At 46.7% G+C, this 72089-nt stretch overlaps 1 protein-coding gene and 1 long non-coding RNA gene across 2 annotated transcripts; one reads left to right on the plus strand and one right to left on the minus strand.

Annotated features, from left to right (window-relative positions):
• Positions 1-12985: 12985 nt before the first annotated feature.
• On the minus strand, positions 12986-16062 carry LOC147966293 (uncharacterized). Its single transcript, XR_015608829.1, has 4 exons — positions 15790-16062; positions 14946-15596; positions 13722-13884; positions 12986-13250 (listed from the first exon to the last, which is right to left on the minus strand). It is a non-coding gene; the product is annotated as an uncharacterized LOC147966293 (long non-coding RNA).
• An 11922-nt stretch (positions 16063-27984) lies between these two features.
• Positions 27985-28751, plus strand: LOC147966294 (putative E3 ubiquitin-protein ligase SINA-like 6). Its single transcript, XM_087530779.1, has 2 exons — positions 27985-28112; positions 28202-28751. Exons 1-2 carry the CDS (start codon positions 27985-27987, stop codon positions 28749-28751), a joined length of 678 nt encoding a protein of 225 aa, XP_087386905.1.
• Positions 28752-72089: the final 43338 nt, after the last annotated feature.

Raw genomic sequence — 72089 nt, forward strand, 5'->3', positions numbered from 1 at the left:
TTCATTTCAAGATTTCAAATTGCATTGATTTTTATGCGTGTACAATTTGTTGGATTTTATATTGATATATATTTAATTTTAAAATCAGTTTGAACATGACTCGAAATTTCGGGATTAAAAACAGTTCGGACCGCACTGATATGCAATTTCGTATAAATTTTTAACCGTGGCCACAATATGGGCTGTAATGCTAACAAAAAGATATGGGCTCCAAAAAAACCTTAAGAATTAGCAAATGGGTTGTAAATTATTAGAAATAATGGCAGATGGGATGTATGATGTTTTCCACAGATTTGAGGCTTTCCTACAAAAAAAGGTTGACGCACAAGCAGTGACTGTTGGATGTCCATCCAATGACCGTCGTGCTTCTTCAATCTCTGCTCTTCCTGCTCCAGCCGCTCAAATAAGCACTGGCGGGACTGCCTGCTCTCTCCTCCCCGCGGCCGGCTGTGCTGCCGCGCAGGCCTCACCGCCCCACCGTACTCCCATCGCTGGCCTAGCCATCCCTCTACTCACCCACACCTGTTGTTATTCTCCGGCGACGGCAGACGAACCAGTAAACCCTCGTATAGTCGTACTCCCCTTCGTGTGGGAAACAACCGCCGAGTCTTCCCTAGCTCTGTGTCGTTCCCTTCCTAGGCCTCGCCGTCGTCCACCACCCTAGTGCTCTCGGCGCGGCCTGGTCAACGTGGTCAACGACCGACATGCATCTGAAGTGGACTGTACGTCGAGAGGCTGACAGCTGGGTCCACGGCCACACGCAAGGAAATGCCTCCTTATTACGCGCAAAATAATGATTCCTCCACCTGACATCTGGGACCCACCGAAAGGACCTTTGTATTTCGTGAAAAAAATGTTACCGCCGCTGAAAGCTTAGACCCACCAGCTATATCTTCCCACGCAAGGAAGTGCCTCCTTATTACACACAAAAAAATGAATACTCCCTCTGCTAGCTGGGACCCAGTATAGTGAGAGGCTGACTTGTGGGCCTACTAAGTTGACGGGGACGGAGGGCTTTGTCAACTTAGTCAATATGCACGATTATAGCTCCAGTGACCGTACGATGTCCATCCAACGGCCATAGTGGTTCTTCAACCTCTGGTCTTCTTGCTCCAGCCGCCCAAACGAGCGTCGGTCGTGCCTCGTGCTCCTGCCTCCCGTGGCCGGCTGCGATGCCGCGGAGGCCTCACCGCCCCCTACTACTCCCACCGCTGGCCAGGCCATCCCTCTACTCACCCAAACCCCCTGTTATTCTGCGGCGACGACAGCCTCACACCGCAGCCGAACCAGTGAACCCTCGTACTCCTCTCCGCGTGGGCATCCACTTCCGCGTCTTCCCTGGCTCCGCGTCGTCCCCTTCCTAGGCCTTGCCGTCGTCCATCGCCTTGGTGCTCTCGGCGTGGCATGGTCAATGTGGTCAACGACCGACTTCCATCGGAAGAGTACTGTACGTGGAGAGGCTGACAGCTGGGTCCACGGACGCAGCAAGGAAGTGCCTCCTTATTACGCGCAAAATAATTATTCCTCCACCTGACAGCAGGGACCCACCGGACGGGCCACCGTATTTCGCGAAAAAAACGTTTCCCCCTAACTGCTGGGACCCACCAGCTACATCTTCGCATGCAAGGAAGTGCGTCCGGGCAAAAAAAAACGATTCGCCCCCTGACTGCTGGGACCCACGAGCTACATCTTCGCAGGCAATGAAGTGCCTGACAGTCAGGACCCACCTGGTCGAAGCATACATAGCATTGTCATTCTGGTCGCGAACGTGTACATACATACTGGTCGATGCAGAGGCGTGCACGTGTCGTAGTAGAGGCGCGCACGTAGCATGTACACGTACATACAGCGGCCAGTGTGCAAGAAAGAAAATACAGCCACGTACGTACATACGGGCAGGGTCTCGAACGCCTACTTGCGCATACGTATGGCCAGGGCTCTTGTACATGGCTGGGTCGGAACGGAGAAACTTCATCATCATCGTTTTCATGGGGAGGCAACGGAATGCGTCGTGTTCATCGGGAGGCAACGGGACGCGTGGGAGCCAACCGGCTTGGACGGAACAACCGATGGAAACGAGGCCTGGGGTACCGCAGAACGGAGGAAACGGCCTTGTGTTCGACCGGCCACGTTCGAAACGGGATCCTGTTCATCGGGAGGGGTCTGGTGTACCATAAAACGGAGGAAAAGGACCTCCTACAGTAGAAACGAGGGTCCTGTTGATTAGGAGGGGTGTGGCGTACCGCAAAACGGACGAAACGGACTTGTGTTGGAGCACTACGGTCGAAACGGGGGTCCTGTTCATCGGGAGGGGTGTGGCATCCACTGCCGCGTCTTCCCTGGCTCCGCGTCGTCCCCTTCCTAGGCCTCGCCGTCGTCCATCGCGTTGGTGCTCTCGGCGCGGCATGGTCAATGTGGTCAACGACCGACTTCCATCGGAAGAGTACTGTACGTGGAGAGGCTGACAGCTGGGTCCATGGACGCAGCAAGGAAGTGCCTCCTTATTACACGCAAAATAATTATTCCTCCACCTAATAGGAGGGACCCACCGGACGGGCCACCGTATTTCGCAAAAAAAACGTTTCCCCCTAACTGCTGGGACCCACCAGCTACATCTTCGCACGCAAGGAAGTGCGTCCGGGAAAAAAAAACGATTCGCGCCCCTGACTGCTGGGACCCACCAGCTACAGCTTCACAGGCAAGGAAGTGCCTGACAGTCGAGACCCACCTGGTCGAAGCATACGTAGCATTGTCATTCTGGTCGCGAACGTGTACATACATACTGGTCGATGCAGAGGCGTGCACATGTCATAGTAGAGGCGCGCACGTAGCATGTACACGTACGTACAGCGGCCAGTGTGCAAGAAAGAAAATACAGCCACGTACGTACATACAGGCAGGGTCTCGAACGCCTACTCGCGCATACGTATGGCCAGGGCTCTTGTACATGGCTGGGTCGGAACGGAGAAACTGCATCATCGTCATTTTCATGGGGAGGCAACAGAATGCGTCGTGTTCATCGGGAGGCAACGGAACGCGTGGGAGCCAACCGGCTTGGACGGAACAGCCGATGGAAACGAGGCCTGGGGTACCGCAGAACGAAGGAAACGGCCTTGTGTTCGACCAGCCACGTTCGAAACGGGATCATGTTCATCGAGAGGGGTCTGGCGTACCATAAAACGGAGGAAACAGACCTCCTATAGTAGAAACGAGGGTCCTGTTGATCAGGAGGGGTGTGGCGTACCGCAAAACCGACGAAACGGACTTGTGTTGGAGCACTACGGTCGAAACGGGGGTCCTGTTCATCGGGAGGGGTGTGGCGTACCTCAAAACGGGACTCCACGGGATACTGTTCATCTCCACCGTCGACCCCCTCTAGCCTCCACGGGCTACTGTTCATCCACCGTCGACCTCCTCCAGCCTCCACCTATGACTGTTCATCCACGGGCTCCTGTTCATCCAGCCTCCATCGCGCGCTACTCCACCGGCTACTGTTCAACCAGCCCTCTCCACGGGCTCCTATTCAACCACCCCTCCATGGGCTACTGTTCATCCAGCCCTCCACCGTCTACTGTTCATCTAGCCCTCCACGGGGTGGTCCTGTTCATCAAGCCCTCCACGGGGTCCTGTTCATCCAGCCCCAACCGGCTCGATCAATCGGGGTCCTGTTCATCCAGAGACAACACCACGGGGTCCTGTTCATCCACCCCACCGGTAACTGTTCATCCAAACCCCCTAGCAACGCTCACTGTTCATCCAGAGGCAGCATCAATCGGCTTCAGTTGGCAGCAGTAGCAAAGGAATCGCTCGATCGGGTTCAGTTAACAGCCATCGACCGATCGCCCGGGTTCAGTAACGCGTAGCCTGTAGTGCAATTGCTCGGGTTCAGTTAGAGCCCAACACCTCGCTCGGGTTCAGTTAGAGCCCAACGCCTCGCACCCACGCGTGTGCGTGTACGAGAGAAACGCGCATCGCTCGGCCCCCATTTTCTGTCATGATTTTTGGTCATAGAAGTAGGACCCCACCACATCTATGATGATACCGGGTTTTGTCACAATTATCGTCATAGAAGTGTCATAAGTATGACAGAAAAAAAAATTGTTCGGCCCAAAATTTCACGGATGTGTCTTTTTGTTGTAGTGTGGGCACCGTTGATTGCCGGCAAAACATTGAGATGCCTGGTTTTTAAATACTAGTAAATCAAAAATTGTGTTAACCGTTCACGTGACGCCACATGTCTTGGTTTTAATGGCTGTAGGAGGTGCTGTGCGGACATCTGCTTGACCTTGACTGAACGGGAGGCGTGCGAGCGTCGTCCGGTGCGCAGGCTGACCGAGAGGCGTGCAAGCTGTACTCGAGTACGGAGGCTCACCGGGAAGCGTGCGAGCTGTACGCTGCGCAGGCTCACTGGGAAGCGAGCCCTTTGACTTCCATGGCCGCCCGCCTTCCTCGTATCCTCTCCAGTAATGGCGCCCAAGCTGCAATTTAATTCTATTTTTAAATATAAAACACTCATCGCAAACGTTTTAGTTAGAACACCCGTATGCAAACCGACAGCTTCCCCAGGAAGCTAAGAGAAAATGTGCCAAGCAGGATTTCTGCAGCGCTTGATCGCAAACGTTTTAGATAGAGCACCTGTATGCAAAACGAGAGCAGCGCAGGATTTGTGCATCCCTTCAACGCAAACGGTTGTTTTGGATGACCCGTGTGCAACCACGTACAAACAATTTGGTAAGATGTGTCAATCCTTGTAACACTGCTATTTATCAAAATTCAGTAATTAAGCATATATTCATAGATTAAGCAGTCATTCTTAATTTATACAAACAGTTCAACTCGACAGCTGAACCGACCTAACTTTTCCCCAATTCTTGCAGACCACGTACTGAAATAGCTAGTTCAACTATATGTACTAGCTAATTTTAAGTACGTTATACAGTTCCACCACGTCTATAGTCAGATGAACTGAAAAAATAGCCCCTAAATACTACTACTACTACTGCGGAGGGGCTTTGTACTACTTCCGGCTGCCTCTCCTCTGCCGAGCGCGCTCACTAAGAGGCGAAGGAGGAGGAGCCTACCGACAAGCTGGGCAACACAATGCGGTGCCTGCCACTAATGCAGCTTCAGCGATGCTCACCTCGAACGCCCTCTGCCGCTCCAGACGACCCCTCTCGAAGCAGTGGTTCTCCTCGTAGATCTCCTAATTCCTCGCTCAAGGTTTCGAACTTGAAATGCCCGAATCTTTTCAACATCCAGCACCACTACAAGGTCTGGGGTAGCGACAAAAACAAACTGAAGATGAAGGAAGAGAGCAATAAGGACAAGAACGCCTGGCACTGTGTGTGGCATAAGAGACTGGATGAACAACATGTCAAGTACGCGCCCATGGATGCGTACACAAGCTAAGAGATGTACATGCGGATCGTTGACATGAGGAACTGTCTTCTTCCTGACAAAGACGAGGGATCGAGCCACATAGCAGTGGCGGGAGTGTCACAAGAAGTAGATGACTAGACGATCGTTTCTTCCACTTCAGAATGCATGCAATTGTTTATTGAGGTGTGTGCGAATGATCTGTATAGTCACTTATGTAATTGGATGTTTATTTCAGTTATATATATATATGTATATATATACATGTTATTCTACTATAGACAGCAATTCACACGGCTTATTAGCAGCAATTGTCTGTGTTATTATTGGTCTTCACACACATTTCAGATTACGGACATGTTTGCCACGTATCACACACATCTTGTTCGGTTGAACCGTTTCCATTGTGTTGCCTAATCACACACAGGTAATCCCAATGAACCGTATGCTGTATATCGCACACGCCTTCATCTGGATGCTCGTTTCTTTTGTGCCTCCTCATCCCAAACAGTTAATTGAGCTGAACCGTATGCCCTGCATCGCACACGCAACTAAATTCTGAACCATGTTGGAAACATCTGTCATCGCAAACGTTTTGCACCTTTTTTGACGGTTTTTTACACCACCGTTTGCGATTATGGCATCGCACACCGTTTCGTCGAAGGGTCTCTCATCGTAGTGTCGCGTTTGGCCATCCTGTAGTAGTGCATGTTCCTCAGACTATGAGATTATGCAACTCCCTAATACCGGAGGAACACTTAGTGTGCTATCAAACGTCACAACATAAATGGGTGATTATAAAGATGCTCTACAGGTGTCTCCGAAGGTGTTTGTTGGGTTGGCATAGATCGAGATTAGGATTTGTCACTCCGTGTTTCAGAGTGGTATATCTCTGGGCCCTCTCGGTAATGCTCATCACTATAAGCCTTGCAAACAATGCAACTAATGAGTTAGTTGTGGGATGATGCATTACGGAAGGAGTAAAGAGACTTGCCGGTAACGAGATTGAGCAAGGTATTGAGATACCGACGATCGAATCTCGGGCAAGTAACATACCGATGACAAAGGGAACAACGTATGTTCACTACTAGGGAAAAGCCTAGCAGCAGCGCGGGTTTTAGGCCTATCAGTAGCGCGGGACGATGCGCTACTGATAAGGCGCTACAGGTAACTTGTAGCAGTAGCGCTTGTCGTCCCACGCTAATGCTATATACATGGATAGCAGTAGCGCGCTTTGGTGAAGAGCGCTGCTTATATTATCTGCAGCGCTTTTCATAGGGAAGCGCTACTGCTAAGGCGGCGCTACTGCTAACTTTGTTCCCTCGCTACTACTAGTTTTATTAGTTTTTTTTCTGCATATTTGTTCTGTATTTGAATAGGCTTTATACAATAATCTTTAGCATATCATACACATACAAATGTAATCATAACATATACATACAACTAGTCTCATCAAATCATTTCATCATCATAATCATTCGTCCAACACAAAGTGGTCTCTCATCATCATCTCGAAAATAGCGATACAAGTCTCAATTACTTGCAACTACATCGTCATCCATCTAAACAATGATATACGCGAGAAGAGCTATCACTTTGAGTGAGAGCGGAACTATGCAGTACATGAGTTCGTATCCCTCTCTCACATTAGCGTGAACCTAAACTAACTACTGCCTGTCGCTCGGAAACCGGAAACCGGTACACCTGGGCCTGACACTTCGGCCACTCGTCGTATATATACTCTGGCATAGCACTTCTTCACCAATGATGATCTATGCACCGCATCGTCACATGAGTCGATGATATGCAACATATATAGTTGAGCAACAGAAAGAGCCAGACTTGGCAAAAATAGAAGCAACATATCATAAGCATAAATAACAAAGTTGATCGTACCCAAAATTCCCTAAGTAGAGTGATCATCGCTAGTCGAGGAGGACGGTTTAATTACATCACAAATAAATTTTCGTTGTGCATAACTCAAAGTTTCGTCATACAGAAAGTATGGACTAAACAGACACATTGTCATATATCGACAATCACTCCATGTCGTGCCATCCATCCAAGTCAGGGAGATAGTCCGCGAGCCTAGTGAAAGGCTTCAGGTCGAGACACTGAGAGGCTACCTGTGTTCGGACGTCTTCCCACGACATTTGTCCTTCTTCATAGAATATCCCTATTTTTCCGACAACCTCCTTCATGATGATTTGGGAAAGTTTGAGCTGGATGTGATAGAACTCAGCTCGAAGTCGATGATCCTTGATATCTCCTACATTCTTTGCCCATTGCAGAATATGGGCATCGCCGGATGTAGGTGACATGCGAAGGTTCTGGTGATCCCGTCTGTACTCCAGCATGTGGTGTAGGACATAGAATCCATCATTAAGAGAATCATTCGGTTGCTGGATGCAGCAGGAGTTGGTTTTATGGCCGAAGGCGGGCCTGCCGCCCCTTCTCTTCTTTTCCTTGACCTCTCCACCCCGTGCGTCATAGTAAAACATAGCACTGTCGAGAACATCCTCGATGTGGGTGTAATCCTTTTTGTTAATGTTCTTCGACGAGTCCAAGTAAAGAGCATTGGAGTATCGAGGGTAGAGGATGATGAGGACAATGCACCCGCCGCTGCGCAAAATAAGTACACCTCAAATTAATTAGCCTCCACCGTGCAAATGAATGATTGAAATCGAAGAAAGGATATCCGCGCAGATGGCTTATACGGGATGATAAGGCATGAGAATCACCTCCTTGTCCTTATTGGCGAGCAAGAAACTGACGATGTATTCCCTCGTGTATTCACGGTGCTTTGCATAGACTCCCAAGAAGCTCTTGTGCATCAAGTACGGGTCAGCGACACAGATATGAGGTATCTGCTCAACCCCGATGATGTAGTTCATGTGCAAGGCATAAAGGCGGACAAACGTAAAATCCAGCTTCTTCACGTGAAACATGTCGAATATGTAATCAAATCGAAGGAAGAACTTCTCCGCGGGGAATGTGTCGACGTACGATAATTGTCGCAGAACGTTAACCACGTAGAGTGGGTATCCTGGATCTTTCGAGGCGATGAGGCCTTTCTCTACCCGCAGCACATCATCATCAAGTCTCCTTAGATCGCCGAATCTGGCCCCTAGCACTTCTGCAGGTAGGATTGGTTCACCGGGGATATGCCATTTATCCGCACCGGGGATATCTATACGGTCTTGAACCCAAGGCTGCTGAGGTGGCTGGATCATGGAATCAGCTTTTTTGCCTTTCCTCGATCTCTTCCTAGACTTCTTTACTACCAGAAGGTCGTCCATAATACGTTCAGCCTCCGGAGACGGCAATTCAGGCACCGACTCATGACGCTCAAACCCTGAGTAGGAGCTAGTATAGACATACTGTTGAGTGCCATCGTCATCCTCATCCTCATCCATGGCGATGTCATTAGTGACTAATGGAGCCTCTTCCTTACCCCGTCCGCTATCACCCAACCCGACACCCGATGCTAATTGGGTAGGTGGGGTGTTGATGTTCATACCTTGCTGAGGCTGCGTGCTTGTGGGCGTGCTCCCGGCCGCCTCCAGTCGAAGCAGACTCTTTGGCCACAACAGGACCCACCCATTGCAACAATCACCAAGCCACCGCGAGGTCTCGTCGTCATCCCCCCTAGTACCAGAGGTGGAAAATTCTTGTGGCCCAGTTTGACACTGGCCACGGAAACCTTGAAGACATTTGGGGGGATCAGCCGGCTGTGGAACAATGGTTCCTTCGGTTTCATTATCGTCGCCTTCCCCACGTCCACCTTCTAGTCGCCGATGGTGTACAATATGGTGCACGGGATCTTGTCGGCTTGCAAAGAAAAGTCTGCGACGTGAGACATTCGAAAGGCAACGAAAACGGGAGATTATACATTTATTGAAGGGGGCCGGTGTGATAGATACCGTGAGGGTGTCGAGCTCAGCCAAAGATGAAGCACCACCAAGCACGTCCGGTGCGGGAGCCGGTGCGGGAGCAGGTGCAGCTATAGGTGCTGGTGCAACGCTAGTTGAGTTGCTTCCCAAGAAGTCAGCAAGGGGAAAGTCCGCTGCATTTTTTTTCTTCTGGATTTTGCCTGGTCCAATTGAAAACGGGCGGGACCAAGGAAGTAGAAATATCTACAACCACCTGTTTTGCGGCAGCTACCGTTGTTGCGACTGTCTGAGTTGATTTCTTCTCAACCGCAATCTCAACCTTCTTGTCGATGTTTTCTTCAGTTAACCTCCGTCTTTCCTTTCTCTCCTCCGTGGTCTCCGGTAGTACTTCTTCCACATGGCGCCGTCTCCGACACCGTGCACGCATCCATACGACGGTCGAGTCTCCACCTGGAGTCGTTTCAATATGTTCAACGCCTAGTTGAATGGAGTGTCCCACTTAGGCCTCGCCAACGCCTCAGAAGGCGAGTAGCTTTCGGCCGCAATCCTGTGCTGCTCTCTCTACAAAAGGCACAAGGATCGTTTACAAATATTACTAACGTGCAATCAAATTGATCAGAAACTAAAATTACCAGCAGTCTCATGAACTCCGTCGTGACCGCATTCGTCTGGAAAACCTTCTTCACTGGGTCCCAACGGTGCCGGGCCCTGAGCACGCCACGCTCCTGCGGGACGGTGAAATCCGCCAAGGGGTCTGGGATGCCTAGACTCGCGGCTTCCGCGTCCTCCTTGGCCCATTTGGACCTCTTCCCGCCATAACCACGACTTACGAGGTGGTGGCTCCCAATGTTCCTCTCTTGAAGCCCCTTCATGTACTTAGACTTTTTTTTGGCAACTTCGGCCTCGCAAGCCGCCTTGAATATTTGAAACTGCCCTTCCGTGATTGTCGGATTATCCTTTACAATCTCGGAGTAGGGTTCCTTCTTGTTTACGATCCGATATTTCACCCTTCTTTTCCAAACGGCCAACGCGTCGCTAAACTTGGTCATGGCGTGTTTGTTTATCTTCTTCATTGTTGGGTCCTTATCTGGATCTTTATAATCCTTTTTATTCTGGCCCGGGAACAAGAATATCTGGTGCAGCTTCTTTAGGAGGGAGGGCCTCATATTATCTATCTTCTGTAGTTTCTCATCGTTGATGGTGGCGGTTGTCCGTACGATGCAGCCTATTTGATTGCCGTAGCACGCGCGTGCTTCCTCGGGCGCTTTTGGCTCAAAATTGCCGTCGTCCACCTCCGTGACCACCAGTCTAGTAGTCTTGAGCTTGTTAGGAAGCCGTTGCCTCTTTGCTTTCGGTTCTACACCGGCTCCGCTAGTCTCGGCGCCAGTCTCAGTCTCAGCGCCGGTCTCGATGTTGGTCTCAGTCTCAGCGCCGGTCTCAGTGTCAGCGCCGGTCTGCGTGTCTGTCTCAGTCCCCGATGCGACCGGTGGGCCCAGCAACATCATCGGTTGATCGTCGGCAAGGCTCAAAAATTCGTCTGCCGCCAGGTAGACGTTGTCGCAATAACCAGAACCCTGTCCTTCATCGTTGGTAGCCATGTTTCCTATGATTAAATCTAGTCAATTAATTCTAGACCTAAGAAAATGAATAATGACATAAAAAAGGCCTATGTTTTGCAAGAACGTTTACTCCTTCCCAGTGCGGCAAATCCCGGGCACTCAATATGTCCTAGTTTGTAGCACAAATCATGCCGAAATTCACGGAAAATTTCGGCATGACCTTTTCTAAAAAGTGGACAAATCGAGAACCTGAAATTTACCGGAACGGAAATGAATCAACATTCCTGCAAAACATAGGCCACTCAGCTTCATTCCATGGAAACAACAAAAGGCCACTTGGGCACAATCGAAACATGGGAAAACACAATTGAGGAATTTGCTTATATCCTGACCACATCAAATTTGCATGTCCTAGTGTTTGACACTTCAAGAAAATCTACACAAATCTAATGCTCTCTGGAACTCAATTCAAAAACCAAATATAGATTATATTTAGTTAACTACTGAACTAAACTTTACTCTAAACTAAACCCTACTGCCCTAATTAACATCTAGTTAAACAAACTCAATTCAAAAACTAAACCCTACTGAACTAATTAACATCTACATTATCTACTACTTAACATATATTATTACCCTAACTAAAAAACATCAACATTATCTACTACTTAACATTAACATCTATTAACTAAAAAGGATGGGTGGGGGCTTACAAAGAGGGCAGAGACGATGGCGGGGAGGTGCTCGGCAACGGAGGTAGGGGCGGCGAGGGCGGGCTCAGTATCGAGACGCGGCGGTCCTGGCGGGCTCGAAGGTGGTGAGGTCGAGGGCGGCGGCGGTGAGGTCGAGGGAGGCGACGGTGAGGTCGAGCGCGGCCCGAGAGGCGGCGTCGGTGAGGCTGGGCGGCCTCAGGCGGCGGCCGTGAGGATGAGCGCGGCGTCGATGCCGGCAGGAGACGGCGGCGAAGTGGGGGCGACGGCGAAGTGGAGGAGACGGCGGCAAAGCGGGCGAGGGATCGATTTGGGGGAGAAGTGATGGCCGGGGGGAAACCGTTTTTGGTTAAGTCAAAAGTAACGGTAGCGCGTTACAGAAAACGCGCTATAGCTAAGTTAGCTATAGCGCGTTTCAAAGAACGCGCTACTGCTACGTCTTCCTCATTTTTTCCCTTTTTCATTTATTTTTCTTTACATTATATATTTTTCCTTTCTCCTTTTTCTATTTATTTTATTTTCATTTACTTTTCTATTCGTTTTTCATTTTATTTTATTTTCGTTAGCAGTAACGCTTTAAGCATAAACGCGCGGCTATAAGTATATTAGCAGTAGCGCGGTTTCTGGAAGATCGCTACTGCTATGTGTAGCCCATCGGCTAAGTGATTGGAATTTTAGTAATAGCGAGTTTTCCGTGAGACGCACTACTGATATATGTCCATCTACAACGCACTTATTTTGCACGCACTACTGCTGTCTAGCAGTAGCGTGCTTTTTTAACAAGCGCTACTGCTAAAGTTGTGTGTATAACGTTTTCCCTAGTACACTACACCACGGTAGAGCTTCCGTGACACACCAATGTATCGGCATAGGGTACCTTTGCCGACATATAAGTTGTAGCTAACACCAATGCTGACAGAAGATGAAAGAGTCGGAGGACTTGCTGCGGGGAAAGGTATTGCCGACAGTTGTTTACTTCCCGACACTTTTTCAGTCAATATACACCCTACTTACGCCGACAGATGGTATGTCCACGTACACCCTACCTACGCTGACACTTTCAGACAATATACACCCTACCTACGCCGACAGATAGCCTGTCCACATACACCCTACCTATGCCGACACTTTATTAGCCACGTACACCATACCTATGCCAACAGATAGTCTATCAACAAATACCCTACCTATAGTGACAGATATTGCCTTTGCCGGCATATAAATTGCTGGTAAAGTGATGTGTAGCAAAAACAATATACATATATATAATTATCTATATAATTATTAATGTCACAACCATAAGCAGGTTCAAGATGAACACATACTGCATAACAATGAAAATATGTTTAGAAACATGCATATACACTGAACGCAAGTTGACGAACACAACAATCTTAACAAAGCATAGTTTTGACCATCTTAACAATCAACCAGAACACACAAGTCACAAAAGGATGAGCACTATTTGCTGGTACGAGAGACTTCAACTAGATGGTCTATCTCCATAACACACAAGTCACAAAAGGATGAGCACTATTTGCTGGTACCAGAGACTTCAGCTAGATGGTGTAGCTCCAGAACAAACAAGTATGTATCCACATGCACAGAGTGCAAGCTCCAAAATATCCGAAACATCAACCCATGATTACAGGTTGGTTGGAACATAAACACTGCAAAGTCATCACGTCCATGTGCACCAGTTAGCTAAGTGCCTGAAATTTTTCACAAAAAATTGTCAAGAAACTGGAATCAATTCAAGTTGCTCAAAGCTCATATGTGGATTAACACATATTTGATCAATAAATGATATCATAGTTAACAATATAGTTTGTACAGAAGTTATAATTGGATCACATGGTACTATATAGAACTATGTTCATGTGCTTGCACTTTTATCAAGGATGAAGGCATTGACCATCCAAAACAGAGTTCCTACAACCTAGTAGCTTATTTTATAGCCCAGTACATAAGCATTCACTGCAGAAAAGACAACCTCTTTCGCAACCTCTCTAGATTTTCATGATTACGAGCTACATAACCATGGATAGAAAAGGAAACCATGACACATATATACACAAGCAATTTAGTGTTAACACATAGGCTAGCCAACCTTGCAAAGTTACATTATAGAAACTGTTATGCAATAGCATGTGAGCTAATTACTACTGAAACAAAAAATGTACTTAGTAGTAGCCCACTACAAGTCGTGGCCCTGGTTCCCGGTGAGGTAGCCTTTCCATCCACCATTTGTTTTCTGCTGCATGTGCGCGACCATGTTTCCCAGGGAGGTAGTCATCTGTTCTCTACCCATTGCTCATGCTGCATGCTGGTGGTCGTGGTTCCCGGCTATTGTCGGCAAGACTAAATGAATTAGTAATTTGTTTCTCATCAGGCATTGTAATTATGACAACTATATGTAATCACACTACTTGCATCTATTTTTTACTCTAACCAGCGAGCGTGCACGTGCAATGCACGTAATACCAAATGAAGATATTTTCTCATTCATCCTAGTTAAGAGGCAATTATTCAAACAAAATCTACAAAAATATATAATAAATATACTACACATTCACAACATTGCATAGCATTCACAACTCCCTAAATACTCCTTCCGTCCCAAATAAGTGTCTCAACTTTAGTACAACTTTGTTACAAAGTTGAACACTTATTTTGGGACAGAGAGTAATACGGAATTGCCATTAACCACAAACTACAAAGTCTATACGAAATAACCTAAAACTGCGAAGTCCAAAAATAATATTCTAGTTTTATCTGAAAGAGTGAAAGAATAGTATATAGTTATAATTAACAAAAAGATAATTTCTACAATATAAGCTTGAGACAGATAGAGGTAACTATCAAGGATGACATGTCAAATTACAATGTAGATAGAGTATAATGCAGTATGTAAAAATATTCTTATATGCAGAGTGATCCCGAGAGAAACAATGGCAAAGCACTGACTAGCAGGCGCTTGTATAACAAAGTAGGATCCCAGATCAACCCACAAAGAAATAAAAAGTCCGGGAAATATAAATCATGGAACGATGCAGAGGCTGAGGAACCATCTTCCATTATCTAACAAATAAGATAAGCATATGAGTAGAACAAATGGAAGTTTTGGATCCATGACCATTGGTGAGATCTCCAGTCATTGCAAACTTCACACATATCATGACGGCAGAAACAAAAATAATGTTCCGACAGAACAATGTTTGGGCACTCGAGCATGCTGATAAAATTTAATATGCTAGAACAAAGGTAGGAAATTTTGTAAAAGTAATGGTTTCGGTGAAGGTCATATTAGCCCATGGGTTAACCACAATAGCAACCAATCAGTCCATGGAGTAACCAAAATAATAACATCCACTACAGAGTGGATGGGTAGGGAGTGAGCGGCAAACCTGAAATAGTGTTACCGGGCCATGGGGATGACCTTGCGACATTGTGGTTGTCGAACCATCATGCCTGCTGAAGCTCCTTCTGCACCATCTCTTTTCCTTGCCTTCAACAATCACAAAATTAAGCACAAGCTGACAACATCATAATAAATGAATTTTTCTTCAATAATAAACTAACTTGCAGTACAGTTCTACAAGCAGTTAAGACAATAAAGCCATAGGAGAAGATTTGGAAACATAGAAGTACAGGGAGATTGAAAACACAAGCCTGATATGTTCTTCATAACAGATAATTTTGATTATTTGTTCTAAAGCATATTGACTATGTCCTGAACTGAACCAAACTGAATTATACTGATTAATTCTGGACTAACAACACTCTTCCAATATATCAACCAGGAAACAATTCGAAGATATACAAATAAGATCAACCTGAGCAGTTTACTTGCTACTCACAAGAGATACAAAATTTCAAATTGGCTTCAGGAAATAACATCATTGGTACATCTATGCCTTATGGTGAAGGGTGTCGCTAATGGTCAAATATATTACACTTCATCGAGAAACATCAGAACACCGAAGCAAATATTTTTTTATGGTACCAGCTTGAAGTTCAGATATCATTTTGTTGAACACCTATCCACCTGTATGACACTGCACATCAGAAAAAAAAGAACCATCACATAGTCTAAATAATTTATTAAAATGTCACATTAATTTAGGGTACACGATATAAAAAGTCCAAGTGTATGCCTAATTGACTTCAAGACCATTAGAAAATAAGGTGTGCGGCTCTTACACATCCTCACGTATAGAGAAGGAAATCTCAGGATGATTTGATGCTTACCTCAGGGCACGGCGATGGATGGCTTCGAGAGGGGCGCAGCTCAAAGGGGATGGATGCCCAGCAGCAGCAGGTCCCGTTGCAGATCCGGCAGCAGCGAGAGCCCAGAGATGGAGCCCCGGCAATAGCAGGTGCGGCAGCAGCGGGAGCCAGGAGATGGGGCCCCGGCAGCAGCAGGGACGGGTATTGGCGAGGACGACGGCTGGATGTCGACGGGTCGGCCCGAGGACGGCACCTGTATCTGGATCTCGAGGACGGCAGCTCGGTCTCGGGATGGAGCTCGGGGGGGGGGGGGGGGGGGGGGGGGGGGGGGGTAGGGGTGGAGTGCAATGACGAGTGGATGTCGGGGTGGAGCTCGGGCGCGGGGGAATGCTAGCTCCGACACGACGGCTTGACGACAGGGTGGAGCACGAGGCCGGCGGTAGGATTGTGGATCGAGAACGGGGGCGGCGGCGGGAGCCACTGGTTAGGTTTGTGGAGTCGGGTTCGAGTTGGGGCTTGGGGATATTTTGCACGGGGGTGAAGGATATTTTGCATGAACACCCAAAAAATTCCCCCCTCGCGCGGAAATCATGCGCCACAAGTTTCCAACCTTTAGTCCATTGACACGTGTCCATCTACGCCAACACCTAGTCCGTGTCCATACACCCTATGTACACTGACACATTTTAGGTCGCTAACACTACAAAAAAAAGATACATCCGTGACATTTTGGGCAGAACGAATTTTTTTCTGTCATACATATGTCACTTCTATGACGATAATTGTGACAAAACCCGGTATCATCATAGATGTGGTGAGCTCCTACTTCTATGACAAAAAATCATGTCAGAAAATGGGCTTTTCGTCCTGGGCGGGCCGTAGACGCAGCTGCGTGACATTCTTTGAGCCGTCCACGATGGAAAAAACCATGGTAGAAGCGAGGGCGAGGAAAATTTCGGCGAGTTCCCGGTTACGGTGGGAGGTCGGGGGCCGAGCGATGCGCGTTTCTCTCGTACACGTACGCGCGTGTGTGCGAGGCGTTGGCTCTAATTGAACCCGAGCGAGGCGTTGGTCTCTAACTGAACCCGAGCGATTGCACTGCAGGCTATGCGTTACTGAACCCGAGTGAGGCGTTGGTCTCTAACTGAACCCGAGCGATTACACTGCAGGCTATGCGTTACTGAATCCGAGTGATCGATCGATGGCTGTTAACTGAACCCGATCGAGCGATTCCTTCGCTACTGCTGCTAACTGAAGCCGATCGATGGGATGAACCGTGAGCGTTGCGGGGGAAGGGGGGTTGGATGACCAGTGAGCGGTGCCGTTGCCTCTGGATGAACAGGACCCCATGGTGTGATGGAGGGCTGGATGAACAGTAGACGGTGGAGGGGTGGATGAACAGGACCCCCGTGGTGTGGAGGGCTAGATGAACAGTAGACAGTGGAGGGGTGCCCGTGGAGGGGTGGATGAACAGGACCCCGTGGTGTGGAGGGCTGGATGAACAGTAGAAGATGGAGGGGTGCCCGTGGAGGGGTGGTTGAACAGGACCCCGTGGTGTGGAGGGCTGGATGAACAGTAGACGATGGAGGGGTGGTTGAACAGTAGCCGGTGGAGTAGCGTGCGGTGGAGGCTGGATGAACATGAGCCCGTGGAGGCTGGATGAACAGGAGCCCGTGGAGGCTGGAGGAGGTCGACGGTGGAGATGAACAATATCCCATGGAGTCCCGTTTTGCGGTACGCCACACCCCTCCCGATGAATAGGACCCCCGTTTCGACCGTAGCGCTCCAACACAAGTCCGTTTCGTCCATTTTGCGGTACGCCACACCCATCCCGATCAACAAGACCCCCGTTTCGACCATAGGAGGTCCGTTTCCTCCGTTTTGCGGTACGCCAGACCCCTCCCGATGAACAGGATCCCGTTTCGAACATGGCCGGACGAACACAAGGCTGTTTCCTCCATTCTGCGCTACGCCAGGCCTCGTTTCCATCGCCTGTTCCGTCCAAGCCCTCCCAATGAACACGACGCATTCCATTGCCTCCCCATGAACATGGCGCATTCTGTTGCCTCCCCATGAACACGACGACGACGCTATTTCTCCGTTCCGACCCAGCCATGTACACGAGCCCTCGCCGTACGTATGCACCAGTAGGCGTTCAAGACCCCGCCCGTATGTACACATACGTGGCCATATTTTCTTTCTTGCACCCTGGCCGCTGTACGTACGTGCACATGCTACGTGCGCGCCTCTACTAAGACACGTGCGCGCCTCTACATCGACCAGTATATATGTACGTACACGTTCCCGACCAGAATTACAATGCTACGTACGCTTCGACCAGGTGGGTCCCGACTGTTAGGCACTTCCTTTCGTGCGAATTTGTAGCTGGTGGGTCCCAGCAGTCAGGGGTAAACGTTTTTTTCTCAAAATACGGTGGCCCATCCGGTGGGTCCCCGCTGTCAGGTGGAGGAATAATTATTTTGCACGTAATAAGGAGGCAATTCCTTGCTGCGGCCATGGACCCAGCTATCAGCCTCTCCACGTACAGTCCACGTCCGATGGAAGCCGTTCCTTGACCAAGTTGACCATGCCGCGCCGAGAGCACCAGGGCGGTGGACGACGGCGAGGGCTAGGAAGGGGACGACGCGGAGCCAGGGAAGACGCGGCAGTGGATGCCCACGTGTAGAGGAGTACGAGGGTTCACTGGTTCGCTGCGGTGTGAGGCTGCCGTCGCCGCAGAATAACATGGGGCGTGGGTAAGTAGAGGGATGACCTGGCCAGCGGTGGGAGTAGTAGGGGGCGGTGAGGCCTCCGCCACATCGCAGCCGACCACGGGAGGGAGGAGCACGAGGCACGACCGGTGCTGGTTTGGGCGGCTGGAGCAAGAAGACCAGAGGTTGAAGAAGCACTACGGTCGTTGGATGGACATCGTACGGTCACTGGAGCTAGAATCGTGCATATTGACTAAGTTGACAAAGCCATCCGTCCCCGTCAACTTAGTAGGCCCACAAGTTAGCCTGCCACTATACTGGGTCCCAGCTAACAGGGGGAGTATTCATTTTTTTTGTGCGTAATAAGGAGGCACTTCCTTGCGTGCGAAGATATAGCTGGTGGGTCCGATCTGTCAGCGGCGGTAATTTTTTTTTCGCGAAATACAGAGGCCCTTTCGGTGGGTCCCTGATGTCAGGTGGAGGAATCATTATTTTGCGCGTAATAAGGAGGCATTTCCTTGTGTGCGGCCGTGGACCCAGCTGTCGGCCTCTCCATGTACAGTCCACTTCAGATGCATGTTGGTCGTTGACCACGTTGACCAGGCCGCACCGAGAGCACGAGGGCAGTGGACGACGGTGAGGCCTAGGAAGGGAACAACACGGAGGTAGGGAAGACTTGGCAGTTGTTTCCCACGCGGAGGGGAGTACGACTGTACGAGGGTTTATTGGTTCGTCTGCCATCGCGGGAGAATAACAGCAGGTGTGGGTGAGTAGAGGGATGGCTAGGCCAGCGATGGGAGTATGGTGGGGCGGTGAGGCCTGCGTGGCAGCACAGCCGGCCACGGGGAGGAGGGAGCAGGCAGTCCCGCCGGCACTTGTTTGAGCGGCTGGAGTAGGAAGAGAAGAGATTGAAGAAGCATGACGGCCGTTCGATGGACATCCAGCAGTCACTGCTTGTGCGTCAACCTTTTTTTAGGAAAGCCTCAAATCTGTGGAAAATAGCATACAACCCATCTGCCATTATTTCTAATAATTTACAGCCCATTTGCTAATTCTTAAGGTTTTTTTGGAGCCCATATTCTTTTTGTTAGCATTACAGCCCATATTGTGGCCACGGTTAAAAAATTATAATACGAAATTTTGCATATTTCTAATTACTGATAGGCCATTTTCTCGGCGAGCCGAATGAAGCTCTCTTCGTCTTGAAAGATTTGCAGCCCAACAGGCCTGACAAAGTGACTTACTTGGCAAATCACAAGAAAACCGGGCTGTGGCCGTGGACCCAGCTGTCAGCCTCTCCACGTACAGTGCTCTTCCAATGTAAGTCGGTCATTGACCACATTGACCACGCCGCGCCGAGAGCACCAAGGCGGTGGACGACGGCGAGGCCTAGAAGGGGACGACGCAGAGCCGGGGAAGACGCGGCAGTGGATGCCCACGCGAAGAGGAGTACGAGGGTTCACTGGTTCGGTTGCGGCGTGAGGCTATCGTCGCCGCAGAATAACAGGGGGTGTGGGTGAGTAGAGGGATACCCTGGGCCAGCGGTGGGTGTAGTAGGGGGCGGTGAGGCCTCCGCGGCATCACAGCCGGCCACGAGAGGCAGGAGCACGCGGCACGACCGGCGCTTCTTTGGGCGGCTGGAGCAAGAAGACCAGAGGTTGAAGAAGCACTATGGCCGTTGGATGGACATCGTACGGTCACTGGAGCTAGAATCGTTCATATTGACTAAGTTGACAAAGCCCTCCGTTCTCGTTAACTTCATAGGCCCACAAGTCAGCCACCCACTATGGTGGGTCCTAGCTAGCAGGGGGTATTCATTTTTTTGTGCGTAATAAGGAGGCACTTCCTTGCGTGCGAAGATATAACTGGTGGGTCCGACCTGTCAGCGGGGGGGACGTTTTTTCACGAAATACAGAAGCCCTTCCCACGTACAGTGCACGGTGCGTAATAAGGAGGAACTTTCCTTGCGTGCAACCATGGACCTCGTGGGTCCCAGCCATTAGGCTCTCCACGTACAGTCCTCTTCCGATGACTCTCGTATGTTGACCACGCCGCGCCGAGCGCACCGAGGCGGTGGACGACGGCGAGGCCCCAGACGAGAACGACTCGGAGATGGGGAAGACGCGGCAGTGGAGTCGCAGACGGAGAGGAGTGGGAAACTTGACTGGTTCGGGTGCGGGGTGGGCCTACACTCAGCAGAGAATAACAGGAGGTGCGGAGTGGAGGGATGGCCTGGTCGTCGGCGGGGTAGCGTTTCGCTGAGGAGCGCAAAACAACGCCGCTGGACGCCGAAGGCTGGAGCAGGCGGTTCCGGCAGCGCTGGGGGAAGAAGACGAGATATTGAAGAAGAATGCCGGCCATTGGATGTAAATCCAACGCCTTCTTAGGCTTCGACCTACTGGCCCACATGTCAGCCAGTCCATTTGTTTTTTTAGTCCATTTGGTGGGCTGGGTGAAACAATGATGTAGCATCTATGCAGCCCGTTTAAATCCCATTTCCATTTTTCTCGAAATCCACGGACTTGCTGGGCTGGCTGAAAATATCATGTTGGGCTAGATGGAGAAATGTTATAAAAACATAAACACATGATTGCACGTCAGTAAAATATTTGCAAGCTTATGTACGCAATCACTAGGAGTTAACTTGCCAAGTTATATATAAACAATTATTATTATTATTTTGTAAGAACTTTCAACTCACGAAATAAAATATCATTTTAATTTGATGAGTTAATAGTACATGGTGTATTATTATTTTTTAGGCTAGACCTGGGACAGTTGAGTTGGTTCTAGGGGAAAGTACTGGGAGAAACTCAGTTTACATCGAAAAAGAAAGTGGGAGAAAATTCAGAGACCTGCTGGGTCCACCCGAGGAGGGGAATATGTTGGGAGGAAGGAGATTCAAAGCACGGCAGCCGAGTGAACTAGTTTTTTTTACGGACAAGTGAACTAGTTTACATACCTAAGCAAATAGCCACTAAAAAAAGCAATCAGGTTAATGGGTTCTTAAAAGAAATATTTCACACAAAACAGATAATTATGACACATAGGCTAATGCATGAAACACTCAGATGATAAAGGTGCTTATAAACAGATAAAGTACAACATCTAGACCTTCCTGGCATGCTTGATCATGACGCTGCGGCTGTCCGTGTACTCGTCGGGATGTCGGCGGCGGCTGGTCGGATCTGCGGACAATACGGCAGGGAGGAAGAAGTGTCGGAGGACCTCCCGAGCCGGCGCTGTGTCAGAGAGAACGACACGGGCAGAGGATCGGGCCCCTCCGGCAGCTGTGGGTATCCTCCCTCGGCGGCGATGACCGCGTGAACGATGCACCTTTTAGTCCTCTACACACACCGGCCGAAGGGATCCGGCCGGATCTGTGACCAGCGGTGAGCAGAGAGAAAATGTTGCTACCGTATCTTGTTTATATCTGGAGAGGATGAGAGAATGAAGAGAGCAACCCTAGTAAAGCAAGCGCTCAGGCCCCTACGTCCATATATAGTGGAGTTATTCTCTTTTTTCTATCCACAACAAGCGTTTCAATTTGTGTACGTGGCATTAAAGAAAAGAAACTCTCAATTTAAGGTGACTACTGTACAACTCCTACTTACTACTATTAGTACTACAGTATTGTTCACTTGTGCTCCACGCCCCTCCATTCATTGAACAACCCCATGGGTGAATAAACATACAGTAAGTACTGTATTTATATATAACGAACAAGCTCGAACTATTTTCATGTAGTTAAAAGTTGAGGTCGGGGCTTTTCCCGGGCAGTATGCGCGGCAGTTTTCGGGTAGGCGGTTTGACAGAGATGCGAGGAGGGTGAGCGAGTGGGGCTGTGCGATTTGACGGCGCGTTACTGCTGGAAAGACTTTTGATATGACCGCTCACTATAGTCATGAATTACTGGCGCTTCGACCGGGGTGATGCCCCCCTTCCGTTCCGCGCTCTAATCTGGTGCATGACACGTCGACCCGGATGCTGGCTCTCCGGCCCACATGTCGGAGTAGTAAGACGGAGCATAGAATGATGCGGTATATACTAGTACTATACTACTCCTTCCGTTCCTAAATATAAGACTTTGGAGAGATTTCACTATGGACCACATACGGAGAAAAATGAGTGAAGCACATAAAATACATCTATATACATCTGTGTGTGGTCCACAGTGAAATATCTACAAAGACTTATATTTAGGAACGGAGGGAGTACTACTCAGGTCAGAGGAGTGTGAACCATGGCAGCCCAGTGAACCAGCAGTGCCAACCACGATAGCCAAGTGAACCAGCAGTAGAAAACAATGTGGTGATATGGCCATAAAATACAATGTGCTACGGTCCACACTGTAGCATGTACAGTAACACTCCTATTTGTTTGGATCCCTGAGTTAGAGCTAGTTTGGGTTGAAATAGCCTCAAATTATCGAAACAAGAGGGGTTAGTTTGAGCTAGTTCGCTCTAACCTAGCTAAAAAAACTAGCCCGGTGGAGAGGTTCTAATTGGGTTAGTTATCCTTGGGCCCACTAAAAGAGAACTAAAAAAATATCCCCTGCTCGCACCAGATCGCTTCCCCCCTCTCGCACGACTCCTCTCTGTTCCCCATAGGGCCGCTCGCCCTTTCTCTCCTCCTGCCCCCTCTCCTTCCGGCCTCCGCCGCCCTACTCCGGCCGCCCTCTCCCTCCGGCCTTCGAAGGTCGCCCCGCTCCCCCTTTACCAGTCATTTTTCTCCCTCTGTCGTGCGCGACGGCGGCTCATCTACCAGGGAGGTCGCGAGAGGGGTGAGTTTGTTCGTTCCTTCTCTGTCTCACGACCATATCATTGATCTTGCTTGCTCTAGCGCTAATTCTGATTTGGAAAAGTAGATCCTGATCAAACTTGGTATAGATTTGTGTTGCACACATGGAATTGTTTGATGCTGCTTGAGGAGGTAATAAATCTTTCTAGAGGCCCAAAGATTCAGGTCACCTTTCTACATATTTCAATTTCAGGCTCGCATTATTTCTAGAGGCCCAAAGATTCAGTTCACCTTTCTAGGTATTTCAATTTCAGGCTTGCATTATTCTAGAGGCCCAAAGATTCAGTTCACCTTTCTAGGTATTTCAATTTCAGGCTTGCATTATTTCTAGAGGCCCAAAGATTCAGTTCACCTTTCTAGGTATTTCACTTTCAGGCTTGCATTATTTCTAGAGGACCAAAGATTCAGTTCACCTTTCTAGGTATTTCAGTTTCAGGCTTGAATTATTTCTAGAGGCCCAAAGATCCATTTCATCTTTCTAGGTATTTTATTTACAGGCTTGCGTTATTTCTAGAGGCCCAAAGATTAAGTTCCCAGTCGGCGGCAAGCGGCCCTGCTACCCATGCCAGTGTCGACCTCAAATCGCAAAGGCCGGCGTCGGAGGGGTTCCCGGGGCTTGGGATCTACAGAGACTTCCTCCAGAGCGACGATGGTGAGCTCCTCCCTCTGTGCGTGAGGGTCTCCGGGCTCCCTCCCTATCGTGAATGACTTCCATGATGAGTTAGCTCATTCTTTGATTCATGAAGTGTTTTTTTATTTTGTGAAGCTTGATTGACGGCTTGTATGTTTAAGTGGGATATCTCATTTGTATGGACAAAGTAAAAAATTATCATGTTTTGCATGCTTGATTTGTATAGATGGTTCGTTTATGTCAATTGTGAGCGGGAGGAGGCCACAGAAGAGCCGGCCACACCAAGAGGGTGCTTGGATCCAAGGGACTTATTTTCGTCTGACTAAAAATAGTCTCTTTAAGAGGCTAAAGTTCCAAGCACCCCTGACTAAAGAGGGGTTAAAACTAGTCTTGAGACTAAAATTTTTTAGTCAGGGGTACCCCTACTAAAATGTGGATTAGTCCTCTCTCTCCTCATTTAACTCCTCTCCTTTAACACAGGCGAGTTCTGGATTGGAGGGTTCGGAGGATAATAAATGCTCATTAACTTGATTTTAGTCTCTTTAGTATTTGCATCCAAGCATGGGTGAGGCTAGCAAGTTTTAGTCCCACTACTTTTAGTCATGGAACTAAAACGTATCCAAGCACCCTCCAAATCCGGCAGGAAATACGGTCCAAAGTAGTCAAATGATTGAGATAGAGCATTTATTGTCAATCTAACCCTGCCATCCATACACCTCTTTGGTTTAGAGTTAGTTCAGGGTCAGAATCTAACTCTAACCTCTAACTGAGTAAGAGTTCTCGTCGTCTCGGTTCATCGCCATCATACTTTCCCCATTCCTGTGTTTTCAGTATCGTGCGAATCAAAGAGGCCCGTTTTTTGCGGGAAAAATCAAAGAGGCCCTTAGACTGGTTTCGGTCCGGTCATTTTTTATAAACGTGTTATGTCCAAATTTTAATGAGCGTGCTCCGGTTTCCACGAAAATAATCCGGTTTCATGTAGTAATTCATTCATTTATTTATTCTTCTGTGGGGGGTTTGCATGTAATTCGTGAGGTCTGAAATGTAAAGTACCCTGACATATGCTCCGAGTCGTGCATGCACTACGACCTAGATGCTCTATGTCCCACATGTCGGCGAATGGGAGCATGTGGAAATAACCTAGGAGTACATATAGGAGGATAAATGCGTGAAATAATATGTACTGTGAAGCGTAGCTGCGGTTCGAAAAGGAGACCTAAAGTGATGACAGCTATAGGTCGCACGCACCCAACTAGTGGTACTAGACATACGACTAATTTTTCCCTCAAAAAAAGAGGCACGAGTGCTCAGTACTCCTATTCTATAAACACGAGTCCCATCTAACAACATCGTCCGTGCTACAGCTAGCTCTCCTCCCTCGTTTCTCTCTTCTAATTCTAAACTCGGCCGACGCCCGGTGGGCGGGGTGGGTTTGCTCAACTGCGGCCCCACCTCACAGGGAAAACATTACGACTGGAATAAAAATGCCATATACTCCCTCCGTTCATAAATATAAGCCTTTTTAGATACTATTTCAAATGGAATACAACATACATATGTATATAGACATAGTTTAGAGTGTAGATTCACTCATTTTGCTCCGTATGTAGTAGTCACTTGCTGGAATCTTTAGAAAGACTTATATTTGGGAACGGAGGGAGTACTATACTAATAAAACATTAAGGCCACGAGGCGATGCAGTGCTGGTTATAGGAGGCAAGAAGAAGAGATGCATCCATCGACGACGTCCACCTCCTCGACTCAGGGCCCCGGCCCACCGAACGGCGCCTAAGTAGCAGCGGCTTTCGTGGCCAGGTCGACGTGCTTCTGAACAATGGCGTCCAAAGATTCCAGCCGCTGGAAGAAGGCCAACGTATTTCTATCCTCGCTTGCCTTGTAGTGGCCTATGTAGACGATTTCCTCGTAGACATGGATGTGCAGGTCGACGGTTTCTTGCATGGCGAGGCGCTGTGCGGCGAGCGCGGCCTCGAGGTGCACATTCTTCATCGTGACCTCCGGCACCTGCAGGGCCACCAGGGATTGAAAGAGTTCGTCACCATGGAGGACGATGAGGGTGGCAGGCAATGAGGAGCCCGGGCGCGCGGGCTTGAGCAGTACGGCAAGGTCGTCGGCGCGCTTCTTGACGGCAGTGAACTTGCGGATGGAGTTGACCATCATGTCGTCCATGCGAGAGGCGAAGCCGGCGTCGGCGAGGGCTACGATGCCTGCGGTCGCTAGCACCGTCTGGAAACGCTGCACGGTGCGGGGCCGACTGCCGCTCGCGTCCATCGCCTGCATAGGTGCTTGTGGCTTCTGGTCACTTGGTCTTGGATTGGAGTGAGCAGTGTTGCGCAGAGACTTGGGAGTAGATGGATTGGAGTGGTGGGGCGCCTTTATTATATGAGAGTCCAAACTCTGTTGCATTCACATCGTGCTCGCTTTATTCTGCTTCTCCAATTAATTCCCTCTCATGTAATTGAGGATGCATCATTGACCGTTCAACGTCTCAGGAACCCCTACCCTCTCCCTCAATGGCATTCAAGCACCTATGGACCCGTCGATGACGAGGTGCCTATGGTGACTTCATAAATTTCAAGATGATAGTGCCGTGCGTGTGTGCGTTCATAGGGGTGAGTGTATGCGCGTGTATATGAGCGCTTGTGTCTGTACTGTTTAAAAAAATGTAAATGCATGTCAAAAAGAGACTAGTCAGTATACTCAATATTGTGCACCTCGGAGAGGAAAACGATAGAATTAGTACGTATTTATTTAAGGTGCAGATTCACTCATTTTGCTCCATATGTACTCCGTCTCGGTGTAGTCTAGTCACTTGTTGAAATCTCTAGAAGGAAAAATACTCCTTTATTGTTTACAGGGCTATACTAGCAAGTAGTTGTACATACTAGTACAATAGTGGGTTCACATAGTAATTTTGTCTCATGTAAGAGCCTGGCTATATGTGTGCTCCAATGTTCGCAACTGCAACATTCGGTTTGCGCTTGGCTCTTCACCTCTTCGAGAAGACGAACAATGAAGTTACTACTACTGCTTCTACAGTGTCGAATCCACTGCTGCATGTCTGTCCACCGCGAGCGGGACGGATAGCTTATTGTAGAAGTACTACTAAGCAAAAGCCTGTCCTCGTTTGCCAGCAACCGCGCGCATGGGTGAGGGAGAAGGCGTGTAGTAAAATCAAGCTTCTCCTCGTTGTACGAGTTGACACGACACATCATAGCACTGGCCCCACATGCTTGCCTCTAAACTTGGCTGAAAGACCCGCAGTGTACAATATATTTGCTGCAACCTCTAACATTTACCCACCACAAATTAAAATATATGTGGCCGTATGCATCGTTCTGATGCAGAGACCGGGGAGTCCCCCCTTTAAAAAAAAACAAATTAAAATATATATTCCTATCTTGACCAGATGACCGTGCAAACTAGAATCACCAGGGTGTCAAGTAGGGCCAGAAGACTATTTTAATTTATTTTTAAAAACTTCGAGACGACCACATAGCATGGAGCCGACCCCAACGATTTTAAGCTTATAGGCATGGTACACGCTATCCTAGACTACTCTACACATGAAACTGCCACACGAGCGTCTGGGCTACGCTTGGCTCTTCGCCTCTTCGCGAAGTCGAACAATGATGGAGTACCAGTACTGCAGGGGAGTACTACAGTACGCTTCTGGCCATCTGACACCGATTGAACTGCTGCATGTCCACCGCGTGCGGGAGGGAGAGTGTGTAGCGAAAGCTTCTCCTAGTCTTGCCAGCCACCACGCTCATGGGTGAGGGAGGGACGCTCCTGCCTTTGCGTGTATGATACGTGGGCCCGACAGGTGTGTGGCCAACCTGTCATACAGCCAAAGGCAGGTGCAGTTAAGTCCGCGAGGGAGAGGATAATCAAACTTCTTGTTGATTTACGAGTTGACGTGACATATCAAAGCACTGCACTAGATATATTTCAATAATTTGCGTTTACCGATGCATTAATTACAACGCATGCATGCATCCCGTGACTCTACTTTTGATACTTGCTTTGTACTAATACCCCGACCCAAGTCGAGAGATGGTTGTGCATGAGGAGGGCGAGATCATGCAGACCGAACATGACCCGACGATGGAGCTCTCTGAGGTCTCGATGGACCTCACCGTGCTCCACTACCCCTTCTGCCTCCGCCCCTTGACGCCTCCAGTGTATGAGGTTCGAATACACCTCGTCCATTCGGCTGATTGAGCAAGGTGCAGGTTTCTTGATTGATGTGTTGTTCGATTGATTTCTGCAGTGCAAGGGAGGGCACCTGGCCTGCGCGGACTGCCGCGTACGTCGAGCGCCCCGAGAACCAGCGGCAGTGCCAGAAGTGCGAGCGCGGCGGTGGCTTTGACGTGCGGAACACGGCGGTGGACTCCGTCCTTTCATCGATGAGGGTGGAGTGCCCGCACGAAGCCTGTGGGCTCTACGTCACTTACCACAAGCTCACCGATCACCAGAGCGTGTGTCCGCTGGCACCCTGCAAATGCCCCGTGCCCGTCTGCGGCTACGAAGGCCTGCCGCCGGTGCTCTACCACCACATTAGCACCGTGCATCCCATGCCCGTGCACAGGAGCCAGTATGGCAGGGTGCTCCAGCTGCAAGTGCCACTGTCGGAGCCAGGGCTCTTGATGTTCGCGGAGGAGGATTGCCGCGAGTTTTTCTTGGTCGGCGGCGTGCTCGACATCGGCGTGCCTATCACCGTGTTGGTCGTCTGCTTCAGAGCGGGGGCATCCCCCACTGCCGCACTAAGTGGCCAAGCTGTAGGCGAACGGCCCGTCGGGGGAGCCCGAAGGCACGACTGACGCCGTCGAGGTGGAAATGGAGGTGACAAGCAGCAAGGATCCCGGCGACCTTCTTGACAGTTCCGCCCAAGCTGCTGGCCGGGGCTAAGCTTGTGTCCCTCCACATTCAGATTTACAAGCTCACGTCCTAAATGTTTCTACAGTGCCTTCTGTTTATCTTAGTAATATGCTAATATAGGGATTACCTTGGTCTACTTTAGCTTAAGAAATGGTGGGTTTTGGTGGCAATGCAGCAATTACTTTGACATCAGATCAGTAATTTCCAATACTCGAACGGATATTTTGTGTCTGTTGGATATAAATTTCCTTTGGGTAAGAAGTACTCAAAAAATTATGTTTAACAATGCATTAATTGCAATGCATGCATGCATAAAGTACATGCATTGGTCAATTTTATCTTAATACTTGCATGCAATGATTTAATGCACCTTGGAATCTGAACATGTGTTGGGGAACAACCAAATTGAGCCTTATAAAATGGAAAAACTAAAATTTTGAGATAAGCCCTATAAAACCGGAAAGGAGGGAGTAGAAAAAGAAGTACTCCATCCGAGAATAGCGCCGCACTTCGAAACTAGAACCGTCAATAAATTTTGAGCTTGCGTCTCGTCACATTCCAAGTTACTCCACACTATATTGAATTGCAAACCTGTTCACACCAATCACAACCTAAATGGTTTCCCACTTAGGAGTGTACTAGTACTCGGTTATAAATTCTAGTATGCCAAGATGACTGCACATTCCTCCTCAACTCCTCATCCACAAAAAAAAACAAGTCATTCACCATCCTTCCCTTGAGTCTGCCATGGCCAGCGTGAGTACTGGGTCAAGAGATTGCCACCAGGGAGAGGCGAGCATGGAAGCGGAAGCACGAGAGATGTCCCGCCTCGCTGCAAGAGCAGCCGACATGTCCCGCCGCGCGGAAGTAGCAGCACAAAGGTCCCGCCGCGCCGCTGAAGCAGCACGGAGGTCCCGCCGCGCCGTCGATGCAGCAGACTGGTCCGGCCGCGCCGCGGAAGCAGCAGAGATGTCCCGCCGCGCCACGAATGAAGCAGAGATGTCCCGCTGCGCCGCAGCGGCCTGGGAAAATTTCTCGCGGGCAGGCGACGACTGTTACAGGCGCATGCATGCGATCGTCCATAGCCAGATGGATCAGATCTCTGGCTGTGCGAGGTTGCAGGACAACATGAAAGCCTCATTTGAATAGGTTATCGGCGTACTAAGGGAGGGCAATGAGAGGCTCCGGGCCGAGCACGACCTGCTGAGGGAGAAGATCATCCGAAGTGCAGACCAGCAGGAGGAGACCAGTGCCTTGTTGAAGAGGACCGGCGTCATCGTCAAGAAACTTATGGACGAGAATGACATGCTCCGCAACGAGCGCCAAAGGCTAGTGGAGGAATCCGTGGATGTTCTCAAGCAGCATATTGAGGACACGAAAGAGCTCATCGCCGCTCGCTGCGGAGACTAGTTCCCGCGGCCTGCAGCAACGCATCAAGAAAGTAGAGATCAGCAAGCCAGATCCTTGTCTTCCTTCTTCTTTTGCCCTTGTGTATTTCAGGCGTAGCCACATGTGTATTTTTTAATTATCTTTCTAATTATGCAAGACAATTAATCGTCCTTATCTTTCTGTGGAAGATCAATGTTGCGAGGCTGGAATGAAGAAAACTCTTGCTGTGGCGACCCTGGCGTTGTTGTTCTTCTAGTTACTGTTGGGCTTCCTTCAGTTTTCTGGTTTCTTTTGATGTAATAATCGGTTTAGGATATGGATCGTGTCGTCGGTTGTGAAATGTTGGGTTCTAGCGCGGATGTTTGGTCTTTGTTGGCCTCTTGGGATGTTGCGATTTCAATCTGGTAGCTTTTAGTCCTTCGTGTTAGGATGGAGTTGTGCTGAACTTCTTATGAATTGTGGTGGTTTTCAGTAATGAAAATCGGAAGGGGTAAGCCCTTCTTTGATCAAAAAAATTAATCGTCCTTATATATTCATCAATCTTGCTATAAGTCGCAGTAGATGCTATATAGGTCCGTCGGATCTTACATCAAGATTCGTGCTTTAAGATTTTCTTTTTTCTCTCTTAAATCTCAGTCGAGTGAGACATAGCCACGCCATTAAATAGAGGCTCGAGCGCCATTAATGGAGACCTTGGGAGAGAGGTGGACGGCAGATGGAGGTCAAAGGGCTCTCCTCCCGATAAGCACGCGCAGGGGTCTGATCGCATGCCTCTCGTACTCAAATAGCTACCCTGCATGGCGCCTCCTAGCTAATAAAAAATGGGGTAGCGTGGTGGCACGTAAATGGTACTAGTAAGTAGAACGCCCACGGTTTCAATAATACTTGTGTTTCCGATTGTAACATGACAGCACTTGTTCCAAAATGACTTTGTTGATTGTTAATGTGTGCGCCTTCGCAAATCGGACTGCAAATTTACCACATCATGTTGGTGCCATGTCATGGCACCAAGCCAAGTTTCATTATTTTCATGCGTGTTTTGGATTTACAGGAATTAAAAAACTAAGTTTCTCAATGTTTCCAACCCAGCCACAACACCCAGAATTTTGAATTTCATTCCCATTTCTTGCATGGAACCTATAAATTTACCCGAGGACACACATGTGATTTTTCAACCAACTTTGGTGCACTGGAACATGTGCTTGTATTTCAAATTTGAATTATGCACACAAAGGTGACACGTTCCCTCCCAGAACCACGAGCCTTCTTGAGAGAAGCTCCGATTTGCAAGAAGCTTATACCGAAATTTGTTCCTATTCGGCCAATTTTTTTTCCACGACATGGTACTACCATGACATGACACCATGCCAAGTTTCATGATTTTAAAACCAAGTTTCTCAATGTTCTCGACCGAGCCACGATGCCCAGATGTTTGAATTTTATTCTCATTTTTTGCATGGGACCTACTCGAGGACACAAATGTGATTTTTCAAATGTAGAAATTCACCCGAGGACACAAATGTGATTTTTCAACCAACTTTGTTGCACGGGAGCATGTGCTTGTAGTTCAAATTTGAATTATGGACCTTAAATGACCAAAAACTCAATTAATGTGTAAATAAGGCCAAACGAAGCTGGAATAATTCCAAAATTTAACAGGGCACTCATGTAGTTATATGTTGCCTTTGTAAATAAACTCAAGGGGGACAACGTATATCGTTTCGCACTAAAAGGTGGCATGTTCCCTCTCAGAACCACAAGCCTTCTTGAGAGAAGCTTCGGTTTGCAAGAAGCTTATACCAAAATCTGTTCCTATTCGGCCATTTTTTTACCACAACGTGGTAGTACCATGACATGACATCCATGCCAAGTTTCATGATTTTCATATGTGTTTTGGATTTACAAGAATTTTAAAACCAAGTTTCTCAATGTTCTTGGCCGAGCCCCGATGCCCAGACGTTTTAATTTTATTCTCATTTCTTGCATGGGACCTAGAAATTCACCCGAGGACACAAATGTGATTTTTCAACCAACTTTGGTGCACGAGAGCATGTGCTTGTAGTTCAAATTTGACTTATGCACATTAAATGACCAGAAACTCAATTAATGTATAAAAACGACAAACGAACCCGGAATAATTCCAAAAGTTAACAGGGCACTAATGTAGTTCTATGTTGCCTTTGTTAAGAAACTCAAGGGGGAGGGGGCAGCATATATCGCTTCACACTCAAAGGTGGCACGTTCCCTCTTAGAACCACGAGCTTCCAAATCGGCCCAATTTTTTACCACAACATGTTAGTGCCATGACATGACACCATGCCAAGTTTCATGATTTCCAGGCAAGTTTTGGATTTACATGAATTTAAAATCAAAGTTTCTCGATGTTCTCGGCTGAGTCATGACGCCCAGATGTTTGAATTTCATTCTCATTTCTTCCATGGGACCTAGAAATTCAACCAAGGACACACATGTGATTTTTCAACCCACTTTGATGCACCGGAGCATGTGCATGCAATTCATATTTAGATTATGCACACTAAAAGTCCAGAAACTCAATTAATGTATAAAAAGTCCAAATGAACCCGGAATAATTCCAAAATTTAACAGGGCACTCATATAGTTCTATGTTGCCTCTGTAAATAAAATCAGGGGGGAGGCAGCGTATATCATTTCGCACACAAAGGTGACACGTTCCCTCTCAGAACCACGAGGCTTGTTGAGACAATCTCCGGTTTTGCAAGAGGCTTATACCAAAACTTGTCCCAATGCAACCAAAAATTATACGTATGAAAACAGGGTTTAGATTATCCCAAACATCTCGCTACCTAGACCAATAATGTACTATGATTTGAATTCAACATAAAAGGGATACAAATATTTGAATTGGAGAGCATATCGTACATGTAGTTCACAGTGAAATATGATTACTGCTATATGTATGTTTTTTGTTATCAAGATAATATTTAAATTATTGTATAACTTGAGAAAAATCGTATTCAAATAAGGAAAATTGATTCAAATTTAGTCCATATGGTAGATGACAATATATATGTTCACATGGTTGAGTAAAATGTTCATATATGATGGAAGATCAAAATGTACAACTACATCAATTTTAAACCGCAAGGTCACCTAACGATATATTCGAATTCAACATAACGTGGATTCAAAAATTGAAATTCGAGATCATGGCATCTGTAATCATATAAAAAGGGACATTACTCTTTCTTTGGTGGGAATTGATTTGTTTTTTGTTGTTGTTGAGGGAAGTGCGAATCGATTTGGTACTGTGCAGGGTAATCTTGTTCTCCCGATTTTTTTTACATTTTTCTTGTAGTTTTTTCAATGGCATCTATAGCAATATAGTAAAAGGGGACATGACTCTCTTGTGTCTTGTATGAATTTTTTTTACACGTTAAGTTTGTTCTGCCGAACAAGGAATCCGCACCTTGTTATCTCGAAATTTTCAAGCTCGAGTATCTTTTGTCTCACCTGCTTTGAAACTCCCACTTCTTCAACCCACGCCGCGCCTTGTTATCCCGAAATTTTCAAACTCGAGTATCTTTTGTCTCACCTGCTTTGAAACTCCCGCTTCTTCAACCCGCGCCGCGCCTTGTTATCCCGAAATTTGGATGCGTCACAAGAACTCCCTCCTCATCCGCAATCGCTCCCGCAGCCCAGACACGCGAAATCCCCCTTCTACCCCTCAGCCGGAAATGAAGCTCCACGTCGCGGTGTCAAAACCGGTGGGGGTACGCTGGTAACTTACCCTACATTTCGGACAAGCGCGACCCTAAGCTTGCCTCCCCCCTCCCCCTTCGCCCCCCATTCGTACACCGAGGCCGCCAAAACCAGCGAAGCCCAACGCTCCTCCGTCGGCCTCCCGACCGCCGCCCAGCCGGAGACTCTTCCCTGACTACGTCGTCCACCGCAACAGCTCGCCGTTCCTCATCCGCCGCACCGGATGAGGATCCGTTGTCGATCTCGTCGTCCCGCCGGATCAGCCGCCCCATCCTCCACCTCCAAGGAGCTGCCCCGATGTTCGCCTCGTCTATCGCGCCACCTCAATCCCCACAACGCCGTCTTGACCTGCCCCACCGGAACCGCAGCACCCTCACCAATTCCACCGATGAAGCCGAGGCCAACTCGGCGCCACCAAGGAGGTTCTGCACTCACCGCTGCATTTTATCTTTTATTCGATCTCACGGGGCTGCCGGTGCTCGATATCGAGCAGACATGGCGTGTCTCCATCGACGGCGCCGTCGCCGGCCACATCATCCACGACGTCTCTCCCCCATGTCATTGCTTCCTTGGCGGCGACTTCCACAATGGCACTAGCTGCAGCTGCTCCGGCTCTCGCTCGCGCTGCCGCTATATTCTTGCTGTCGGTCGCGCTGCTGCACTGCTCCTGGTTTCGTTCGTGTTGCTGCTATGCTCTTGCTCTCGCTTGCGCTGCTGCTGCTGCACGACCTCCGAAAGCTACAGGAATTGCTGCTTTAGCACTTGCTCGTGGTGCTACTGCATGACTTGCTCTCTGCTAGTGCGTTCCCTGCTCGAGCGTCTGCTGATTTAGATCACTACTTCTCTGCTACTAGTGCTCAAACGCCCTAAACATCTATTGCAATGCTCTGTTACTAGTTCAATCTGTTTCGACAGTAAAATTCAGTTTCAACTTTGATGTTCATTTTATTCAGTTAAGATCAGAGTGAACAGTACTTACAGCATCTGTCGGAGCGGCCGTGGCGCGGCTGATGCGTTTTACATCTAGCACTTTTTGGTGATGTATTTTACATCATCTATTGCAGATGATATTAGGGTCCCACTTCGGATTAACGTTGTCTATCTTGTCATGCTTCAGCCTCGTCGCTGTACACCTTAGCGGAGCTGCTCCAATGACGGAACCGTCCATCACAGCGGAGCAGTACCCTCGGCGCCGTTTCCAGAGGCCTCGGATTTTCTTCCCCGCCTTCGACAGTAACACCAGCATCATCACCATCCTCCACGTCCAAGCCAATGATGCTGAGGTCCACAAGGCTATGCCAGAGAAGTTGTACACTCGTCGCATCACTTTGTTTCTCCATTCATCTGTTCTTCCAATTGACGTGAGCCAAACACCCAGGTTGACTGAAATCCTATGTTTCCAAATGCTCTATTTTGCACATGCATTCCTATCCTATTCCTGTGTTTTTCCTGTCCCTGCATTTATAGAATCCTCCAATTCTAAGGAGCCCTTACAGATTTACTTCTTTTTCAGATAGGCGTCAAAGAAAACTCTGTGTGTTATGTCTTGCTCCTGCCGTGCCGTCATCCAGCCCACCTGAGGTGCACCATCGACAGAAGCGTGCACTGTAGAATAGATCCCCCCTGCAGACTTCCTTTCACCGCCTCAGATCATCTTCCCCATTGCCGGCAGCCACGCCAACTGCATTACCATCATCAACTGAGCAGATAAACCTGAGGACTACACAGTTCCGGAAGAGAGGTCGCAGTCTTTCGTGTTTGCTTACGTTATACATCGGTTATTATTACCTGCTACTTTATCGTTCAATCTTCAGTTTTGAATTGCCCATGGGTCTCATATTGAGCCAGCAACGAATAGTATCTGTCTACTATCTGGTTCATCTGGGTCTTCTATGTGGTTCATGTTGGGTGGGAAACAAACAATAGATGATCCATTGTCTATCTTTTTAAACTGAAGCTATAATCTACCTGTTATCATTAGTTTTGGATCCATCCACTCGTTTGCTACCATTAGTCTTGATTTTTGCATGCACCTCTTAGGCCTTACAAAATCTAACTATTTTTTTATTATGCATGTCAAATATTGTACACAATCATACTGAACATGTAGAGAAAAAGAGAAGACCGTTGTGTGCGAACATAATGTTATGCAGACACCGCTCCATGGTGGGCGAAGTGCCCCCCCCTCCTGCATTTCCAGATTGTATTCCAGAGGAAGATAATTGTTCAAATGGAGATTCAGAAGGAGCCGACCACGCCTGTTTACCACCTGAGGTGTTTGCTCTAACCTGGCATGCTGATGTTGGTCATATCATGCATATGGCACTTTGCATTGCTTACATTATACATCTTATATGTCATCAGCTTAGTTTAGATTTGCTTTGTGTGAATGCCACCTGTTTGGTTTCTATATCATACTCCCACCATTCCTAAATATTTTTCTTTTTAGAGATTTCAACAAGTGACTACATACGGAACAAAATGAGTGAATCTATACTCTAAAATATGTCTATATACATCCGTATGTGGTAGTCCATTTGAAATCTCTAAAAAGACAAATATTTAGGAATGGAGGGAGTATATGGGAATTATGCAATGCCATCTTCTTTATCCAGGTATCATATACGTGAATCATGCAATGCCATCCTGTTTAGCCAGTCATCGTATATGTGAATTTTATCATGCCATATTTTTTTCCATAATGTATTCCATTTGTCAACAATGTTTATACATTCATCTACTCTTCCTGTGCATCAGCCATTTGAGTCGGTCATGGGAAAATCTGGAGTGAAAATGAGGTCTTCTGAGCAGTTAGTGCTACCTGCCGATGCAGATTTCTTGCTGGTTACAGATAGCTCCTCAGAGGAGGATTCAGAGAGATATGACCAGTCGTATTCCCCCCCCCCCGAGGTGCATGCTCTAACTTGGCTGGGTTATATTGCTCATATCATGCATATGGTGTCTTGCATTGCCATGCCATCTGCTTAGATTAGACATGCTTTGTGTGAATGCCTCCTATTTGCTTTCTATATCAGATATGTGAATTATGCAATGCCATGTTTTTCAGCCAGTTATCATATATGTGAATTATGCACCGCCATGGAGCCAGGCATCATATATGTGAATTATCTCATGCCATCTTTTTTTCATTACGTATCCCATTTGTCGACAATCTGTGTATATTGAACTACTTTTCATGTGTATCAGCCATTTGAGCCAGTTATGGAAAAATCTGGAGTGAAAACAAGGTCTTCAGAGCAGGCAATGGTACCTGTTGAAGCATATATCTCGATGGTTACAGGGAGCTCCTCTGAGGAGGATTCAGAGATAGTTGACCAGTCCTATATCCCACCCGAGGTGTATGCTCTAAGTTGCAATGCATAAATTTCTCATATGATGCATATGGTGTCTTGCATTGCTTAGTTTAGACATCATATGCACAATATTGAATTCTATCTGCTTAGTTTAGAGATCATACATGCGAGTGCCAGCTGCTTAGTATATGAATCAATTATGTCAATTACATCATGCCATCCTGTATACTTAGACAACATGTATGTGAATTATTTCATCCCAACCTATTTTAGAAAGACATCATATAGTTTTGTCATGTCATCCTATTTAGGTACTCATCATATCCTGTTAAGTTATCCATCATATATCTGAAACTGTGTCATGCTATCCTGTTTAGTTAGGCATCATATATGTGAAATTGTGTCATGCTTTCCTGTTTGGTTAGACAACATATATGTGAATTACCACATCTGTCTATCATACAATGTCTGTACGTTCAATTTCTTTTCTTGTTTATCAGCCATTTGAATTGGAGGGGGTGATGGCAGTATCTAAGGGAGCAAAAACCCGTTCTTCACAAAAGACAGTGCTACCCGTCGACGCAGATAGAACCATGGTTGTACTGGCCCACAAACTAGCCCCACCACACATAATCGAGACTCTTCCAGATTGCACACTTACACCGCTGGGAAGAGAACTAGCTACAACCCATCTAACCACAACCCCAGCGGATAGTAACCCACTTATAGTTGACAAAGCACCATCTCCACCACAGAGTACCCCCACACGAGCAGTTTGTAAAGCTACTGCAGTGCCCAAATCACGAAGACCACCACAGCTAACCCAAACTCTACGTTTAAAGCAGAAGAGGAACTGTTCTCAGGTCAGATTCTGTAGCTATGGTCCATACTCCTTCGCTGTTGCATCATTGTATTTACTCATAGCAACTACTTTCGAATTTGAAGGATCCAATTGAAATTCCAATGGTGCAATAGGTATATTTTAAACCTATTTCTTTAACTGGATTGCTGTTCTAACTTCTTGCTCTATGTTGATTTCAGTTTAAGTTGTATAAACAGTTATGTTCTCATGTGATGCACATTACAAGTGCTGCCAATGCTATGTAGTTTCTCAGACATATAATCTGTCTATGCTGCTGTGTCTTAAAAAAATATATGAGTTGAACTGTGTCTCTATCTTGATTAGGGAACATAAACTAGAATGATATGGAAAATACAGTGACCATAGTACATAATTATATGTTTGCTTCATGCTGTTATCCTATCCACCTTATACTGAACCGGTTTACCAAAATGAGTTTTGTATACTACAAGCTAAACTTGTGATGTGTCTGCTTGTTTCTCTTGTAGTATGCAAACGGAATATTGGAGAAGAGCACCCCACTATGCAATGGTAGAGAAAGTAATGCAGATAGGGTTCAAGATAGTGAGACAACCCTGTTGGTCTCCAAGAAAGGTGATAAAAACGATCTTGTAGACAGTGAGAGAACCCCACAGTCCTGCGTTGATGTAGTGTTCGAGTTACTGGCCAGTACCGCTGGCATAAGCTCTTTGAACTTGCTTCCTGAATCACTTCGGCTTCTTCAGTCTGAGCTACAAGCTGAAAGGCATCAGTCAGCTGTGCTGCGGCAAGAAGCCGAAGGACTGAGGAAGTCCCTGCAGAATTCAGATGCGTACTTTCTTGTGCAATAGCAAGCGCTGGAGGATTTAAGCGCCAAACAAGAGAAAGTTAATAAGCTTGTTAAGCATCTTGCCAGCATTATGGGTACACAGGATATTGTTTCTTGAACTCTTCTGCAGTGGTTTCAGTTCTGGGCTTGTTTTGCTGCGGCGTTTATATGCTGCTTTGTTCCCTATATTTGCACTGGTGGCGAACTTTGATGCCCAGTGGATGTAATATGTGTAATAGCCGTGATAGCCTAGCATAAGTTGCTTGCTTATTTATTTCCTTGTTGTCTTGTTTATTTGTTTGCTGCTAGTCAGTGCAGTTCTTTTTCCGCTGTTTGCTAGTGGCTGCAATAACCTATTTTTTAAAACTAGGCCACAATAACCATGGGCTAATATTTACTATAGTGACACTGGGCCTCCTACGGGCCGTAGAAAAGTTGGCCTTCTACGGGCCGTAGAAACAGTAGGCCTTCTACGGGCCGTAGAAACAATGGGCCTTCTACGGGCCGTAGAAACAATGTGCCTTCTATGGGCCATATCATCAATGGGCCTTATACGGGCCGTATGATCGATTGGCCAAACATGGGCCAATAACAGGCCGCATTATGGCCGTAAACGGGCTAGAGTTGGAATCGGCCGTTCATGGGCCGACCATAACGGGCCATCGTTAATAGGCTGTATTTGATGACGCCATGAAAACGGCCCAACGTATTAACGGACCACAAACGGGCCGACTGTTACCACTAGCTGAATTTGGCCCACAAGCAGAAAATGACAGTAACGGGCCGTAAGTAAACGAATGCTGGAAATGAGCCCAAGAATAAATGGGCTCTGAGAAGGTGGAAAGATAACATGGGCTGGAAACGGCCCAACGAAATAACAGGCCGTTAATGGGTATAAAGTGATACACTGTTCATTACGGGCCAGTTTCACCACGAGCCGTTAATGGGTGTAAAGTAATACACTGTTCATTACGGGCCAGTTTCACCATGGGCCGTTAATAGGCAATAGTTACTAGGGCCTCATGTGGGCCGAAAGACGTCATGGGCAATACATGGGCCAGAAGTGAAAATGGGCTGGAATCATATTGGATGGCCCAGATGATGCTACTAGGCCTAATTCGGATAGGGCATAACGGGCCTTCAGTTAGCGGGCTGTAAATGGGCTATATGCGAACATGCCGTTAATAGGCTTTCCATGGGCCGGCCCGCCACCTTTTGACCAATTCACATGGGCCGACCTTTTCACAGGAATGGGCCTCTGTTGGGCCGTGCCACGTGTCGATGCATCATAGGCGCCTATCTGACCCACTGACAAGCTGAGACGTGTTTCGTCCGACCAATAAGAATTTTACACGTGGAAATTTCCCATTGGTCGGGGCTGTTAACGGGTTATCGGATCCAAAACCTGACCCGATAGCTTAACGGTGTTCCGTTACGGTGGATGCCACGTGTCGGTCACCCTTGATGAAAGCACTTCTGTGACACACGATTTATCGTCATGGAAGTGGACACTTCCGTGATGATAATTTTGGTAATGTCATGGAACACTTCTACGACAGCACAGGTATGACTATCTTGATTCTGTCATAAATTTTTCATGGATGTACATGCATGACAAAAAACGCGACCTACTGTGACAAACACGTATCATCACGGAAGTGTATTTTTTTGTAGTGTAAGTACCTACCTACGCCGACTACAAAAATGTCAAGGTTCATACATACGCTGACACATAACATGTTATTAAGCAATTACTGATAGATACAGCGTTGCTTCGTGACTGCTGACTCTTAGTGTGTCCACAGTGATGTACCTTTGCTGACACATGATCCGAAGTCAAAACATAAGAACTATGGTGACACTTATTTTGTGGAGATTACTGGTCCTTTGCCCACAAAAATGTGTCACGTAAGCTCTACCGTGGTGTAGTGGTAGTGGTTGTTATGCGATTTGACCGATAAAGGTCTTCGTAGAATATGTAGGAACCAATATGAGCATCCAGGCTCCTCTATTGGTTATTGACCGAAGATGTGTCTCGGTCATGTCTACATAGTTCTCGAACCCGTAGGGTCCGCACGCTTAATGTTCGATGACGATTTGTATTATGAGTTATGTGTTTTGATGACCGAAGTTTGTTCGAAGTCCCGGATGAGATCACGGACGTGGCGAGGAGTCTCAAAATGGTTGATACATAAAGATTGATATATTGGACGATGTTATTTGGTCATCGGATGAGTTCCGAGAGGTACCGGATAAATATCGAAGTGCCGGAGGGTTATCGGAACCCCCCGAGGGAACTAATGGGCCTCTATGGGCCTTAGTGGGAAGAGAGGAAGGGAAAGAGGGGCTGGCCGCGCCCTCCTTGGGTCCGAATTGGACTTGGGCAAGGGGGCGACACCCCCTTTCCTTCCCTTCCCCCTCTTCCTTCCTTCTTCCCCTCTTCCTTAGGTGGAAACCTACTAGCACTTGGAGTCCTAGTAGGATTCCCCTCTCTTGGCGCGCCCTAGGAGGGTCGGCAGGCCTCCCCTCCCCTCCTTTATATACGCGGGCAGGGGACACCCTAGAACACACAAGTTTCTCTTAACCGTGTGTGGTGCCCCCGTTCACAGTTACACACCTCGATCATACCATCATAGTGCTTAGGCCAAGCCCTGTGCCGGTAACATCATCATCACCGTCGCCACGCCATCGTGCTGACGGAACTCTCCCTCGACCTCAACTGGATCAAGAGTTCGTGGGACGTCATCCAGCTGAACGTGTTCTTAACGCGGAGGTGCCGTACGTTCGGTACTTGGATCGGTTGGATCGTGAAGAAGTTTGACTACATCAACCGCGTTACTAAACGCTTCCGCTTTCGGACTACGAGGGTACATGGACACACTCTCCCCACTCGTTGCTATGCTTCTCCTAGATAGATCTTGTGTGATCATAGGAATTTTTTTGAAATACTACGTTCCATTTAATTTTGTGTTTCCATTTAATTCTTTTTCATTTCAAACATATTTTACGCTACTACATATTGTACACGTTATGCATATATATAAATAAAATTTCTCGTAGAACCGATCATATATATATCATCGAATTTCTTGCATGACCATTCACATACACACACACACACATATATATATATATAGAATTTGGTATATGTACAATTCTCCTACAATTTGCAGATCATTACATGGAGGCATGATATGTCTCCAACGTATCTATAATTTTTGATTATTCTATGTTATTATATTATTTGTTTTGGATTTTTAATGGGCTTTAATATGCTCTTTTATATTATTTTGGGACTAACCTATTAACCGGAAGCCCAGTGCCAGTTTCTGTTTTTTGCCTATTTTAGAGTTTTGCAGAAAAGGAATACCAAACAGAGTCCAAACGGAATGAAACCTTCGCGATGATCTTTCTTGGACCAAAAGCAATCCAGAAGACTTGGAGTCGAATTCTGGAACTCCAAGAGGAGGCCACGAGGCAGGAGGGTGCGCCCAGGGGCGGTAGGCGCGCCCCCCACCCTCGTGGGCCCCTCGTAGCTCCACCCACGTACTTCTTTCGCTTATATATACTCTTATACCCTAGAAACATCAGGGAGAGCCACGAAACCACTTTTCCACCGCCGCAACCTTCTGTACCCGTGAGATCCCATCTTGGGGCCTTCTCCGGCAATCTGCCGGAGGGGGAATCGATCATAGAGGGCTTCTACATCAACACCATTGCCTCTTCGATGAAGCATGAGTAGTTTACCACAGACCTTCGGGTCCATAGTTATTAGCTAGATGGCTTCTTTTCTCCCTTTGATTCTCAATACAAAGTTCTCCTCGATGTTCTTGGAGATCTATTCGATGTAATACTCTTTTGCGCTGTGTTTGCCAAGATCCGATGAATTGTGGATTTATGAACAAGATTATCTATGAATATTATTTGGTTCTTCTCTGAATTCTTATATGCAAGATTTGATCTCTTTGCATGTCTCTTCGAATTATCGGTTTAGTTTGGCCTACTAGATTGATCTTTCTTGCAATGGAGAAGTGCTTAGCTTTGGGATCAATCTTGCGGTGTCCTTTCCCAATGATAGTAGGGGCAGCAAGGAACGTATTGTATTGTCGCCATCGAGGATGAAAAGTTGGGGTTTATATCATATTGCTTGAGTTTATCCCTCTACATCATTTTATCTTACTTAATGCGTTACTCTGTTCTTATGAACTTAATACTCTAGATGCATGCTGGTTAGCGGTTGATGTGTGGAGTAATAGTAGTAGATGCATAATCATTTCGGTCTACTTGACACGGACGTGATGCCTATATTCATGATCATGGCCTTAGATATCTTCATAACTATGCGCTTTTCTATCAATTGCTCGGCAGTAATTTGTTAACCCACCGTAATACATGCTATCTTGAGAGAAGCCACTAGTGAAACCTATGGCCCCCGGGTCTCTTTCCTATTATATTGCCTCTCTTTTTTTTACATTGCATCTCGTTTACTATTTTGCAATATTTTCTTTCCAATATATACAACAAAAATACCAAAAATACATACTTTACTATCTATATTAGATCTCACTTTTGCGAGTAACGGTGAATGGATTGACAACCCCTTTATCGCATTGGTTGCAAGGTTCTTGATTGTTTGTCCAGGTACTAGGTGACTTGTGCGTTGTCTCCTACTAGATTGATACCTTGGTTCTCAAAACTGAGGGAAATACTTGCGCTACTTTGCTGCATCACTCTTTCCTCTTCAAGGGAAAACCAATGCATGCCCAAGAGGTAGCAAGAAAGATTTCTGGCGCTGTTGCCGGGGAGGTTTACGCCAAGTCAAGTCAATATTTGATCTCCCGTCACCTTGCCAATTTCTAGCGCCGTTGCCGGGGAGATCTATGCCAAGTTAAGACATACCAAGTACCCATCATAAACTCTTCTCCCTCGCATTATATTATTTGCCATTCGCCTCTCGTTTTCCTCTCCCCCACTTCTAAAACGATTTTCTAAAATCTTAGCCTTTTCTTTGCCCCTGTTCTGTTCGTCTCTTTTCGCTTCCTTCATGTGCGTCCATTTGTTAGATCATTTGTTTCGCCTCCATGGCTAGTTCTCCTATCATTGTTAATACTCCAGATAATGAATTTCTCAATTTTAAATAAAGGGAGGGAGAAAATCTAAAAGATGTTTGGTATAGAATTTGCAATGCTGAAAATAGATCTATTAGAAAGCAATCCACTTCCGTTCTTCTTCACAATTTTTACGTAGGCATCACTCCTTGAAATAGATATGTTCTTGACACCATTACCAGAGGGAATTTCTTGGGAAGCCATACTTTTGATTCTTATAATGCTATGATAGATTTGTTAGGCCCACCACCTCTTTTGGTCAATGGAACTATTTTAATTTTGGAACATGTGATGCAAAGGCTTGATATTATTGGAAATAAAATTGCCACTGTAGAGTTAATCGAAAATTTGGATAAAAATATCCACAACCAAATTACCCAATATGGATCTAAGGTAGGAGTTACTCTGAAAAATCTTAGGGAAAATAAACCCATAGTTAATGAGAAGATAGATCAAGATTCCACTAGAATTGATAAACTCGAAGATATTATTACCAACTTGGGGTCCACTTTTTCGGCCGTTAAGAATTCCTCAAATCCTTCTCCTACCAATGTTGCCAAGTTTATCTATGTTCCTAAAAATAAGGGTGAATCTTCTAGTAAGGAAGATGAAGACCTCAAATCAATAAGTGTTCACCCCAACTTTTTCGATATCATTAAGGAACCTTTTGCTACAAATGAATTTCTTGATTTCTTGCCTAGGAGTTTGATCATTAACAAAACCAAAGAACCTCCTAAGGGTTATGTGTGTTCAATTGAATAATTGCATACCGAAGATGGCAATACCTAGATCTATTCTTGTTTTTATGCCTAGCTAGGGGCGTTAAATGATTGTGCTTGTTGGGAGGCAGCCCAATTTTATTTTTGTTCTTGGCTTTTTGCTCCTGTTTAGTAATAAATAATTCATCTAGCTTCTGTTTATATGTGGTTTTATGTTTTAATTAGTGTTTGTGCCAAGTAGAACCTTTGGGAAGACTTGGGTGAAGTCTTTGCGATCTTGCTGTAAAAAATAGAAACTTTTGCACTCATGAGATTAGCTGTCATTTTTACTGGAGAGTGCTTTTAGGTTGATTATTTTTTCAGATCATTAATAGAAAAATTTCTCACGTACACCAATTTATTGCAGAATTGTTTGAGTTACAGAAGTATTCGAAAGTTACAGATTGCTACAGACTGTTCTGTTTTTGACAGATTCCGGTTTTCGTGTGTTGTTTGCTTATTTTGATGAATCTATGAGTAATATCGGGGGGTATGAACCATAGAGAAGTTGGAATGCAATATGTTTAACACCCATATAAATAAATAATGAGTTCATTACAGTACCTTAAAGTGGTGGTTTATTTTCTTATACTAACGGAGCTCATGAGATTTTCTCTTGAAGTTTTGTGTTGTGAAGTTTTCAAGTTTTTGGGTAAAGATTTGATGGATTTTGGAATAAGGAGTGGCAAGAGCCTAAGATTGGGGATGCCCAAGGTACCCCAAGGTAAAATTTATGGACAACCAAAAGCCTAAGCCTGGGGATGCCCCGGAAGGCATCCCCTCTTTCGTCTTCGTCTATCGGTAACTTTACTTGAAGCTATATTTTTATTCACCACATGATATGTGTTTTGCTTGGAGCGTCTTGTATGATTTGAGTCTTCGATTTTTAGTTTACCACAATCATCCTTTCTGTACACACCTTTGGGGAGAGACACGTATTAATCGGAATTTATTAGAATACTCTATGCGCTTCACTTATATCTTTTGATCTAGATAATTTTGCTCGAGTGCTTCACTTATATCTTTTTAGAGCACGGTGGTGGTTTTAGTTTATAGAAATTATTGATATCTCATGCTTCACTTATATTATTTTGAGAGTCTTTTAGAATAGCATGGTAATTTGCTTTGGCTAAAAAACTAGTCCTAATATGATGGGCATCCAAGATGGGTATAATAAAAACATTCATATAAAGTGCGTTGAATACTATGAGAAATTTGATGCTTGATGTTTGCTTTGAGATATGAGGATGGTGATATTAAATTCATGCTAGTAGAGTAATTGTGAATTTGAGAGATACTTGTGTTAAAGTGTGTGATTCCCGTAGCATGCACGTATGGTGAACTATTATACGATGAAGTTGGAGCATGATTTATTTATTGATTGTCTTCCTTATGAGTGGAGGTCAGGATCGCGCGATGGTTAACTCCTACCAACTATTCCCCTAGAAGCATGCGCGTAGTACTTTGTTTTGATGACTAATAGATTTTTGCAATAAGTATGTTAGTTCTTTATGACTAATGTTGAGTCCATGGATTATACGCACTCTCACCCTTCCACCATTGCTAGCCTCTCTTGTGCCATGCAACTTTCGCCGGTACCATACACCCACCATTACCTTCCTCAAAACAGCCACCATACCTACCTATTATGGCATTTCCATAGCCATTCCGAGATATATTGCCATGCAACTTTCCACCATTCCGTTTATTATGACACACTCCATCATTGTCATATTGCTTTGCATGATCATGTAGTTGACATCGTATTTGTGGCAAAGCCACCGTTGATAATTCTTTCATACATGTCACTCTTTTTTCATTGCACATCCCGGTACACCGCTAGAGGCATTCATATATAGTCACATCTTGTTCTAAGTATCGAGTTATAATTCATGAGTTGTAAGTAAATAAAAGTGTGATGCTCATCATTATTAGAGCATTGTCCCAGTGAGGAAAGGATGATGGAGACTATGATTCCCCCACAAGTCGGGATGAGACTCTGGGCAAAAAAAGAAGAAGAAAAAGAGGGAGGCCATAAAAAATGAGAAAGGCCCAAACAAAAAATGAGAGAAAAAGAGAGAAGGGGCAATGCTACTATCCTTTTACCACACGTGTGCTTCAAAGTAGCACCATGATCTTCATGATAGAGAGTCTCCAATGTTGTCACTTTTATATACTAGTGGGAATATTTCATTATAGAACTTGGCTTGTATATTCCAATGATGGGCTTCCTCAAATACCCTAGGTCTTCATGAGCAAGCAAGTTGGATGCACACCCACTTAGTTTTTTTGAGCTTTCATAAACTTATAGCTGTAGTGCATCCGTTGCATGGCAACCCTACTCACTCGCATTGATATCTATTGAAGGGCATCTCCATAGCCCGTTGATATGCTTAGTTGATGTGAGACTATCTTGTCCTTTTTGTCTTCTCCACAAACACCATTCTATTCCATCTATAGTGCTATGTCCATGGCTCACGCTCATGTATTGCATGAAAGTTGAGAAAGTTTGAGAATACTAAAGTATGAAACAATGGCTTAGCTAAAACCGGGGTTGTGCATGATTTAAATATTTTGTGTGATGAAGATAGAGCATAGCCAAACTATATGATTTTGTAGGGATAAGCTTTCTTTGGTCATGTTATTTTGAGAAGACATAATTGCTTTGTTAGTATGCTTGAAGTATTATTATTTTTATGTCAATATTAAACTTTTGTTTTGAATCTTATGGATCTAAATATTCTTGCCACAGTAGAGAAGATTACATTGCTAAATATGTTAAGTAGCATCCCACATCAAAAATTCTATTGTTATCATTTACCTACTCGAGGACGAGCAGGAATTAAGCTTGGGGATGCTTGATACGTCTCCAACATATCTATAATTTTTTATTGTTCCATGCTATTATATTATCTGTTTTGGATGTTTAATGGGCTTTAATATGCTCTTTTTATATTATTTTTGGGACTAACCTATTAACCGGAGGCCCAGTGCCAGCTTCTGTTTTTTGGCCTATTTTAGAATTTTGGAGAAAAGGAATACCAAACGGAATGAAACCTTCGCGATGATCTTTCTTGGAACGAAACCAATCCATAAGACTTGTTGTCGAAGTCTGGAACTCCACGAGAAGGCCACGAGGTAGGAGGGCGCGCCCCCACCCTTGTGGACCCCTCGTAGCTCCACCGACGTACTTCTTTCACCTATATATACTCTTATACCCTAGAAACATCAGGGAGAGCCACGAAACCACTTTTCCACTGCCGCAACCTTCTGTACCCGTGAGATCCCATCTTGGGACCTTTTCCAGCGATCTGCCGGAGGGGGAATCAATCATGGAGGGCTTCTACATCAACACCATTGCCTCTCCGATGAAGCGTGAGTAGTTTACCACAAATCTTCGGGTCCATAGTTATTAGCTAGATGACTTCTTCTCTCTCTTTGATTCCCAGTACAAAGTTCTCCATGATGTTCTTGGAGATCTATTCGATGACTTCTTCTCTCTCTTTGATTCTCAGTACAAAGTTCTCCACGATACTCTTTTGTGGTGTGTTTGCCGAGATCTGATGAATTGTGGATTTATGAACAAGATTATCTATGAATATTATTTGGTTCTTCTCTGAATTCTTATATGCATGATTTGATATCTTTGCAAGTCTCTTCGAATTATCGGTTTAGTTTGGCCTACTAGATTGATCTTTCTTGCAATGGGAGAAGTGCTTAGCTTTCGGTTCAATCTTGTAGTGTCCTTTCCCAGTGACAGTAGGGGCAGCAAGGCACGTATTGTATTGTTGCCATCAAGGATAAAAAGATGGGGTTTATATCATATTTCTTGAGTTTATCCCTCTACAGCATGTCACCTTGCTTAGTGTGTTACTCTGTTCTTATGAACTTAATACTCTAGATGCATGCTGGATAGCGGTCGATGTGTGGAGTAATAGTAGTAGATGCATAATCATTTCGGTCTACTTGATACAGACATGATTCCTATATTCATGATCATTACCTTCGATATCTTCATAACTATGCGCTTTTCTATCAATTGCTCGGCAGTAATTTGTTCACCCACCGTAATACATGCTATCCTGAGAGAAGCCACTAGTGAAATCTATGGCCCCCGGGTCTCTTTCCTATTATATTGCATCTCTTTTATTTACATCGCATCTCGTTTACTATTTTTCAATCTTTACTTTCCAATCTATACAACAAAAATACCAAAAATATTTACTTTACTATCTCTATTAGATTTCACTTTTGCGAGTAACCGTGAAGGGATTGACAACCCCTTTATCGGATTGTTGCGAGGTTCTTTTGACTATATACTGCAAGGCAACAGCCTCACAGTCCTTTATTAAAGCCAAGAAGTAAAATATATACAAAGTTACAAAAAAGAAACAAGGTTAGGGAGGAGAGGCTACTTACAAAGAGAGTTTAAGGTAGGGAAGCTATCCAAGAAGTTAGACTATTTCTATATTTACACTTGATTCTTTGAGCTAAAAGAGAAATATCATGAATAAAATTCCTCCTCTAGGATCTGAAGGTAGGCAACTCATTTCTGAAAATCCTCCCATTCCTTTGTGTCCAAATATTCCAAGTAGCCGTGAAGACTACCTCAGAAAAAAATGGGTAGCCAAAGTCCTTCCTAACCGCGCAAGCCATCTCAAAAGTAGTCTGGTTAGGGTGAACACTCCATGAGATGCCCTAGTAATTCCAGACACGTTGGATGAAGTTGCAAACAAAGAAAAGATGAGCTCTATCTTCATGCAAAGCTGAAAGACACATAACACACGTGTCATCCTGAATAATCAAATGCCTTCGCTGCATCATGTCCCTAGTGTTTAGACGACCCATCAAGAGGAGCCAGCCAAACACCTTGAGCTTGAGTGTGCAAGAACATTTACAGATCCACCCGAATATGGGGTCAACCACGACGTCAGAAAAACAAGACAAATAATAAATCCTTGACTGATAATCACCAGATTTTGAAGGCCATTTCCAGACATCAGTTTCCCCCTCATACAAATTGATCGAAGGCATTAAAGCCTGGAGCTGATTGAATTCCTTGAAGGCTTCAACTGATAAAGAGAGGTGAAAATTGTCGGTCGGGTCAGACAGCTCCATCACATCCTTGATGATAAGCGTGTCATCAATCACAAAAGAGTGAAGCCTTGGGAATCATTGTTGCATGATAACCACAGTGTTATTAAGTTGCCAACGGTCCAACCAAAAAACCACCGTACCCCCCGACCGCACGTGAGGGACAACCAACTTACAAAATTTGTCATACAGCTTCAACACGTCTCGCCACCAGAAAGAACCACAACTTTGAGTGACTTGGTTGCGAGGTTCTTGATTGCTTGTGCAGGTGCTAGGTGACTTGTGTGTTGTCTCCTACTGGATTGATACCTTGGTTCCCAAAACTGAGGGAAATACTTACGCTACTTTGCTGCATCACCCTTTCCTCTTCAAGGGAAAACCAACGCATGCTCAAGAGGTAGCAAGGCATTACAGCTTCTAATGGTATTCTCCTTTGGGATCTATGACTTGGTCGAGCAAAAATCCCGCTATTTCCTCTTGAATTGCTCGTACGCGATCCATTGGTAGGAGCTAATTCCGCATCTCCGACATCTTTAAAGAAGGAGATCAATATGAATGTGTTGGGGAATGTAGTAATTTAAAAAATTTCCCTACGCACACACAAGATCATGGTGATGCATAGCAATGAGAGAGGAGAGTGTGTCCACGTACCGTCGTAGACCGAAAGCGGAAGCGTTAGCACAACATAGTTGATGTAGTCATACGTCTTCATGATCCGACTGATCCAAGTACCGAACGCACGGCACCTTCGAGTTCAGCACACGTTCAACTCGGTGACGTCCCACGAACTCCGATCCAGCAGAGCTTTGCGCGAGAGTTCCGTCAGACGACGGCGTGATGACGGTGTTGATGATGCTACCAACGCAGAGCTTTTCCTAAGCACCGCTACGGTATTACCGAGGTGGAATATGGTGGGGGGGCACCGCACACGGCTGGGAGAGATCAACAGATCAACTTGTGTGTCTAGAGGTGCCCCCTTCCGCCGTATATAAAGGAGCAAGGGGGGAGGCCAGCCGGCCCCTGTAGGGCGTGCCAGGAGGAGGAGTCCTCCTCCTAGTAGGAGTAGGACTCCCCTTTCCTACTCCTACTAGGAGGAGGAAAGGAAGGAGGAGAGGGAGAAGGAAGGAGAGGGAGGGAAAGGAGGAAAGGGGGGGTCCCCTAGTTGAATTCGGTTTGGGCTAGGGGGGTGCGTGCCCTGACTCCTCTCTTCAACCACTTGGCCCATGAGGCCCATTACTTCTTCCTCGTATTCCCGTAACTCCTCGGTACCCCGAAAAATATCCGAATCACTCAGAACCTTTCCAATGTCCGAATATAGTCGTCCAATTTATCGATCTTTACGTCTCGACCATTTCGAGACTCCTCGTCATGTCCACGATCTCATCCGGGACTCCGAACTACCGTCGGTACATCAAATCATATAAACTCATAATACCAATCGTCACTCAATTTTGAGCGTGCGGACCCTATGGGTTCGAGAACTATGTAGACATGACCGAGACACGTCTCCGGTCAATAACCAATAGCGGAAGCTGGATGCTCATATTGGCTCCCACATATTCTACGCAGATCTTTATCGGTCAAACCGCATAACAACATACGTTGTTCCCTTTGTCATCAATATGTTACTTGCCCGAGATTCGATCGTCGGTATCTCAATACCTAGCTCAATCTTGTTACCGGAATTCTCTTTACTTGTTCCGTAATGCATCATCCCGCAACTAACTCATTAGTCACATTGCTTGCATGGCTTATAGTGATGTGCATTATCGAGTGGGCCCAGAGAAACCTCTCCGATAATCGGAGTGACAAATCCTTATCTCAAAATATGCCAACTCAACAAGTACCTTTGGAGACACCTGTAGAGCACCTTTATAATCACCCAGTTATGTTGTGACGTTTGGTAGCACACAAAGTGTTCCTCCGGTATACGGGAGTTGCATAATCTCATAGTCATAGGAACATGTATAAGTCATGAAGAAAGCAATAGCAACATACTAAATGATCAAGTGCTAAGCTAACGGAATGGGTCAAGTCAATCACATCATTCTCTAATGATGTGATCTCGTTAATCAAATGACAACTCATGTGTATGGCTAGGAAACTTAACCATCTTTGATTCAACGAGCTAGTCAAGTAGAGGCATAATAGTGACACTCTGTTTGTCTATGTATTCACACATGTATCAAGTTTCCAGTTAATACAATTCTAGCATGAATAATAATCATTTATCATGAAATAAGGAAATAAATAATAACTTTATTATTGCCTCTAGGGCATATTTCCTCCAGTCTCCCACTTGCACTAGAGTCAATAATCTAGTTCACATCGCCATGTGATTTAACACCAATTATTCACATCACCATGTGATTAACACCCATAGTTCACATCATCATGTGACCAACACCCTAAGGGTTTACTAGAGTCAATAATCTAGTTCACATCGCTATGTGATTAACACCCAATGATTACTAAGGTGTGATCATGTTTTGCTTGTGAGAGAAGTTTAGTCAACGGGTCTGCAACATTCAGATCCGTATGTATTTTGCAAATTTCCATGTCAACAATGCTCTGCAAGGAGCCACTCTAGCTAATGGCTCCCACTTTCAATATGTATCCAGATTGAGACTTAGAGTTATCTAGATTAGTGTCAAAATTTGCATCGATGTAACCCTTTACGACGAACCTTTTGTCACCTCCATAATCGAGAAACATATCCTTATTCCAGTAAGGATAATTTTGACCGCTGTCCAGTGATCTACTCCTTGATCACTATTGTACTCCCTTGCTAAACTCAGTGTAGGGTATACAATAGATCTAGTACACAGCATGACATACTTTATAGAACCTATGGCTGAGGCATAGGGAATGACTTTCATTCTCTTTCTATCTTCTGGCATGGTCGGGCTTTGAGTCTTACTCAATTTCACATCTTGTAACACAGGCAAGAACTCTTTCTTTGACTGTTCCATTTTGAACTACTTCAAAATCTTGTCAAGGTATGTACTCATTGAAAAAACTTATCAAGCGTCTTGATCTATCTCTATAGATCTTGATGCTAAATATGTAAGCAACTTCACAGCGGTCTTTATTCGAAAAACTCCTTTCAAATACTCCTTTATGCTTTCCAGAAAATTCTACATTATTTCCAATCAACAATATGTCATTCACATATGTTTATCAAAAATGTTGTAATCCTCCCACTCACTTTCTTGTAAATACAGGCTTCACCACAAGTCTGTATAAAACTATATGCTTTGATCAACTCATCAAAGTGTATATTCTAACTCCGAGATGCTTGCACCAGTCCATAGATGGATCGCTGGAGCTTGCACATTTTGTTAGCACCTTTAGGATCGACAAAACCTTCTAGTTGCATCATATACAACTCTTCTTTAAGAAATCCATTAAGGAATGTAGTTTTGACATCCGTTTGCCAGATTTTATAAAATATGGCAATTTGCTAACATGATTCGGATAAACTTAAGCATCGCTACGAGTGAGAAAATCTCATCATAGTCAACACCTTGAACTTTGTCAAAAACCCTTTTTGACAAGTCTAGCTTTGTAGATAGTAACACTACTATCAGCGTCCATCTTCCTCTTGAAGAACCATTTATTTTCTATGGCTTGCTGATCATCGGGCAAGTCAACCAAAGTCCACACTTTGTTCTCATACATGGATCCCATTTCAGATTTCATGGCCTCAAGCCATTTCGCGGAATCTGGGCTCATCATCGCTTCCTCATAGTTCGTAGGTTCATCATGGTCAAGTAACATGACCTCCAGAACAGGATTACCATACCACTCTGGTGCGGATCTCACTCTGGTTGGCCTACGAGGTTCGGTAGTAACTTGATCTCAAGTTTCATGATCAATATCATTAGCTTCCTCACTAATTGGTGTAGGTGTCACAGGAACCGGTTTCTGTGATGAACTACTTTCCAATAAGGGAGCAAGTACAGTTACCTCATCAAGTTCTACTTTCCTCCCACTCACTTCTTTCGAGAGAAACTCCTTCCTCTAGAAAGGATCCATTCTTAGCAACGAATGTCTTGCCTTCGGATCTGTGATAGAAGGTGTACCCAACAGTTTCCTTTGGGTATCCTATGAAGACACATTTCTCCGATTTGGCTTCGAGCTTATCAGGTTGAAACTTTTTCACATAAGCTTCGCAACTCCAAACTTTAAGAAATGATAGCTTAGGTTTATTGCTAAACCATAGTTCATATGGTGTCGTCTCAACGGATTTAGATGGTGCCCTACTTAACGTGAATGTAACTGTCTCTAATGCATAACCCCAAAACGATAGTGGTAGATCAGTAAGAGACATCATAGATCGCACCATATCTAATAAAGTACGGTTACGATGTTCGGACACACCATTACACTTTGGTGTTCCAGGTGGCGTGAGTAGTGAAACTATTTCACATTGTTTTAACTGAAGGCCAAACTCGTTAAATCAAATATTTTACTTCTGCGATCATATCGTAGAAACTTTTATTTTCTTGTTACGATGATTCTCCACTTCACTCTGAAATTCTTTGAACTTTTCAAATGTTTCAGAGTTATGTTTCATCAAGTAGATATACCCATATCTGCTCAAATCATCTGTCAAGGTCAGAAAATAACGATATCTGCCGTGAGCCTCAACACTCATCGGACTGCATACATCAGTATGTATTATTTCTAACAAGTCCGTTGCTCACTCCATTGTTCTGGAGAATGGAGTCTTAGTCATCTTGCCCATGAGGCATGGTTCGCAAGCATCAACTGATTCATAATCAAGTGATTCCAAAAGCCCATCAGCATGGATTTTCTTCATGCTCTTTACACCAATATGACCTAAACGGCGGTGCCACAAATAAGTTGCACTATCATTATTAACTTTGCATATTTTGGCTTGAATATTATGAATATGTGTATCACTACGATCGAGATCCAACAAACTATTTTCATTGGGTGTATGACCATCGAAGGTTTTATTCATGTAAACAAAACAACAATTATTCTCTGACATTAAATGAATACACGTATTGCAATAAACATGATCAAATCATATTCATGCTCAACGCAAACGCCAAATAACATTTATTTAGGTTTAACACTAATCCTGAAAGTATAGGGAGTGTGCGATGATGATCATATCAATCTTGGAACCACTTCCAAAACACATCGTCACTCCACCCTCATGTAGTCTCTGTTTATTTTGTAACACCTGTTTCGAGTTACTAAATTTTAGGAACCGAACAAGTATCAAATACCCAGGGCTACTATAAACACTAGTAAGGTACACATCAATAACCTGTATATCAAATATATCCTTGTTCACTTTACCATCCTTCTTATCCACAAAATATTCAAGGCATTTCCGCTTCCAGTGACCATTTCCTTTGAAGTAGAAGCACTCAGTTTTAGGCTTTAGTATAGCTTTGGGCTTCTTCACGGAAGTTACAACTTGCTTGGCATTCTACATGAAGTTCCCTTTCTTTCCCTTTGCCCTTTTCTTGAAACTAGTGTTCTTGTTAATCATCAACACTTGATGCTCTTTCTTTATTTCTACCTTCATCGATTTCATCATCATGAAAAGCTCGGGAATCGTTTTCATCATCCCTTGCATACTATAGTTCATCACGAAGTTCTACTAACTTGGTGATGGTGACTAGAGAATTCTGTCAATCACTATTTTATCTGGAAGATTAACTCCCACTTGATTCAAGTGATTGTAGTACCCACACAATCTGAGCACATGCTCACTGCTTGAGCTATTCTCCTCCATCTTTTAGCCATAGAACTTGTTTGTCTTGACTGTTCATAACTAGACCTGCGAGATATGTTGGAGGACAAAGCAAGACAAACAAGACCGATCTACGGATCGCGTGGGCACCCCACGACACGAGACAATAACCGTCATGCCGGGTATAGTAAAAGTAAATCCGGCCGGGCCGAACACAGCAGACAAAACTCATTTGAGCTACGTCGTTATATAGCCCAGTACAGAGGTGTCGCACACCCGCTATGCTTCATAGATGAAGTAATAGATCATCAGATCCCAGAGGGTTTTAAACCCGTAAATATCAAATCATACGATGGCACGACAGATCCTGCGATATGGATTGAGGACTATCTCCTTCACATCCACATGGCCTGTGGCGATGATCTACACGCCATCAAATACCTCCCACTCAAGCTTAAAGGACCAGCTCGGCATTGGCTTAACAGCCTACCAGCATAATCCATTGGTTGTTGGGAAGACCTGGAAACCGCATTCCTCGACAATTTCCAGGGCACCTATATGCGACCACCAGACGCCGATGACCTGAGCCAGATAATTCAGCAGCCAGAGGAATCGGCCACACAATTCTGGACATGATTCCTAACCAAGAAAAATCAAATCGTTGACTATCCGGACGCAGAGGCCCTAGCGGCTTTCAAGCATAACATCCGCGACGAGTGGCTAGCCCGGCACCTAGGACAGGAAAAGCCGAAATCTATGGCAGCCCTCATGACACTCATGAACCGCTTTTGCACGGGAGAAGACAGCTGGCTTGCTCGCAGCAATAACATGTCAAAGAACCCTGGTAATTCGGATACCAAGGACAGCAATGGCAGGTCATGTCGTAACAAGCACAAGCGCCCACAAGCGCCGCATTAACAACAAAATGCTGAAGATACGACAGTCAATGCCGGATTCAGAGGCTCCAAGCCCGATCAGCGGAAGAAGCCATTCAAAAGAGGCACTCCGGGCCCATCCAGTTTGGACCATATACTCGATCGCTCGTGTCAGATACATGGCACCCCCGAAAAGCCAGCTAATCACACCAATAGGGATTGTTGGGTGTTCAAGCAGGCCGGCAAGTTAAATGCCGAAAACAGAGACAAGGGGCTACATAGCGACGACGAGGAGGACCCTCAGTCGCCGAACAATAGAGGACAGAAGGGTTTCCCCCCACAAGTGCGGACGGTGAACATGATATACGCAACCCACATCTCCAAGAGGGAGCGGAAGCGTGCGTTAAGGGACGTATACGCATTGGAGCCAGTCGCCCCAAAGTTCAACCCATGGTCCTCCTGCCCGATCACTTTCGATCGAAGGGACCACCCCACTAGTATCCACCATGGCGGATTTGCCGCATTGGTTCTAGACCCAATCATTGACGGATTTCACCTCACTTGAGTCCTTATGGACGGCGGTAGCAGCCTGAACCTGCTTTATGAGGACACAGTGTGGAAAATGGGCATAGATCCCTCAAGGATTAAACCCACAAAAACGACCTTTAAGGGCGTCATACCAGGTGTAGAGGCCAACTGCATAGGCTCAGTTACACTTGAAGTGGTCTTTGGATCCCCGGATAATTCCCGAAGCGAGGAGTTAATCTTCGACATAGTCCCGTTCCGCAGTGGCTATCACGCACTGCTCGGGCGAACCGCATTTGCAAAGCTCAATGCGGTGCCGCACTACGAATACCTCAAGCTCAAGATGCCAGGACCTCGGGGAGTCATTACGGTCAATGGAAACACCGAACGCTCTCTTCGAACGGAGGAGCACACGGCGGCCCTCGCAGCGGATGTACAAAGCAGCCTCTCAAGGCAATTCTCCAGTCCGGCGATAAAACGTCCGGACACCGTCAAGCGTGTCCGGATTAACCTGCAACAAGACCTCCTGGCACATTCTGAGCAAGCATAGCAATGCGGTCCCAACCCCAGCCCTCACGAAACGGCGAAATTCGTGCTACGCGTACATAATTACGCTCTGAAAATACCATGGGCACAGGGGGAGGGGCACGATCACGGCACGCCCAAAACACGGCTTAACCGCACTAGGGGCTGCCGATTTTGTCATTTTTTCTCACTTTCAGGACTCCACTCTCCGGAAGACCTGATCGGCAGTACAATTGCCGAACAAACGATGCAACAACCAGGGAGGCAGAAAGCTACGCCGCACTATGGAACTCCCAGGTGGTCTCTATAACGAGCAAAATACCTGTTTTATATGCCATTCCGCAGCTCGCCCCTGGAGGGGACATGTTAAATAGTCCCATCTCCTTCTTACCACACTATTTGTATCATTCTGCTTTTAATGCACTTTTTTCGAATAAACAATGCTTAGCCTTAGACTATTATTGCATTCTCTATTCATTCCTTTTAATGTATACATGTTCATCCATAACATTAAGCACCCGTACACTTTGGTACGGCCAATACGCCAGGGGCTCAAGCACCCCATAATACGGCGTGAGAAGTCCGAACACTTTCATAAGTGCGGCACTCCGAACTTATAGCATTATATGCATCAACTCCGAATCATGTCTTTGGTCAATAGTTGGGTTTGCCCGGCTCCCATGTTTTGGTACCTTATGTTCTGCTATATCGGCTAAGGTAGCACTAGGAGAACTACTGCGATTGTGCCTCGGTTCAGCTAGGCTAAGCACCTCAGTAGAGAAAGCTAAAACTGACTGTCATGATAGGGCGAGAGCTGGTCGCTGTTCGAGAGGTTTCGAGTCCCTAAAGCCTTATGCCGCTTAGAGCGAGGAGTCGGCTTTGTCCGGCCTAGGCGTGTATAGCGCCCCGAACTCGGTCTTCCGAACACTAGGGGCTTCGCCGAAATTTAAAATTATAGAATTCTCTGGCTAAGTGAGAGTAATAACGTACTATATTCCGATTGCCTTGTTCGTTGTGCTGACCACCTCCCTCGAAGGACCCAAGAATGGGAAAAAGAGTGCTCAAGTTTATCCCGAACACCCCAGCACTCGTGGCATGGGGGCAGATGCCGACGACACGCCATCTCTCAGATTTAATAAACGGCCTCATAGAAGGTAATATTTTAAATTAAAACAAGCGTTGCGTAGCGCATATGAACAAGTTTTCAGCGTACATGATAACACGAGCGAGTTTACTCAAATATTACATCCTTGGAACATTCATCCGCCACAAGGCGGGCACCCTTTAGGACGCCCTCATAATACATCTCGGGGTGGCGATGCTCCTTGCCCTGCGGTGGCCCGTCCTTCACCAGCTTCTCAGCATCCATCTTGCCCCAGTGAACTTTGGCACGGGCAAGCGCCCTACGGGCGCCCTCGATGCAGACGGAGCGCTTGATGACTTCAAGCCACGGACAGGCATCCACCAGCCGCCTCACCAGCCCAAAATAGCTCCCAGGCATGGCCTCTCCAGGCCACAGCTGGACTATGAGACCCTTCATGGCCTGTTTGGCCACCTTATGGAGCTCGACCAGCTACTTTAGCTGGTCACTCAAGGGCACCGGGTGTCCGGCCTCAGCATACTGAGACCAGAACACCTTCTCCGACGAGCTCCCTTCCTCGGCCCGGTAGTAGGCGGTGGCATCTGACATGCTACGGGGAAATCTGCGAATGCTCCTGGAGAGCTCCGGACTCAAGTAAGTAACAAGTAATTCACTTTCACGTGCTTTCTTTGCGTAAAGAATGCCTTACCCACCGCTATCTTCTTCATCGCCTCAATTTCCTAGAGGGCTTCTTGGGCTTCGGCCTTGGCAGACTTAGCTCTTTCGAGGGCCGCCGCGAGCTCGGACTCTCACGTCTTTGAGTCAAGCTCCAAACTCTCGTGTTTCTTCACGAGAGCCTGTAGCTCTTGCTGCACCTCCTCCACCCGCGCTTCATGTTTCCCTCGCTCGGTGCGCTCCGTGGCCGCTTTGTCTTCGGCCTCGGACAGCGCTTGTTTCAGGGTAGCCACCTCGTTTGTGGCCCCTGACATAGCCACGATGATCCTATCATTTTTTGCAACCACATCTTTTTAATATATACTTACACAAGGTATTACTTACCCTCTTTCTCCTCGAGTTGCTTCTAGGCAAGGCCGAGCTCTTTCTCGGACCGCTCGAGGCTCTGTTTTAACGCATCAACCTCCACGATCAGTGCGGCAGAGGTCAGCAGCGTAGCCTGCATTCCTATATTGACATATTTATGTTAGGCTCCTGCGTTTATTATTAGATCCTCTATTCGTCTTTTCTTTGTGAACACCAAACAGAGCATCAGGGGCTACTGTCTACGCGGTAATATTTTCATCTATTTTTTACATACCTCAAAGCCTGTTAGAAGGCTGGCGCATGCTTTAGTCAGCCCGCTTTTGGCGGACTGAACTTTCTGGATCACCGCACTCATAATAGTGCGGTGCTCCTCGTCGATGGAGGCACCGTTAAGCACCTCCAGCAAGTTATCCGGTGCCTCCGGTTGGACGGAGGTCACCGGTGTGGTAGGCTTGCCCTTCTTAGCGGGGGGCCTCCTGCCGGAGTCCGGAACCGCTGAAGGTTCCGGTGCGGTGTTCGGCCCAGGGCCGGACATGGAGCCCTTGGGAGCCTTGCTCCCTTTGTGCCTGCAGTCCGGAAGGTCACCTTGCGGCGCCTCCAAGACTACCTCCCCTCGGCTTGGAACCCCTTGGGACAGCACCTCGGCGTTGTCCGTAGGGCGAGGGGTGGAAGTGGTCGGAAGTGAAAAGCTATTCACATCCGACGAATCCAAGGAACCGCTCGACGATATGTCGACTTGGGCTCGGGGCGGACTGCATGATTATATTCGGCGTTAGGAGAAGTTGTGCAATAAAGGAACACTATGAGTCACTCTAGTGCCCGAATACTTACGACTTCGCCAGGGGCTTTCCCCTGGGCGGCCACTCCTCGTCTCTATCGGCGGCGCTGGTGGAGTAGTCCGGAGGAAGAGTCCTTCCCTTCTTGGATCCTCCGGCCTCCCCAGTTGGGGCGGCCTTCCTTTTCTTTTCTCCCCCAAGCGGGCGTCTACTAGGCCTTCGGGCAAAGGAGCCGGACAGTTGATCTGTCCGGCCGTTTCCTGCCAGTCCTGTCAAAGGTACGGGAGCTTAGATCCCGCATAGAGTCAAACTATAAAAAACAAGTATCCTGTAAGAGGTAAAACCGCTTACTGCGCTGGCTTGGCGCTTCGCGCTGAATCTGCGATCTTCGGTAAGGGGGGGAGGAACCTCGGCGCCCTTGAATAGCACCTTCCAAGCATCTTCGTGCGTTGTCTCGAAGAGCCTGTTCAGAGTTCGATGCTAGGCCGGGTCAAACTCCCACAAGTTGAAAGCCCGTTGTTGACACCGGAGGATCCGGCGGATGAGCATGACCTAGACTACGTTGACGAGTTTGAGCTTCTTGCTCACCAGGTTTTGGACACATGTTTGGAGTCCGGTCAGCTCTCCCGAACTACCCCAGGACAGGCCCTTCTCTTGCCAGGAGGTGAGCCGCGTGGGGATGCCATATCGGAACTCGGGGGCCGCTACCCATTCAGGGTCACGCGGCTCGGTGATGTAGAACCACCCCGATTGCCACCCCTTTATGGTCTCCATAAAGGACCCCTCGAGCCATATGACGTTGGGCATCTCGCCCACCATGGTGCCTCCGCACTCCACCTGGCGGCCACTCACTACCTTTGGCTTGACATTGAAGGTCTTCAGCCATAAGCCGAAGTAGGGATGGATGCAGAGGAAGGCCTCGCACACGACGATAAACGCCGAGATGTTGAGGATGAAGTTTGGGGCCAGATCGTGGAAGTCCAGGCCGTAGTAGAACATGAGCCCCCAGACGAATGGTTGGAGAGGGAAGCCCAGTCCGTGGAGGAAATGGGTGAGAAACACTACCCTCTCATGGGGCCTGGGGGTGGGGATGAGCTGCCCCTCATCTGAGAGCCGGTGCACGATGTCGTCAGGCAAGTATCCGGCTCTCCTCAGCTTCTTGATGTGTCCCTCCGTGACGGAGGAGACCATCCACCTGCCTCCTGCTCTGGACATGGTTGGAGAAGGTCGAGGTGGGAAATGCGGACTTGGGCGCTGGAGCTCGAGTGTGCGAAGATCGATGAGCAAAGGAGGAAGAAGGCGTGGATAAAAGGGTGAATCCTTATCCTCTTATATGGGCGGACGAAACTATGCACCCCCACCAGCCTGGTAAAACTTGCTTATCCACCAAGCGTCGTAATCAATGGCGCGGTTGGGTTACCCACACCCGTATTGATGAGAATCCCATGATAAGGGGACACGATCTCTGCTTCGATAAGACGTGCCAAGGAAACCGCCTCGCAAAACGCGCTGAGATGGCACAGAAAAAACGATTCGAATAAAGGCTTGGCTGTGGTGTGATGTCATGCTACAGAATACGTCAGCAGAATAGATTTGTGTAAATATTATTCTCTCTACGGTAGTATGTGGAACTTATTTTGCAGAGCCGGACACGATCCTCGTGTTCAAAATCTTCTATGAAGTATTCGGAGGAGGAACCCACCTTGCAATGCCGAAGACAATCTGCGCGCCGGACTCGTCGTCATTGAAGCCTGGTTCAGGGGCTACTGAGGGAGTCCTAGATTAGGGGGTGTCCGGGCAGCCGGACTATAACCTTTGGCCGGACTCTTGGACTATGAAGATACAAGATTGAAGACTTCGTCCCGTGTTCGGATGGGTCTTTCCTTGGCGTGGAAGGAAAGCTTGGCGATACAGATATGTAGATCTCCTCCCATTGTAACCGACTCTGTGTAACCCTAGCCCCCTCCGGTGTCTATATAAACCAGAGGGTTTAGTCTGTAGGACAACAACAATCATACCATAGGCTAGCTTCTAGGGTTTAGCCTCTCTGATCTCGTGGTAGATCTACTCTTGTACTACCCATATCATCAATATTAATCAAGCAGGAGTAGGGTTTTACCCCCATCGAGAGGGCCCAAACCTGGGTAAAAACATTGTGTCCCTTGTCTCCTGTTACCATCCGCCTAGACGCATAGTTCGGAACCCCCTACCCGAGATCCGCCAGTTTTGACACCGACAGTAGTAATTTCAAAAATTTCCCTATGCACACGCAAAATCATGCATGGTGATACATAGCAACGAGAGGGGAGAGTGTGTCCATGTACCCTCGTAGACTAAAAGTGGAAGCGTTAGCACAACGCGGTTGATGTAATCGTACGTCTTCACGATCCGACCGATCCAAGTACCGAACGCACGACACCTCCGAATTCAGCACACATTCAGCTCGATGATGTCCCATGAACTCCGATCCAGCAGAGCTTTGCGGGAGAGATCCGTCAGCATGATGGCTTGATGACAGTGTTGATAATGCTACTAACGCAGGGCTTCGCCTAAGCGCCGCTACGACATTACCGAGGTGTAATATGGTGGAGGGGGGCACCGCACACGGCTGGGAGAGATCAACAGATCAACTTGTGTGTCTAGAGGTGCCCCCTGCCCCCGTATATAAAGGAGCAAGGGGGAGGCCGGTCGGCCCCTGTAGGGCGCGCCAAGAGGAGGAGTCCTCCTCCTAGTAGGAGTAGGACTCCCCTTTCCTACTCCTACTAGGAGGAGGAAAGGAAGGAGGAGAGGGAGAAGGAAGGAGAGGGAGGAAAGGGGGGGGGTTCCCCCCTAGTACAATTCGGTTTGGGCTAGGGGGGCGCCCTTCCTCCACTCTTCCACCACTTGGCCCATGAGGCCCATTACTTCTTCCTCGTATTCTCGTAACTCCCCGGTACCCCGAAAAATACCCGAATCACTCGGAACCTTTCTGATGTCCGAATATATTCGTCCAATATATCAATCTTTATGTCTCGACCATTTCAAGACTCCTCGTCATTTCTCTGATCTCATCCGGGACTCCGAACTACCTTCGGTGAAGCAAATCACATAAACTCATAATACAGATCGTCACAGAACTTTAAGCGTGCGGACCCTACGGGTTCGAGAACTATGTAGACATGACCTAGAAACGTCTCCGGTCAATAAAAATTAGCGGAACCTGGATGCTCATATTGGCTCCCACATATTCTACTAAGATCTTTATCGGTCAAACCGCATAACAACATACGTTGTTCCCTTTGTCATCAGTATGTTACTTGCCCGAGATTCGATCGTCGGTATCTCAATACCTAGCTCAATCTCGTTACCGGCAAGTCTATTTACTCGCTCCATAATGCATCATCCTGCAACTAACTCATTAGTCACATTGCTTGCAAGGCTTATAGTGATGTGCATTACCAAGTGGGCCCAAAGATACCTCTTCGACAATTAGAGTGAAAACTTAACCAAGTGGGCCCGAGATTCTCTAATGATGTGATCTCGTTAATCAAATGACAACTCATGTCTATGGCTAGGAAACTTAACCATGTTTGATTCAACGAGCTAGTCAAGTAGAGGCATACTAGTGACACTCTGTTTGTCTATGTATTCACACATGTATCAAGTTTCCGGTTAATACAATTCTAGCATGAATAATAAACATTTATCATGAAATAAGGAAATAAATAATAACTTTATTATTGCCTCTAGGGCATATTTCCTTCAGAATGCATTAGTTGTCATGTGTCTATATATTACATAATGATATAAAAACTGTACATAGTGTTCTGGAAAACACGTACACAAGTTTGCCTATCATCATTGGTCCTTTCGGACGTCATAATGCGAATGTTATCGCAAATGTAGCATGCGCATAAATCATTTCCCGGCGCTTGCCTCATGGTATTTATGAGAATAGAATTCAATCAGATAATAATTAATCAAGCATGATAATTAATGGTATTGAAACTAGAATTAAAGAGATGCACCGACGTAGCTAGCTAGTACTACTTAATTACCTTGGTTCGCACCCATTTCAACTATTGTTTCCATTCTCCTTTAACCTCTTTCATGAACTTTTGCCAAGCCCTGCCCGCCGGCAAAGAAAATGAATAAAGGAGTTATTAATTAGTTGATATCAGGAAATAAACTAAAGAGGCCGACATAGTGCCATAATGATTGAAATTACCTATCGACCGTCCCCTTCACGATTGCGTATTCACTACTATCTTTATATAGTGAGTCTAGTACATGAACTTTTCCCTTGTCAACTTCAATGATTAACAAGATCCAGTGGAAACTGCATGCGCGCACGTTTGCATGTATAATTAAGCGGGCATGTGCATATATAACTCATCAACTACACTTGTTAACATTGACGACCCACAAGTATATGGGATCAATTGTAGCCTTTTCGATAAGTAAGAGTGTCGAACCCAATGAGGAGCAGAAGGAAATGACAAGTGATTTTCAGCAAGGTAATGTCTGCAAGTGCTGAAATTGTAATTAACACAGTAGTTTGATAGCAAGATAATTTGTAACGAGCAAGTAACGGTAGTAGTAACAAAAGTGCAGCAAGATAGCCCAATACTTTTGAGGCAAAGGACAGGCCAAAACGGTCTCTTATGATAAGCAAAGTGTTCTTCAGTGTACACGAGAATTTCATCTAGTCACTTTCATCATGTTGGTTCGATTTGTGTTCGCTACTTTGATAATTTGGTATGTGAGTGGACCTGTGCTTAGGTGTTGTTCTTACTTGAACAAACCTCCAACTTATGATTAACCCCCTAGCAAGCATACGCAACTACGAGAAAAGTATTAATAATAAATTCTAATCATAGCATTAAACTTTTGAATCCAATTGATCCCTTACAGAATAGCGCACAAACTAGGTTTAAGCTTCTGTCACTCTCGCAACCCATCATCTAATAACTACTCCACAATGCATTCCCTTAGGACCAAATATGGTGAAGTATTGTGTAGTCGACGTTCACATGACACCACTAATGGAATCACAACATACATATCATCAAAATATCAAACACATATCAAGTTCACATGATTACTTGCAACATGATTTCTCCTATGACCTAAAGAACAAAATTAACTACTCACAAATGATAATCATGCTCAAGATCAGAGGGGTATTAAATAGCACAATGGATCTGAACATATAATCTTCCACCAAATAAACTATATAGTAATCAGCTACAGGATGTAATCAACACTACTAGTCACCCACAATCACCAATCACTACTAGGAAAAGGCCTACTAATGGTGCACCAGTTTTGCATACTAATGGCGCACTACTGGTGCGCCATTAGTATCACGCCACTAGTATTTTTTACTAATGGCGCACCACTGGTGCGCCATTAGTATCTGGTATACTAATGGCGCACCACGCAGTGCGCCATTAGTATAGAACACCATGCGCCATTAGTATGCCTCCCAGGGGGCCATATTTAACCATGTGCTTTGGCATACTAATGGCGCACTGTGGGGCGATGCGCCATTAGTATCCTTTGGCATACTAATGGCGCACTCTGTGGTGATGCGCCATTAGTATCCTTTGGCATACTAATGGCACACCTTGAGGTGATGCGCCATTAGTATGAATATTAGGTTTTATTTTTTTTACTTTTCTGATTTTGCACAGGTTACAAAATATATTATTGGACAGAATATAGACAGCAGCACACAGCAACAACAGATTCATCGAATACAATAGAAGATTAGTCTCCGAATACAATTCATCATATTAGTCTCCGAATTCAAAAGACCAAACAAAGATAAAACATTACAAGTCTCGAGACCGCGAGTATCGAGTTTGTCTTCACATTACAAGTCGATATCGATCATCTAAACTACCATCACATAGAAGAGAGCTGCGATCATCATGATGAGCATCATCGCGATGAAACTGGTCTTCATCCGGTTCCTCCAACGCTCCCTCCTCTCTCCCGCTAGATAGCGGGCGTATCTAGATTCCGCCTCCGCCCTAGTGGTGTACCCTTTGTAACTGTTACCGCTGAAACGGTGAACCTGTCTCCGACAATCCTCCCAGTCATCCTAGACTCCGGGAACCTTACCCTTGTACACGACATACGACGGCATCTCTATGCACAAGCCAAACAACAGACAATACATAAGCAATATATAAGTATGCAACAAAAGGATCGGAAGAGAAAAGCAAGACATTAATAGCACGATTCATGGTCCTACTAATAGATAGCATCGATTACATCTAAGTTGAACGACTGTCCAAACCAAAGAGACATACAATTAATTAAATTTTAATTACAACATGAGCCAATCAATGTTTCAGAACTACACATCACTACTTTCGACTCGACTCATGGGACAGGAGCTTGGATGAAGCCGTCGTCTGTCATGATGGTCATGAAATCGTGGGCGTTGTCAGCCTGCATTTGTAGCGTTCCGTCTATCTGACTGTTGGACGGTTGATATCTGAGGTAGAACTGCCCCGAGGTATGAAGGACATCTTGATGGATGATGTCCGCAAACTCCGACTGGATGCGAAAGAATTCTTGTCAGATGTCCGCGTCCTGGATTGCCGACAAGCTCGCGGCCCAATCTTTGAGATTATCTGGTAGCAGAAGGTGATGATGGTCCCTTACGATCGGCTGCATGTGACGGAGGGCGTAGTAGGCATCCTTCTGACCGCCAGGCGGCTGCTTGACGCAGTAGAACGTCGTATTGTGGGCGAACACGTGCTTGCCGTACTTACGAACCGCCCTAGTGAAGGTGCCTCCAGATTTGGCGTAGCCGGGGAGAACATCATCAAGAACTTTCTTGATATTTGTGTAGTCTATCTCGGAGTCACGGTTCGGGTCGAAATACGTGGCTATGGAATATTTCGGGCTTAAGAGGATGAGTGTGCAATGTATGTCACTGCACAGAACACGGAATGTTAGAAAAAAAAAGAACGATCAAAATCTAAGAAATCATATGTTATGGGGCGGTTAAGGGATGACTTACTGGGGAAAGTAAGCCACAAGGAAGTTATCCTTATCTGGGTTTGCCAGAATGACGCCTTCAAGGTGTGAACTCGTGACTTGGCGGTCCCCAGCGCTGCCCAAGAGCTTGGCACGCACGTAGAAGGGGTCGACTATCACGATGTCCAGGGTCTTGTCTCTAATGATCCGCATCTCCATACTCAGCGAAAATAGCCCAACGAAGGTGTAGTGCAGTGGATGAAGGTTAAACATAGCAAAGATGTCATCAAACCACAGGACGGTCGTACCCCCGATGTCGCCATCCACAAAGCCCTTGCCCTCTGGCACCTTGGCCACGAAAACCGGGTATGCCACATCATTCTCTCTGAGACGCCGCTTCTCCAAAGAAAGAACACTGTCATGCAGACTCCGCATAGCACCGGTTGCAGCATTGAGCATATTTGTTGGTAGCATCGCCCTACCCGCCACATGCACCCTCCTTGAGATATCCTTAGGTGAAGGTGGCCCGTCCTGAGCACGGATCATACTCGGTGCCGGCTGGCTCGCACCGGCACCCTTTTTAGTCTTTCGTTTCCGGCTCTTCTTCTTGATCTGCTATAATGGGACCGAGTTCTGCTCACATACCGCCTTCTTGAGCGTGTTGGGGCTGATAATATTTCACACCTCAGCTATCTGAGGCTCGATGAAGGTGGCAACTGGAGGCGTCTCCTGAGAACTAAACGCCAGACGATGCTTGTTGCAACTGGGTTTCTCCGCCATACCAGCTAGATCGCGGTCGTCTTGATTGGGTTGTTGAGAAGGAGGCCCGCAGAACTCGTCACCGTACCCATGTTCGGCAAATTACTTATCGACGTTGGTAAATGTACCATCGTCATTGTCGTCGTCGTCCGGATCCTGTGCCATATGCATGTCCGGATCCTGTGCCATAGGGATGTCCGGCATGTCCGGTAGCGTTGCGGCGTTCTTGCCATGGCTTGGCGCCGGCACGACTGGCGGTCTTGTCTGTGGGGTGGTGTCCCCCACCCCCAAACGAATCTGGCTCTTCGGCCAAAGCAGGGGCCAGCTTACGCAGGCGCTAAGGGTCATCTCATCTTCTTCGTCGGCCCCAGTGGGTCGAATCGGAGGTAACAGCTCGTCGCAGCCTGGCAGCACCCGAACCACTTCAACCCTATACACTATGGGTGGCATCAGATTACCGTGGAACACGGGGTTGCCCGGTTGAACGATTCTGCCCTTGGCGACATCGACCAACTCGCTGCCCACGAAGTGCAGGAGAGTGCAAGGAACGTCGGCGGCGCCCTGCGAGAACATGTAGGGCGTCAGGGATGCCCAGTCAAAGGCAAGGAGATGAAGTCATCGGCCGAGAGGCTTAGTTACCGTGATGCCGTCGAGCTCGGCTAATGTCGAGGCACCCCCAACGGCGGGCGTGCAACTGACGGCCGCTTGCTGGTGAGGTGCCGGCCGGCGTACACCCGGGTGCATTAAGCTCCAATGCCCGTGCCAGCGCCGGAGACACGAATACCGCCTCCGTAGGAGACACCAATGGCACCGCCGGAGACACCAATGGCGCCGCCTGCGCGCTGTGCGAGTTGCTGGCCATGAAGCTGGGAACCGGGGGAGGCCCCTATTGGCCACCCGCAATCCACGTCGTCAGCCCATGAATCAACGTAGGCACCATGGCGTTGAGCTTCGTTCCTAGTTGTTGTTCCACTTGCTCTTGGACAAGCTCCGGAATCCGCGCCACTTGTGCCTTGAGTGCTTCAACCTCCCGCGACTGGCTTTCCGAGCTGGTCTTTTTCTCCTTTCGCCCACCAGCGGTATAGTATGACGACCATTTTGTGGACAAGCCTTTGCCGGCCACACGACCAGCTGACGTCGGCTTACTGAGATTATCCTTGTTTTTCATTATGTTCAACGCCCTATTCAAAGGGTGTCGAAAGGGGAGCTCTGAGACGACCCCGCGCTACTGCTTTCTTTGTCCTGCGGAAGGAACGTGAACCATTTAGAAATATTGGGGGTTAATTAGAATGCAACCATATGGAGCTAATTACGCGGGGGTGTATTCCTTACCGGAACAAGCTCAATCTCCTTGGTCTTCGGATCCATGGTAAGCTCCTTTGTTACCGGGTCCTCCTTGTACCGGGCCCTGAGAAAGTTCCTGGTCTGCTTTTCACTGTATTTCTTGAAGCGGGGCGGTAGGCCTTGCTCGGCACGCTCCGCTTCCTCCTTGTCCCATATAGGCTCCGCCACTCTGTAACCGCCGGGACCGAGTTGGTGGACCGCTAGTTCAACTACCGCATTTCTTTCCCCCACTGACTTGATTCGGAGGTTGCGCTGCTCTCGCACTTGATCTTGAACTCCTTGTAGTCATCTTCGCTCATCAAAGGATATTTCGCCTTGATCTTGTCATAACTATCACCTTTATCAATCATTGCCTTCATCGTGCTTCTCCAAGTAGACAGGGCCGTGCTCATCCTCGTGAGGGCGGCACTGTTCACTTTATTCCCTGAGAGGCGTGTGTTTGCAAACTCAACGAGGAACTTGTATCATTCGTGCAGCTTCGTGTAGAGGAGGCTGCGCAAATTCCCTTGGTCCTTATGCCTTAGGTTCTCGGTGTTGATCGAGACGGTGGTTCTTAGAATGCACCCGAGCTGAACTGAGTACCGCTTGACTACTTGTTTGGGCGCCGTCGGATGCCCGTCGGAGTTCACTTCAGTAAGTTCATCCTTGACTGTGCCGAGCATGCTCGGGCGCCGGTCCTTCCGTTGCCTCTTCGGTTGGCTGCCATCTGTGCGTTCGCCGCCATCATCAGTGGTGGCATCCTCGGCGGCGCCATCAGTGGTGTCATCCCCGACGCCACTAGTGGTTGTGTAGTCAGGATCGTTGTCTTTCGCGGTGTCCTCATAGTGGTGAGGTTCTTCCTCCAACTCCTGGGACAGCTCCCAGAATGGCTTGCCGCCCGAACCGCCGGCCTCATCGTTGTGGGCCATGTTTCGCTCTAAATAGGAAAAAAGTTTGGTCAAAAAGTTGGTTATTGTCAAGGAAGAAGAACATGGTCTCATCATTTAGGTTCTCTTCGACACCGAGGCACCCTATAGAAGCCAAGTTAAGTTTTCATCATTTAGGGTTTATCGATGCTGAGGCACCCTAGGTTGGGCCTAATCACTTGGCACTAATCACTTGGCTCTATTGCCACCTATGTTGGGTTTATCATCTAGGGTTTATCGATGCTAAGGAGAATTCTAACTTTGGCCTAATCACTTGGCTCTATTGCCACCTACGGTTTAATGCAGCAAGAATGGCGGGGCAGTTGATCCTATTTAACTAAGTACTAAGATACCCCGGCCCATGCATTATTCGCAAGTACCCCATATGTCCTATTTTTAGCAAAGTCATGCTAAAATTCACGGAAAATTTCAGCATGACCTTTGCTGAAAATAGGACATATGGAGTACCCGAATTTGCCGGAACGGAAGTTAATCGACATTCCGGCAAACTCAAGGGCCTCTCGAGGTACCTGCAAATTCATCACAACACAATGGTCGGAGACAAAACCCAGCAAACTAGCAAAGTTACTGACGTGTTTACAGAAATTGTTACTCACGACAACACGATCGGGCTTTGACGGGTTGGTAATGAAGAAGCATTGGTCCACTTGGGAAGCCAGTACCCATGGCTCATTTTTCGCGGCGACGTTTGCGCCCGCGGTCTTGGATTAGGCTTCGGGTATAGCCATGGTGGTGAAATACCGGTTTTCTTTTAAGACGCTCTTGGCCCATCTGACACGGAACATCGGGACCTTCTCTCCAGCGTAGCTCAGCTCCCAGATCTCCTCGATCCTTCCGTAGTATCTGTCCTTGTCGTTACCGGTGTAGGATTCCATCGTTACCCCGGAGTTTTGATAACCATCGCTCTTCATGTCCTTGTCCTCGGTGTAGAATGTGTAGACGTTGATATCGTACGCCTCATAGGTCATCAGGTTGTGCTCGGCGCCCTGTGACAAGGCGAATATGAGTTGTTCTTCCACGGAAGAATAATCATGTAAAGGGTACGATAGAAGCTTCTGCTTGAACCAACGCGGGAAACATGAGTTGTGCTCTTTGATTATATCTCTGTCCGTCCTCTATTGGCCTCAGTCATTGTACGTGTTCTCAATAAAGGTTTTGTGCTCTACCACCCAAGGATTGACCACATCTATGTGTTGTAGTGCGACTAGGTTTGCCCTTTCAAAGTCGGCGTGTCGACCCTCGAAGTCGACATGCATTTCACGGCGACCCTCGCGGTGACCCCATCCAGCGAGCCTGCCGAGGAGCCTGTTGACGGGCAGACCAACGGGGTTGTCGATGCCTAGATAATTCGTGCAGTAGGAGATGCACTCTTCGGTTAAAAAGCCCCTGGCTATACTTTCCTCTGGACGTGACATGTTGCGAATGTATCCTTTGATGACACCATTCATCCTTTCGAACGGCATCATGCTGTGCAGGAACGTCGACCCGAGTTGGATGATATCCTCCACGATATGGACCAGCAGATGCACCATAACGTCGAAGAATGCGGGCGAGAAGTACATCTCAAGCTCGCATAGTATCACCACGATCTCTTCCTGTAGCCTTCTGAGTTGCCTCACGCCAACCGACTTCCGAGAGATGA

The sequence above is a fragment of the Triticum urartu genome, chromosome 6A, assembly GCF_056163025.1.
Source record: "Triticum urartu cultivar PI428250 chromosome 6A, HENAU_Tu73, whole genome shotgun sequence".
Taxonomy (NCBI): Eukaryota; Viridiplantae; Streptophyta; class Magnoliopsida; order Poales; family Poaceae; genus Triticum; species Triticum urartu.

What these genes read in the sequence shown, in the direction of transcription:
- LOC147966294 (XM_087530779.1), top strand. Translation starts at nt 27,985, where the DNA reads ATGGTTGTGCATGAGGAGGGCGAGATCATGCAGACCGAACATGACCCG. An exon ending in CGCCCCTTGACGCCTCCAGT is followed by an intron (nt 28,113 to 28,201) that starts GTATGAGGTTCG and finishes TGATTTCTGCAG; the next exon opens with TGCAAGGGAGGGCACCTGGC.